At 46.7% G+C, this 60,948-nt stretch overlaps 1 protein-coding gene across 1 annotated transcript; it reads right to left on the bottom strand.

Moving 5' to 3' along the window:
- Nucleotides 1-7,749: 7,749 nt before the first annotated feature.
- On the bottom strand, nucleotides 7,750-47,018 carry KBTBD12 (kelch repeat and BTB domain containing 12; the record flags this gene model as incomplete). Its single annotated transcript, XM_079714074.1, has 7 exons — nucleotides 7,750-7,763; nucleotides 8,102-8,189; nucleotides 8,299-8,480; nucleotides 21,945-22,142; nucleotides 39,120-39,270; nucleotides 41,462-41,732; nucleotides 45,949-47,018. The coding sequence occupies 7 exons, from the start codon at nucleotides 47,016-47,018 to the stop codon at nucleotides 7,750-7,752; spliced, it is 1,974 nt and encodes a 657-aa protein (XP_079570200.1).
- Nucleotides 47,019-60,948: the final 13,930 nt, after the last annotated feature.

Here is a 60,948-nt window from a genome sequence, read left to right as displayed (position 1 = left end):
GTCCTGTGAGCGAGTGAGACTAGACTAAGCACAAAGGAAAAAGAAAAGGTTAGACTTTATTTTATTACCCCAATTCTCTCATTTCGCGGGACCTGGGCGGCAGTTGCGGACTGCGGCCTGGGGCAGCCCAGAGCCACCTGGCACTCTGCTGACTGCCGGGTGCACAGGGGCCGCTCTGGGCACCTTCCAGGCCTCACAGCCTCCGCAGACCAGTGGGTCCCACGTTTCTTCTCTGCTCCCAGCACCTCCTGCAGGGACGCTTGGCCGGCTCCCTTCAGGGGAGGGGCTGGGCTCCGCAGGCCTCCGGCCCCAGGGGAGGGGAGCCCCGAGGCGCCGGGCTGAGCCTCCTGTATGTGCGCTGCCCCTGCTCTGCCCCGTTACCTCTGAGAAAGCAGGTCAGCCGCCTGCCTTCATGCTCGGGCTTCGAGCAAAGGGCGCCGGGGGCTGCTCGGCAGTGTTTGCTGAGTGAATGAGGGCAGCAGTGCTGGGAGTCGCAGGGTTAGAGGGACGCCCGGCGCCCAGGGTCCAGTGTCCCTCCGCCATCCTGAGTGACCAGGGTCGGGGCAGGACGGGAACGGGCCCGGAGGTCAGGCCTGGGGCCGTGGTAGCTGCTGTGTCTTTCCTGTCTCCTTTCCAAGCCCGGCTTCCTCCCCCGAGGAGGTCAGGGCTGCTGCGGGAAGTGGCCAAAGACAAGAGGCAGTGTGTCTGTGTTCTGATGTGCAAGAGGGACTTCACTGCGACACAAGGGGCTTGAAAGACAGGTGCTCTGGAGCGAGAAAGGGTCTGCTGAGTGCGCTTAGCTCCAGTGTGGCAGATCCGGGCTGGTCCGTCAGCGGGGACGCCTTCCGTGTGCGAGGCAGGCCTGCATCTTCGTGCTCAGCCCAGGCTGCCTTGAAGAGCATTCTTGTCGAGATTCCCGGTTCCGGCTTTGGAGTCGGAAGGCCCGGCTTCAAACCCAGGTGTCTGATGAGCCCTGGTACTGCGGGCAGGTAGCTTAACGCGAGTCGTGATCTCCTGAACTGTGTCGCAGGGCTGAGAACTCAGTGAGCAAAAGTGTGTAAAGCACTTAGCATGCCGGTGCTTCCTAAAGGGGGGTCCGTCAGTCAGTAATTGACGGTCCCCTTTGTGTTCACAAATCACTCCCCTGAGTTTTGTTAAAAGCAATTCTTTAGGGCTTCCCTGGTGGCACAGTGGTTGAGAGTCCGCCTGCCGATGCAGGGGACACAGGTTCGTGCCCCGGTCTGGGAAGATCCCACATGCCGCGGAGCGGCTGGGCCAGTGAGCCATGGCCACTGAGCCTGCGCGTCCGGAGCCTGTGCTCCGCAACGGGAGAGGCCACGGCAGTGAGAGGCCCGCGTACCGCAAAAAAAAAAAAAAAAAAAAAAAAAATTCTTTATTAGTAAGAGCCCACTGGAAATTAGTGTGGGTCTAAAAGGACTCAGAAAATTAGTATCTGAGCAAGAAGGGAAAATCAAGTTTGTCCCCTTGCTTCACAAACATTCTCCTTGCCTCATTTCCTATTGTGTTTAACAGAATCATCAGTTTCCTAATTCCAGACTCAGAAATTTGAACCCATCTCACTGCTCTGTTGTGGTCATCATATCCACATCCAACACTGACCTCCTCCGTGTCTTCTGGCCCATCCCCCGCCATCACCGCCCTTGTTTGGGCACAGCGTCCACTGCCAGGACAAATGCATCACCCAGTAACTGTCCTTCCTCCCTCCTGGGTGGCCCTGTCCAGTCCACCCTCCACAGGCTTCTAAAGGGCTCCTGTCCGTTGCTCACTTGTCCTCCATGGTGTCTGTATCACTTACGATTACGTTTGGCTGCTTGTTACGGAAAATCCCAAATAACAGCAGCTCAGACACTTGATTTCTCTAACTTTCAAGGAGTCTGGAAGTAGCCATCCCAGGGCTGCTGCCAGTCTCCGTGGCCTCAGAGGCCCAGGCTCCTTCTGTGTTATTGCTCTGCCACGTGTGACACCTCATAGTCCAACCTAGCTGCTCAAGTGCCAGCCATACATCTGCATTCCATCCAGCAGGAGGGAGGAAGGGAAATTCACGCTTCCTTCCTTTAAAAGACCTTCTTTAGAAGTTGCACACACAACTGTACCTGGACTCTCGTCCTTTCTCCTGTCCAGGGCACTGGTTTGTTTCCTTACCCCCATCGCAGGAACACTGCTGTGAGTGTCGGTGAGAGCTGGTGGTGGTGGTGGAGGGGTGGGGACGCTGGCTTGGCCTCCAGGAGGGTGGGTGGGGCCTGAGCCGGTGACGCCACACTGTTCTCCGCAGGGGCTTCTCGGGCCTTTCCAGCACATCCACCGCGGGGCCAGCACAGCGCCCCCAGGACTGCCTCCGCTCCTGCCCACGAGGGCGTGAAGTGGTCCCTCTTCCAGGTGGACTTGCTCTTCCCTGATCCTAGAGGTCGAGCACCTTTCGTGGTTTATTGGCCACTCCAGGCGCCCTTTCTGTGAAGTGTGCTCATCTCTTTGCCCGTTTTCCCAGCTTTTTTGCTTACCCGTTCGTAGGCGCAGGCCTTCTTTCTGTTCCCTGTTGTAGACAACCCTAAGGGACTTTGTCCCAGGTTCTAGCTTCTCCTGAGCCCAGCCATCCAGGTGGTGTCCGAGCAGCTGTGCACCTGCAGGTGGCTCCCTGGCCCCCAGGGAGGGAGCGTGTCCTGGTGTCAGGGCTCCCGGCTACAGCCTTGTTGCAGGAACACTGTCCGGTCCAGCCACCAGAGGGAGGAGCTGCTTCACTGACTGTGTGTCTCAGCTGCTTGAGGCTCTGGGAGATGCCAGCCTGGGAAGGCGTGGGGGATGGGGGTGGGCAGGCACCCCAGGAGGGGATGGCTGGACCCCAGGATGGTGACCCAGGAGGTGTGGTGATGGTGACCCCGCCCGCTCAGCCTGGCCAGTGCCCTCACACTGCCCACCACACCCTTCCCCATGTGGGGCCTCAGCACAGGCTGCTCCTGGGTCTAGAATGCCCGTCCTGTTCATCTATCCAGCACGCCCAAGCCTGCCAGTCACCTGCCCCACGGACTGGCCCCAGGACCACTCCCCCCAGCCCCCCCCGTGCCAGGCTGCCCCAACAGTTAGTGTCACTTTGCTCAGAGAAGTGAGTCACTTATGTGATGGCTCATGTGTAGTGGTCACCTTACTTCTTTGAATCTGTGGCCCTTGTTAGAGCAGAATGGAGGTCATCCTGCAGGTCATCTTGCAGGTGAGGGGAGCCTTTCCCTCTCACTGTCCCCCACGGGGATGTCATGGGGCCTCTGACAGCGCCTGCATTTATACCTGCTGTTGTGCCCCAGTGGCCCTGGCCCTTGGTGTCCACGTGAGATTCCACACAGGCTGTGAACAGATGTGCTTTATGGGCAGTTCTACGCGTTAGATGGTGTGTAGGCAGAGCAATGGTTTTCCCCAAACGTGTGCATGCTGACCCATGGAACCTTTCATGGCAAAGGGGAATTAATTGCCAATCAGATGCCCTTAAGATGGGAAGGTGGTCCTGGATATCTGTGTGGGCCCAGCGCAATCTGAGGTCCTCACCGGTGGGAGGGGATCAGAAGGGGGGTGTCGGAGGAGGAGATGTGAAGATGGATTGTCAGCTTTGAAGATGGAGGAACAGCCACAAGCCAAGAATCACCAGTGGCCTCTAGAGACTGAAAAAGTCAGGGATGTGGGTTCTTCCCAAAGCCTCCAAGGGGAGAGCATCCTGCCAACGCCCTGACCTTGGCTCCCTGAGGCCCTCCGTGGACTTCTGAACCACGCAGCTGTGAGACAGCAGGACACCTGGCGGCGATGGGCTGTGCTGCATGCTTGCCTGGAGAGCTGGGTTTGGACCCCAGCCCCTCACGGGAGGTCACTTCACTGTCCGTGAGGTCTCTTCTCTCCTCCAGGACGTGACCGCGTGGGGAGCAGGGCCGGGCTCTGTAAAAGCGCTCAGAACGCGCTGACCACCTTCCCTCTGAGCAGTCCCTCCACGGCGCGGTGGCCTCTTGCTTTATTCTCGACAACCTGGCAGTGTCTGGTGTGTGCTCAGCGGAGGTGGTGGAGAAGGGGAGAGAGTGGTTCCTTCAGAGCTGGGGGCCGTCAGATCCGGGCTGGGGCTGCCCCCGCCCCTCCCTGGTCCACGTTCTCAGAGGCTGCAGGTCCTGCACTGGCGCACTTCCCTTTTGGAATGTCGCTCTGCAGACCCACAGCACTGGGAAGGCTGAGAAACAAGCCTTCAGTGGGGTTGCCTCCGACCTGAAACTGGTGGCCTTGGTGTGGGAAACCTCATGTTTGGCCTGGAACTGGAGCTTGTTAGCTCTTTCCAACCCGTGTATTTGTCCTGGGCTCCACTGCCGGTGGAGACCATCCACCGCTGAGCCTCTGACGCTGCAGGATGGGCACAGCCTGCCAGTGGTGTCCTCTCGGTGCCCCCTGCCCGCTTGCTCCCGATGGCCCCCTGCCCAGCTCAGACCCGCCTGCAGGAGACTGGTCTGTTCCCCGACGACGTGGCTGCTACCTGTCCTGTCTCTAAGTGGCCCGAGGCCACGTACAGCACGGATAGGTAGGCTCCTGCATCCACCCCTAACGCTCCTGAGCTTCCGTAGAGAACCTAAGTGCAATGCAGACCCCACCCCCTAAACAGCCCCCAGCCTGGACTTTGGTGTCAGAGCCTAAAGCAAAGAATGGAGTCCCCTTCAAAGAGCAGCTGGAAGAAGGGGACTTCCCTGGTGCTCCAGTGGTTGACTCCGAGCTTCCAATGCAAGGGGCGTGGGTTCAATCTCTGGTCAGGGAACTAAGATCCCACGTGCCACAGGGTGCAGCCAAGAAAATTAAAAAAAAAAAAAAAGAACAGCTGGAGGAAACAACAGAAACATCCACCGCATGGTGGTTTGTTAAAGAAATTATGCTGCATCTATGATGGAATCCTATGTAGCTGGTAAAAATGGAGAGCGTATGAAATAGTCTCTCTAAGCACACTATTGAATGAAAGAAGAATGGAATAGAACCATGTTATATATGTTTATATATACGTAAAATGTTATATATGTAAAAATAGAGGAATATGCATGTGTATTCCTTTATAATTTACATATTCCCTTAGCTCAGTATTTTTCCTCAAGAAAGTTTGATGGAATACACCAGAAGTTGGCAGACTTTTTCTGAAAGGGCCAGAGGTCTCTACTGCACTTCCAGGGCACTGCTGTTGCAGTGTGAAGCCAGTCACAGACAATACGTACACAGTAAGCATAACTGTGTTCCAATAAAATTTATTTACAAAAACAGGTGGTGGGTGGGATATGCAGTAATCAACAACGTCAAAGGTCAGAGAAGAGAAATACCCTAGAGGTAGCTAAGAAATGGCTCGGGATCGTGAACCATGGGCACTCACCAGGCGTGCACACCTCTTCTCACTGCAAGAACCAAAGCACCTCATCACCAGATGTCCCAGGGACCAGGGCTGAGCCCTCCCCTTTGGCAGAGGTGACATATGTCACCCCAGGAAAAAGCGACTTTGGCAGAGGAAGGCTGGAGTATCGTTCGGAAGTCTCAGGCTGCAAGCAACTCCAGGCAGCCTGAACAATAAGGAACATTTATCCTAACAGTGAGCGTCTAGCAGGAAGTCCTGTGGCTGGTTCGTTCTGTGGCTCTTCTGTGTCGCCCAGGACCAGGGCCTTCCCATCCCCCATCCCGCCCGGCTCTCTGGACCAGCTGCAGACTGCTCCTCACGGCAGCACAGTCTCTGCAGTTCCAGGGGCCCTGCAGCCTAGAAGAGTCTCAGCAGAAGAGCCCACGTCTTCTTCTCCACGTCTGTCAAAGAGCAAAAAGGCCTCTCCCCAAAGCCCCTCCATAGAGCTCCCTTACGTCTCCTTCCCTGAATGGTCCACGTGTTGTGCTAAGCTGACCGCCGGAGATGGGAACGGGATTGCGATGGCCAGTGAGCTGGGAACAAGAAGAGCCGGGGCCCCCTGGCGGGGTGTGCTGGTGCTGGCGGAGGAGTGGGGTGCCTTGACTGTGCACCCCCCAGCTATTCTCTCTCGGTGCTCCAGCAGGGCCTGGGGTGGACAGCGTAGGCCATCCGGTTGGGGCTCTCTCTAAGGACCCCTGGTGGAGGGGGCACCACCCTTTGAAAGATTTTCTGGTCTTTTGGTTTGGCTGACCCACTGTGCTCTTTGCTCAAACTTCTGGCATCTCCGGCTCTGACTCGCGGCAGACTGCTGATGCCTCCCCCCAGCTGCGCTGGCCCTGCACGGCTCCCACTGCTGTGGGGCTGGTTCAGCTGAGACGCGGGCTCCGCGAGGCCTTCTGCCCACCTGCTGTGTCTGCTGTCACCCTGCTCGATCGAATACACTGGACTGTGGGGGACGGTCTTAAAGGACTTCCTCGCCGGGAGACGTGTGGCTGACGCACCAGGGCCGGGCTCCTGGGGTGGCCATGGGGGCCTTCTGTGTGGCCCCATCTCCTTGTCTTGGCTTCCTGGGCTTCCTCCGGTGCTTCAGCCGCCCTGGGAACCGCACCCCCCGCCCCGCCCTTGCCCACCTCACACGTCCTGGCCTCTGGGCCTCGCTCCCGAGGTCCTTGAGGCTGGTCATCCCCGACTCTGGTTCCTGCCCAGAAGTGCTAAGCGTCCCCTCCCCAGACGAAAAGTACATTGAATTGCAGCATGAAAACCAAAATGAAAGCGATCTTCCATCAGTGACATTTTATTTAATATTCATTTTTAGAGCATTTGCTCATTATAAAGTCAATCAGTGAGAACAGTGACGCCTCCTTGACGAGCACAGACTGAGCCGGCGTGACTGGCGGCTGCGGCTTCTGTCAGCATCTGGACCACTTCCCCAATGCCCCCTGCTCAGCGCCTAACCATCCTGTCTCACAAGGAACAGAACTAGCAAACAGTCCCAGTTTTACGAGTCCTCCCATGCCACGTTGGGACAGCCTTCAATTAAGGGGAAAACAGGGAAGACAGGGAAATGTTTGAGGCAGAATCTCTCACGCTATCCAACAACAGGAGGGCAGAGTTACAAATATGGGTCAGAGGAGCAGCATCCAGGGCCCAAAAGAAACCCTGGGTTATCAGTAGCCCACCTGGACCTGGAGGGGCCGGGGCTTCAGAGCAATCTCAGATCCCATGCACATCTTTCTCTGAAACCCCAAGATGCCACGCCAAGCCCGGGTGTTCTGGGCACTGTGCTTCAGGAGATGCTGATTACGACGATAATGCTCATGAAAGTATCAGCAGCTAAAGAACACTTCCTGTTTTGCGTCTCACAGGCACTGTGCTCAGCGCTTTCTCACTCAATTCTCCACCAACCCTAGGGAGCACTTTCCTTCCCATTCTGCACGGGAGGAGAATAAGGCTTTAGAAAGGCTGGGCTGCCCAGGATCATGCAGCGTGCTAAGAAGCAGAGCTGGGACGAGAGCCTAGATCCCGAACTCAGTGCATCTAGAAAAGTCACGGCCCTCCCACGAGGCCCCCCCCAACCCCATCCAGGGAAACTGGCAGCTTCCACTGTGGTCACATGGCTGGAGCAGGGGCATTCCCCATGCTGGCCACCCAAAGACCCGCGCATGTGCCAGGCACTGCCATGGGCACTTGGGGTACACCTGCAAAGACACAGGTGTAGCCCTGCCTTCTGAGAGTCTAGCCTACGCGGGACAGCCCGCCCTGGGTCTGACTGGTCCTGTTTTGTGGTGGCAGAAGCAGGTTTCCAACTGGCTCCAGCTTCCATGGATCTGTCCCTCCTGCCTGGGTTAGCAGCTGGAACCTGGGGACACGGGGAGCGGTCATGACAGTCACACAGCTCTGCACTGAAGAAAGCGTCTCAGTCTAGGATGGTCTTCCCCTAGGGAAGCTCTAGGGAATTTACTGACCGTTCCTGCTTAAACAAGAGCCTTGTGCGTGTGAAACTCCTGGGAAATGGGTGAAGAATAGCTACCAAAATGCATTCTTTGAATCCACTGGGCTTCCAGAAGCATAGACAGTAAGTAAAATAGATGGATTTCTATGTGTTATTTAAATGTCATCCCTAAATTATATTTTGGGAGTGGCTGTTTTCTGATATGCTCAACTGTGGGTGAAGCAGGCGGAGGGTTCCACCCTTACCCTCCAAGCTTGGGGAAGACACTGCAAAGCCTGGGTACCAGAGGGTGGACTCTGCACACACCCCCTGCAGTGCCCAGCGCATGCCGCTCTGCACAGGGTCGCGATGCATGCAATGCACACGTCCCACACGTGCCGTGGGCTCTCCATCCCTAGTGCCTCCTTGGCAGACACCTTGGGGGTCCCACAGAGACACAGACCTCAGTGCCCCCACTCTCCTCCACTGACTCTGAAGGCGGGGGGATGAGGTCGCGGGGATTCTTCCTCGCCACCAGGCAGACATCATAGCTGTCGTGCATGAGGGTGTTGACGGCCACGACATTCCACTGGTTCTCCCAGGGGTCCAGCTCCAGTATCTCTTTGGAGATAACTTCATGGCGATCTGAAAAACAGCAAAGGAGGAGGACAAAATATCAAATGTCACCCAGTGTTAAATTCAGAGGTCATCACTGCTATTAAACAACTTCCTCTAAAAGGTATTATGCAGCAGAAATTAATTAACAAACAGCCGAATACTGTACTGTGGAAGACACAGTGTTCCTGATGTTTAAGAAACCAAGGAAGGCCACGTGACCACTCACATTCAGGAGTTACTCAGACACAGTGACAGGGCATACTGTTGTCTAAAGTGGAAGGGGTGTGCCAGGGTCGTGTTAGCGATTTATTAAAGATACCAGCAAGGGGGGAGACTGTCCTTAATTCTGCACCTGTGACAGGAGGTCTCACGACCTCGTGTGAGTCACTGGCCTCCCTGAGCTTACGTTTCCTTAACTGCAAATAGGATGCTGGGACACAGCCAGGGTCCTTGCAGGAGACGGATGGCACAGTCTAACTGGGCAATTTAAGAGAGTTTGGAAAGGTGTGGGCAACGTTTAGGAAGACCCGCGAGGGATGGCACAGCCCCCAGGACTAAGAGCAGCTGGGCCATTGCCACCTGGAAGGCCGCAGGGGGAGGGGTGGGAACAGGAACTTGGAGAGGGCAGCTGCCTGGAGCTTAGCCATCCCCAGGGACCCTCCCGGCAACCCCGCAGAGGGGTGGGGAGAACAAATGCCCTTATTCTACCCTTCTTCCTCCCAACAGTTCTGGCTAAACCCAGCCAGAGTCCAGAGGGGAAAGGAGCCTGTGAATGCAGCCCACACAGGTGGGCTTTGCAGGACACAGAGTAAGAGAAGGAGTGAGTGGGTTGGGAGGGCAGATGGGAGATTTCCAGCCCAGACGACTGTTTCACAGCTTTATGATGATAAGAGGAGATAATGTATGGAAAAGTGCCCAGTCCTGGCATATAACAGTCAATACTTGAAAATGGTCTATGTGCGCTTGTAAAGGATGTGGGTTTTATAGTTGTTCATATATGTCCATTAGGTCATGTTATTCAAATCTTGTACATATTTACTGCTTTTTGTGGGCTTGTTCTGTCTGTTACTCAGAGAGCTGTGTGAAGCTATCCCACTAAGATTATCGATTTGTCTATTTCTCCTTTTAGTTCTGTAAATTTTTAGTGTACACATTTTGAGTCTGTTATTAAGTAAATACAAATTTTATCATTTATAAATTTATCATTTAATTGACCCTCTTACTCTAGAATAAGTTCCATTAGAATTCTTTTGACTAATATCATAACTAGCAAAAGGTACAATTTTAAAGAACATTCTGATAATCTTTGTCTTTTAACTGGAACATTTAGTCTATTTACATTTAATGCAATTACTGATATATTTTGGTTTAAATCTAACATCCCATTTGTGAACCGTCCTTGTCTCACTCATTCTTTTCTCCTTTAATGCTGTCTTTTAGACTGAGTGGTTTTTATCATTCCATTTCTTCTCCACTGATTCAGAAATTATAAAGCCCATTTGTATTCGTTTTTTTTTGGCCACGCTGTGTGGCTTGCAGGATCTTAGTTCCCCAACCAGGGATCGAACCTGGGCCCCGGCAGTGAAGGCATTGTGTCCTAACCACTGGATCTCCTGGGAATTCCCCCCATTTCTATTCTTTTGGTGGGGGTTACCCTAGATTAAAACTTGCACACCCAATTTACCAAGATCTGATTAATCAATACCTGGACCGTCCTCTTGGAAGGCCTTAGAATAGTTTAATTATATTTACTTCCCTCCCAATTTATTAGCCTTTGTTGATGTGCATTTTCTTTCTATTTGTAGACTCTGAAAGGCATTATTATTATTGTTCTGTACAGTAAATGCTCACAGAATGACCCACGTATTTACACTTGCATTGCTCTTCATTCTTTCCTGCATCTTAGACTTTTCATCAGAGTCAGTTTTCCTTATGTCGAAGTACATACTGTAGGGGATGTCTTCTTAACGGCAAACTCCTTCAGCTTTTGTTTGTCTGAAAATGCCCCTTTTCACCTGCATTTCCTGAATGAACCTTCACTCCAAAAACACCAAAAAATAGTCACAGCTGACACTCACTGTGTGCTTACAGTGGGCTGCGTGTGCTGTGCTTACTGTGAGCCGGCTGCGCTGAGATGTTATATCACGTCACCCTGTGGGGCAAGCACCAGTTCACCCCTGTTTTTAGACTAAGGGTTGAGACTCAGAGGACCTGCCTACAGGCACACGGCTAGAAGTGGCAGAGCCGGAATCCCCACCCAGATCTGCGATCCTCAAAGCCTGTGCTCGAGACCACTGAGCCCTTTCGAATGAAGAAGGACGTGGTGGGACTGTGTTTCCTGCAGCTTGTTGATGAGGCAGGAGGAGACAGGCCCTGTGGGACCCAAAGCTTATATGACTTGGGAGGCCCTCTTTAAGGAAAATGTTACAAAATTAGGTATGGAAGTGAGTATTTACTTTTTCCAGCTCTATTGGGGCACAATTGACAAATAAAAATTGTATACATTTAAGGTGCACGATGTGATGATTGAGATGTGCACATGCTGTGAAACCATCACCACAATCAAGCTAATTCACACACCCATCACCCTGCATGGTTACATATGTGTGTATGTGTATGTGTTGAGAACACTTAGCAAATTTCAGGTATACAATACAGTATTTTTTTTGTTTTTTGTGTCCACGTTGCGCGGCTTGCAGGATCTTAGTTCCCTGACCAGAGGCTGAACCTGGGTCATGGCAGTGAAAGCACCGAGTCCTAACCACTGGACCGCCAGGGAATTCCCAGTATTAACTAGAGTCACCAGCCATATATTAGATCCCCAGAACGTCTTCACTTTATAACGGGAGGTCTGTAGCTTTTGACCAATATCTCCCCATTTCCCCCTCCCCCAAGTCCCTGGCAATCACCATTTCTACTCTCTGCTTCTGTGAGTTTGATTATTTTGGATTCCACATGGAAGTGAGATCATATGGTACTTGTTTTTCTGTGTCTGGATTATCTCACTTAGCATGATGTCCTCCAGGTTCATCCTTGTGTGGCAAGTGGCAGGATTTCCTTCTTTTTTACGATGAATAATATTCCATGGAATATAAATATATATATACCACATCTTCTTGCTATCAGCTCCGTTCAATACAACTCTGTGATAAAGGAAATGTTCTGTAATCTGCAGTGTCCAATACAGAAACCACTAGACACATTTGAAGTGTGAGACTGAGGAGCTGATTTTTAACTTTTATTTAATTGTAATTAGCTTAAATTAAAAACTTACATAGACACGAAGCTCAAAATCCTTTTTTCCTTTAGTTTTGTAAAAAAAAATCTTTTGAGTCTGTGACTTTCTGAGACAGGTGTCTCAAAGTCCATTCAGTTCTTGAGGAGTTATCCATTTATCTTGTGGTTTGTGTAGTTTCTGTTTTATATGTCTCTGAGTTGTGTTGTTAAGTGCAAAAGGAATCTGCTTGTTGAGTCCGTTAGAGTTCCTGGCGGCACCAGCAGACACGAATTTTGTCTGGCTTTAGCAAAGTGGGGATTTACTGGATGGAAGGTAGCTCGGCAGCTTGAGGGCAGCTGAGAGGGGTGTGGGTGGCCCAGTCAGGCTGGGGGCTGCTACTGGCCTTCTCGCTGCGGCTGCTGGCAGGCGTCAGTACTGGAAACCACCATTCCCCGTAGAGCCCTGGCGGCGAGAGGCTGACGGGTCTGACCCAGGGGCCGCCCATCGAGGGGCAGACGTCCAGGACGACCGTTTCCTCTTCCTGCCCGTCCTCCTGTTGAGGTGGAGGAGCCTTCTCTGGGTCCTTTACTGCCGGTGTCTTGGAACATGTGTTTTACCACTCCCACACCTGGGTTTCTGTTTCGTTTTGGTTTGGTTTAGCTGGATGAAGGCTTGCAATGTCTTTATTCAAATTAATGCTGACTGGGGCTTGTAAAATTTTAGAGTAGACAGAGTTTTCTTCATTAATTTTGCTTCCTTTTGCTCATTTCGGTGTTTATTGGGGAGACGTATTTTTTTAAACGGTGTATGCGTATTACCATCTTTCCTAGAAATCTCTAATTCACATGGAATGAAAATTACCGCATTAGTGTCAAAGAAGTAAAGAAGATAATGAGTGAGCTTTCTTGACTGGGAAGGGGAGAGTGTACTGAGTCGTCCCAGACTTGGGTGTGGCCGGGGACTCAGGAAGAAGGCACCCCGGGGATCCGGGCTCCCGCCAGGACCGCCTGACAGAGCACACACGCGGTGGGCTGTCCCGGTGCTCTCCTAAGCTCCCACCCTAACGGAGCTCAGAGAGCGAGCTGTGTACCTACCCGTGTGTGTGAGCCTGGGCTCCTGAAACGTTATCCTCTCACAAGGAAGAAGAAACCGGTGGCTGAATTCAGTGTCAGCTCGTTTCAGTTCAGTTAATTCTCCAAAAACAGACACTTAATGCAACAGCATCTTACTAACTCGAGGAGTCAGGAACTCTCCCGGAGGCCGGCCGCCTCCAGGGGTCAGCAGTTGAAAACGTTATTTTATACGAAGCAAATAAAGAATTCGCGTGAGCGTTTGAAGATGAGAATGCCAAAGACATGCTGTGGGTGTGGCAGACGCCTCAGCTGTAGCCCCACGTGCCATAGGGCTGCTCCCTGTTGTTGGATATACTCCAGTGGACAAACTTGAGAAGCACCACCTTAGTCTAGATCTCATCGTTCAATTCAGTGAGACTGTCAGAAAACTGAAAGCGTGGGATATTTTTTAGTCCCTTATAGAGTTTTTTTTTCCTGACGTGCTCTTTGGTGAAATGCTGACTTGCATTTGATTTATTACAGGAATATTATTGAGGACATTTCCCACTGCCTTATATGAGGCTACGGGGAGAAATTCTCCACGTTTAAAAGCTGTGCCCCTCTAGCAGTGGTTTATTCCCCTCTGAGGACACTGCAAATCTGTAGCTGGGCGTGTGGTCCTTTCAACTCTGGCCTCTAGAGGGACCAGAGATGAACTGGTGGTCCTTATACAGCCAGTGCATGAGAGTGCTGGCGACTTTACCCCCATCTGGCTTGCTTTTTTTTTTCTCTTAAATTTTTTAAAAAATTTTATATTGGAGTATAGTTGATTTACAATATTGTGTTAGTTTCAGGTGCACAGCAAACTGAATCAGTTATACACACACATACATGCCCTCTTTTTTAGATTCTTTTCCCATATAGGTCATTATAGAGTAGTGAGAAGAGTTCCCTGTGCTGTACAGTAGGTCCTTGTTGTTTATCTATTTTATATATAGTGGTGTGTATATGTCTTTATTTTACCTTCATTCCATTTCCTGATTTTTTTTTTTTTTTTTTTTTTTTGGCTGAGTTGGGTCTTCGTTGCTGTATACCGGCTTTCTCTAGTTGCAGCGAGCGGGGCTATTCTTCGTTGCAGTGTGCAGGCTTCTCATTGTTGTGGCTTCTCTTGTTGCGGAGCACGGGCTCTAGGCTCGCAGGCTTCAGTAGTTGCGGCACGTGGGCTCAGTAGTTGCGGCACATGGGCTCAGTAGTTGTGGCTCGTGGGCTCTAGAGCACAGGCTCAGTAGTTGTGGCGCACAGGCTCAGTTGCTCCATGACATGTGGGATCTTCCGGGACCAGGGCTCGAACCTGTGTCCCCTGCATTAGCAGGCAGATTCTTAACCACTGCGCCACCAGGGAAGCCCCCTGATTTATTTTAATTGCTCTTATTGTGTCGTGTGCCTCTCTATAAGCCATGTCAAGTTCCACTGCATTTTGAATGAATAGGTATGTGAGTCAATCATAAATCATAAAACGGGTTACTGAGCGCAGGCTGACCTGGCTTGTCCAGCTGGTGCGCTTGTCCTCAGGCGGGGGTGTTACCTACCCTCTCTAGTGAGGTGAGCCAGCGGTCAGCAAAAAGGGTGATATAGCTGCCTCCGACTCAAGCAGGAAGGAGAGGGTGATGAGTGTAACCAAGGCGCGACCGCAGTGAGCACCTCTTAGAGGAGGGACCCGGTTTGGGCAAAACCAGAACCAAAGCCACACGACTGTCTGAGGACGTGCAGTTGCCTCTGCGAACGAGGTTGGGATGGTGGGGAGTCCTTTGCAGCCCCCTGCGGTACATCAGCATACTGTAAAATCACGTGGCACAGAAACAGCCTTCTGCTGTCTGGAAATTCAGTTAGTTAATCAGAGATTTTATATTTTCCACCGATTGAAGGAATGGATGTACAAAACCACTTTTGATCAAGGGGTAATTGGCATCCCAAGTAATGACTATAAACAAACTTCTGAGTATTCTGGGCCTTTTTTTTTTTCTTTGGCCGTGCCGTGCATTGCGCGTGATCTTAGTTCCCTGAACGGGGATCGAACCCCTTCCCCCTGCACTGGGAACGTGGGGTCTTAACTACTAGACCACCAGGGAATTCCCTGGGCTTATTTATAAGAAACATAGAATGTGTTTTACCCTTCGAGATACACAGGAGTTCAAATAGGAAATGGTGCTTTCAAGAAAATTAGTTTTTTATTTTCTTTTTCTTAAGAAAAATACTTTAAAAAATGAGATTAAGCAAGTGGAAGGTCTGTGAGGTGAAATGATTTGATAAAGACCACTGTATTGGGACTTCCCTGATGGTGCAGTGGTTAAGAATCCGCCTGCCAATGCAGGGGACATGGGTTCGAGCCCTGGTCCAGGGTGTTTTTTTATTTACCCGGGTGTTCACTATTTCTCTTTGTCTTCCTGGATTCGTGAGGTTCCAGGTTTCTCAGTGATACCAGTTGCCTTTCATTTGAAGAATTTTCTGTAACTTTCTTTTTTTAGAGCAGGTCTGCCTAATACGGTGTATTACACTGATTAGTTTTTGTATGGTGAACCAACTTTTCATTCCTGGCATAAAGCCTGCTTGGTTAGAATGCATAATTCTTTTTGTATGTTGCTACATTCAGCTTGCTAGTATTTTACTGAGCATTTTTGCAACTGTATTCATAAGGGATATTGGCCTGTGGTTTTCTGGCATGTCTTTGTCCAGTTTTGGTATCAGGGAAATTCCGGCTTCATAGAAAGAGTTGGGAAATGTTCCCTCCTCTTCTGTGAAATCTGTAAGTGTGTGAAGAGTTGGTGTTATGAGCTCTGATCTTTTGGAAACATAATGTTGGCTTCCTCACTCTGTGCTGGGGGTGGAGAACAGAGTTTTTGATTCTGTCTTTCCTCTGCTGAGTCAAAGAACTCAACAGTTCTGTCAAGAACTGTGAAGAGTCTTAGACTTTACAGCACGAAACTCCTGGTCATAGAGGAAGGACGGGGTCGCTCGTAGCAACAGCAGCAGCCAGTGTGTCTGCATTTTAAAAGTACAGTTATTTGAGCCGCAAATCCCACGGGGCAGCATGGAGAGTGTCAGGCAACACCTGTACAATCAGTGGGCTGCCTTGTAGGAGGGGAGCCCTAAGCTTAGGAACCGGAAGCTTTTATAATGGCCCTTGCCGTGGAGGGAGACACCGTCTCTCTTTTCTAAGGTTGTCTGCTGTACAAACACGCTTGAAAGGGTCTTCCGGAACAAAGGCAGTCAGTGTCTCTGCTCCCAGGTGCTCCGAGATGCATGAGACCCACAGAGGATTACCTCCCTGCAGGCTCACCTGCTGATATTTTCCTTAATACTCCCCTCATTGTTCCTCCCTTACATGTACTCTATTTATGTATCTCAAATTTGCTTTTGTTTCATCAGTTATACACGCGCACGATTTAAAGAGCCAAATAGCTTAACAAGGTTCAGGCCTTAAAAATCTCCTACCCACCTCCCCATTTTCTGCCTTTCAACCTGGCTGGTTCTTCTGGCACTGAACACTGCCATCTGTAAATAACATATTTTATACTACTGCAACTTCTTTTTTTTAAAATTATTTTCTTTATTATTTTTATTATTTTATTATTTTCTTTATTTTTATTATTTTTTTTTTTGGCTGTGTCGGGTCTTAGTTGTGGCACACGGGATCTTCACTGAGGCACGTGGGCTTCTCTGTAGTTGAGGCGCTTGAGCTCAGTAGTTGTGGCACACGGGCTTAGTTGCCCCATGGCCCGTAGGATCTTAGTTCCCCGACCAGGGATAGAACCCGCATCCCCTGGACCATGAGGGAAGTCCCTATTGCAACTTCTTGATTTCTCAGATGAAGCCATGCACACCTGACTTCCACTGTAGAAAATGTGGTTTCAGCTTTCTACCACATCCCCACCGTATCTGCCCCACTCCCCCGAACGGTTGAGGCTCCGTGTTTACCACTGACATGACTAGACGTGATTGTTATCAATGCTATTCACACATGACCGGGTGACACACTCTCCTTTCCTGCACAACTGCTTGTTTCCTCTCAAGTCAATTGTTTTATTTTTTGTTAGTTTTCATCGCTCTTCTCCAAGTGTCTAAATCTTGCAGAACATGAAGATTTGGTCAGTTTTCTCTTCTGCAAGTCCCCTCCCCCAGAGCCTTTGACCAGCTGCCTTCTGAACTGGCCGTTCAGGCCAGTGTACAAGCTGTCATCCCTGGATCTCCCCTCAATGTCCTTCCCTCCACTGTGTTTAATCCTGTCTCCTGGCCCCCTGTCCACTAGTACTTGGCTTAGGTGTTCGTTTTCGGGAAGCAAAGCCTAACAGAAGGGAGCACAGGAGATAAATTTCGGGAACATTGCATGTCTGAGACCGTGCTCCCACACTTAGAGGTTCAGCAGGCACGGAAGTGTAGGTGGAAGGTAACTTTCCTCCAGGGCTTCTGAAGCATTAGCTTAAGTTTCTTCTAGCTTCCAGTGTCACGTTTCCTAAGTGTGGTGCTGTTCTGATTCCTGACACTTTCTACGAGATGAGTCCTTTCTCTCTGGCAGCTTTCAGGATCCTCATTTGTCCCCAGCGTTCTGTGACGTTGCAGGGATGTGCTTTACTCCGTGTCCGCTTTCTTCCACTCTGCTGGGGATGAGGTGTTTCAACTGGTAACTTTAGTTCTGGGAAATTTTCCTAATTTATTTCATGGATGTTTTGTCCCTCCATTTTCTCTATTCTTTTTTTTTTTTTTTTTTTACTGAAACTCCTATTCAACCATTGGACCTCATGGATTTACTTTCTCTTTCTCTCATTTCTATCTGATTGCTTTTTGCTCTAGTTCCTGAGAATTTTCTTCCACTCTACACTCCAAGTTTTCTATTGTATATATAATTTCTGCTATCATATTTTTAACCTCCAAGAACTCTTTTAAGTATCCTTTTCCTGTTGCGCTGACACACGTTTTCTTTCATTTCTCCGAGGATGCTTCTCCTCCTGACACAGCCTGTTTCCTCCAGGTGCTTTTCTTCTTTTATGTTTTGATTTCTGCCTTTTCTGTACATGCTTTCCTCAGAGGTCTGATGATCCCCAGCTGTTCGCTCATCTTTAAGAGAGGGATACCACGGAAGCCTTTTCTGTGAGGTCCTCTATGGGGTGATTTGGCTTTGCCTTATTTTGGGGCTGGTCAGGTTCCCAAAGAAGAATCTTCCAGTCTCCTGTCTGGAGGTTATGGCTGCCCACGTCTGGGAGCCAGAAAAGGAAGAAAGCTGATGATCTCAAGATTCAGGATGTAGCTGTTCTCTTCAGCTCCCTGTTGTTAGTACTGATTGCCTGCCCCACCCCCATCCTTAGCTTCGGTCTTTGTTGGGGTGCAGGAGGGGCTTTATCTCAGTGTCGAGGGAAGGGCAGGAGATTGGGGTCTTCCCGTCTTGCCGCTGTCCTCGTGTTTTCAGCGTCACCTTCATTCCCTCTTCCAGACTTGTCCACCCCCAGGACTGCCTGGGGTTCTGTGGTTTGTGCTTCCTTTTCCTGTTGCCAGGTTAGCCCTGAACTGTCTCATGTCTGGGCAGTTATTCATCCGTCTGCTTTCCTGCTTCCAAAACTGTGTTGCTGTTGCCCTCTCTCCTCTTCTCTTTGTCTGACTGTGTTCATTCCATTTACTGTCATTTTCGTGGGACGTGGGAGAAAATTGAGGTGTTCAACCTACTGTTTTAACCAATATGCAGTTACTATGTTTATTACGTGTTTTGGTGTCTATATTTCCCATCAACTGTTGAGCATCTCAAAATTGTAGCCCAAGTGCCTCTAAACAGTTTGTTTCAATACATTTTTATGGAATTAACTAAACAGATTAAAAGAGTACTTTCTTGACTGTGGTTTTTTGAGTAAATAAATGGGATGAGTAGGTTTGTGTTACACAAGGAGAGAAAATTCAGTGCCTGTTTTTAGGTCTGACGCTGAGATCTCTAGTTTGTAACGGGCACGCTATTATACAATTGTTCTGTTTTCCATAAAACCCCATTGACAACTCACTCAGCTAATCCCGGACAATCTTCCATCTTAAAACCAAATAATTAAAAGGGAGTTTGAGAGCTCGCATAGTAAATAAATCCCTTTCTCTCTGGCTGGAAGCATTATGAGTCCATTACAGTTCCAAGAAAAGACATTGGCTCAGAGCGTGGGTTCAGACATTCTTGAAAAACTGGGGATATCAATTCTCTAACTCAATATTATACAAAGGAAGATAAGACAAGGAAACAAGGCAAAAGAGAGTATCTTCTAGATCCTTAGACACTAATTACCCCCCACTGCACTGGAGGCCCTGAGGCCGCCCTCTGTATTCTCTGCCCTTCTCTTCTGGTCAAGAGAAAGCCCGCAGCCAGGGCATGGAGAGCAGGGCCCTGGTGGGGTGGTGGGGTGGTGGGGAGAGTGGTCCAGCACCCGGGCGCTCTCCTGTCTCCTCCAAGGCCTCCTCACTCACGGGGCTCCAACAAGGGTCTTTACAAGATCTCCTTGCCCTGCCAGGTTTCTTGCTACTGTGACAGGTTACTACCTTTACACAAGCATGTGATGTGTAATATAAAAGATACTAGAACCGTTAAAAAAAGTTTTGTAAAGTTCTCTGAAGAACAAATAGAGAAAGAAAAATTGAAGCTTCTTATCATGGGGACTTTCAAGAATACAAAAACCAGTAAATAGGGAATTCCCTGTCAGTCCAGTGGTTAGGGCTCCACGCTTTCACTGCCAAGGGCCCGGGGTTCGATCCCTGGTCAGGGAACTAAGATCCCACAAGCCGAGTGGCACGGAAAGAAAAAAAAAAATCTAGTAAATAAAGCCCCTGTAGCCATTATCCAGCTTTCACAAATGATCAACATTTTACCAACGTTGTAAAATCTATTCTTGCCCCCCATCCCCTTTCACTTTTTTTTTTGCGGTGCGCGGGCCTCTCACTGCTGTGGCCTCCCTCGTTGCGGAGCACAGGCTCCGGACGCGCAGGCCCAGCGGCCATGGTTCACGGGCCCAGCCGCTCCGTGCAGCATGTGGGATCCTCCCGGACCGGGGCACGAACCCGTGTCCCCTGCATCGGCAGGCGGACTCTCAACCACTGCGCCACCGGGGAAGCCCCCCTTTCACTTTTTAAAAAATATTTGCTGGAGTAGATTAACACAAGTTCCGGACAGCATATCATTTTCATCCATAAAAACTTCTACACAGTCTCTCATCGTTCATAACGTTTTTCCTTTTTCTTCCTCTTTCATATAAAACTACAATGCCATTATTATTGTGACCTAACAAAATTAACCATTCCTTAATATCATCTAATACTCCAGTCCACACTCAAATTTCCCAGATTACCTGAAAAATATCTTTCTCCAGAAGATTTGTTTGAATCAGGAGCCAAGTAAGGTCCACTCATTGTATTGGGTTCATCTACCGCCTAAGTCTCTTTTAATTCCTAATGAAAACTTTATTCTTTAACTTACATATAATTACGTGCTTTAAAAATGAAGGGAGGTGGGCTTTCCTGGTGGCGCAGTGGTTGAGAGTCCGCCTGCCAATGCAGGGGACACGGGTTCGTGTCCCAGTCTGGGAAGATACCACATGCCGCGGAGCGGCTGGGCCCGTGAGCCATGGCTGCTGAGCCTGCGCGTCCGGAGCCTGTGCTCCGCAACGGGAGAGGCCACAACAGTGAGAGGCCCCCGTACCGCAAAAAAAAAAAAAAAAAAAAAGGGAGGTGTATAGCAGTCTTGGTTTTGCTGCAGGGGCAGCTCTATTTTAATTGGGCATGCTTCCAAAATTGTACGTACTCCTGGGGCATGTTTTTCCTGGATATGTCCTGGCCTAGTACTTCTATTAGGAAGGTTAGAATTAAACTGTTAGTCATTTTTACTGTAACTGCATTCTGCCTTTTTTTTTTTTTTTTTTTTTTTTTTTTTTTTGCGGTAGGCGGGCCTCTCACTGTTGTGGCCTCTCCCCTTGCGGAGCACAGGCTCCGGAGCACAGGCTCAGTGGCCATGGCTCACGGGCCTAGCCGCTCTGCGGCATGTGGGATCTTCCCAGACCGGGGCACGAACCCGTGTCCCCTGCATCGGCAGGCGGACTCTCAACCACTGCGCCACCAGGGAAGCCCTGCCTTATTTACTGATGCACCTAATCAAACTTTGGAGACAGTTACTTATTAAATTTGTGCATATTTAAAAATCTCCCTGGACTTCCCTGGTGGTCCAGTGGGTAAGACTCTGTGCTCCCAGGGCAGGGAGCCCCGGTTCAATCCCTGGTTGGGGAATTAGATTCTGCATGCCACCACCAACAGCCCGCATGCCTTGACTAAAAGATCCGGTGTGCCACAACTAAGACCTGGCACAGCCAACCAAAATAAACAAATAAATAAACAAATATTTTAAAAAATAAAAATCTCCCTGTTACTTTAAAAAATTATAAATCCGTACTGTAGATTGCAATGATGGTAGCAATTAGATATGTGGAAGCTGAGTTCGGTAATAAACACGTAGATTAGGTATTATCTTAGAAAGGCTTTCAAGCAATTTATTTCTCGTGTCAGTAGTGGGGAGTAAGAGTTTTCCGAGGGCAGGATTTCAGTAAAGATCAATAAATGCAGAGCTAACCCCCCGTGTTTCTGGTCATTCCCCTATTTCCATGTGTTCTTCATATTTTTATTTATTTTTTAAAAAATACTTATTTACTTATTTATTTTGGTTACCCCAGGTCTTAGATGTGGCAGGCGGGCTTCTTAGTTGCAGCATGTGGGCTCCTTAGTTGCGGCATGCAAACTCTCAGTTGCAGCAAGCATGTGGAATCTAGTTCCTCGACCAGGGATTGAACCCGGGCCCCCTGCATTGGGAGCACAGAGTCTTATCACTGCCCCACCAGGGAAGCCCCTCTCTTCATATTTTTAAATCTCTCCTTTAGTCCTGCAATCTGTCATTAGCCTTCCCTCCCCCATTTCTCCTCTTGTCATGTTCAGCTCACGTTTACTGTGTGTCTGCTGTGTGCCAGACACATTACAGACCAGATCTCACTTAATTCTTATGACAGCCCGTGGAGGGCGTAGCCCCACTTTGTAGACGTGCAAACTCAGAGGTTGGTGAGTTGCCCAAGGTCACTGCTTTTGCCAGTGTCCACCCTGCTCTTAGGATTGTTCGTTGGGTCAGTTAAGGGAGGTCAAGATCGACATAAAAAACTTGACCAGTACCTGCTCCGTGGAAGCCCCCGCAGACGTACAGCTTCCCGTCCACGGCTCCTGCGTTGGTAGAATTGGTGCGAAGTGAGAGCAGGGGGCTGGGCATGGGTGGGCCCTCCCTCCAGAAGTCCCCGTCTGGGTTGTAGATCTCCACCGCGTCAAGGCACTTCCGAACCTGACCCTTGTCTCGACCTATGCAGCCGATTCCACCTGCAGAGGGTGACACAGAAAGGAGGTGACCAGAGCTGAGATGTCCCCGTGGGCAGTGCCCCCTTTCTGCCGGGTCTGTATCTCAGGCTCATGGATCTTGGTGTGCTTCTGTTGCCTGGTGCTTCTTCTGAGATAATTTGTAAGCAATGGTAATGTCTACTGTGGACTCCATAGCCAAGGCTAATCTCGTTTTATCCATAGTGTTCTATCTGTTTGTGCTCACCCATGAGGCTGATTCCACCACAGGCTTTATAACCTACAACATCCAACACTGGCTCACACAATAACCCTCCCTTTAGAGGAAGAATTTCCGGCTTGAATGTGAGGGTGACACGGTTCTGACATCTGCCTTCCTGTTCGTTATGATTCCACAGACCTGGCTAGAGAGGCAAACATCCTTTTCATCCCCATCAGTGCCAGCCTGTCTCTCCTTCTCTTCTTGTTTATTTTATTTTATTTTTAATTTTTGCCCGCTCCGCACGGCATGCGGGATCTTAGTTCCCCGACCAGGGGTCGAACCCGGGCCCCCTGCAGCGGAAGCGCAGAGTCTAACCACTGGACCACCAGGGAAGTCCTTCTCCCTCTTTTCTTAAGTGGCAGGAATTTTTCCCCATTACAGCAGGGCCAATCTTTGGTAAATTTCAGGTTTGGGGGTCAGAGGGAAGCCCCAAACACAGATGCGTGATGCGTCTTCCATTTTTAAGCGACAAAGTTCATTCAGTAGATATTCCCTGATTACCTGTTACACGCAAGGCAGCATGCTCGTGATGAGGAGCTGAGAAAGATGAGTGAGGTATGTTTCTTGCTGTTAAGAAATTAATGGGGTGGGGACTTCCCTGGCGGTCCAGTGATTGGGACTTCGCCTTCCAGTGCAGGGGGTGAGGGTTCGATCCTTGGTCGGGGAGCTAGGATCCCACATGCCTCGCGGCCAAAAAATCAAGGCATAAAACAGAATCAATATTGTCACAAATTCAATAAAGACTTTAAAAATGGTCCACATCAAAAAAAACCTTTAAAAAGAAAAGAAATTAATGTGGTGCAAAGGGCCACATTAAATAAACAGATAGCGACATCATGACAAGTGCCTTAAAAGAGATACACCTTACACTCAGAAGTCCAGAGACTGTAACAAGTAGCAGAAATATCATTTACATAATTGTGACTTTAAGTACAACGCTCCATGGGAAAGTAATGGCATAAGAATTTCCATTCCACTGTAATAAGAAGCACAAGTTTGTAGGTGACCTTTTTTGTACCACAATGAAAGGTCTTAAATGTCAGGGCTATATTTCCTGATCTGAAGCGTGGGTCCTGGGGTGGAGGTGAATCCCCTGGAAGGAGAGACAGTCCTCTCTTCGGTGACGTCATTCCATGCAGACCCAATCTGGTGACCTGGTCTACACGACCAATCAAAGTTGGGAGAGTGCTGGCCTCAGGCTACCCGTGGAGGGTCCTGGACGGGTCAGTGCAGTGGGGTGTGGGTGAGGGCTTGGCTCTGTTGTTTATAGCAACACCAAGACCAGAACCGAGACTGCTCTCATCACATGGCCTTTACCCAATGTGTCACTCAGAGATTAATCACATGACACCTCGTGGCATTTCCTCTTTTGTGTTATTTAACTCCTTTTCCCATCATCATGCTGGTCGGATGGTCCTTCCGTCCATGATCACATGGTTTCCTATCTTCCTTCAGTGCTGCACCCCGGGACCTAGCACAGTGCCTGACATGTGCGGGTCTGGAGTGAATGAACCAGAAAGTTAACTTTCTCTCAGCTTCTTCTGGCCTAGTGGATGTGTTACAGGCTCACTGAGGGCAAAGACCACTTTTCACCTGTCTTATATCTCACAGTGCCTGACACATGGTACTCAGTGAATCCGAGAAGATTGATGGGAACAGCTTATTTTCACCCTGGCTGGGACTCACGCAGACATAAGAGGACTTCAGAGGGAACCTTTTTGTTCTTTGCCTGTGTAGCCTGGCCTGTTTCCTGTCTCAGTATGAACCCAGGGATCAAGGCTATAAACTCAGGAAGCTCTTAACTGCTTTCCCTCTTTTCCGCCTGGATAAATAATTTAGCCCGTTACCGTGCCAAGTCTGAGCAGCAGCGTTTCCAAGGAGGGGACACGCCGGCCTCAGTTAACTGCACACTCTGTTGTTCACAGGCCCTCTTCCAGTGTGGCACTGGGGCGGCTGGAGGCTTCTTAGTCCAACAAAAAGTGGAATTTCCTATCTGTGGAGCAGGATGGGCCTAAAGAAGAGGATTTATTTGTAGCAATTGACCATGGCAACCACCCATCAGGTAAGAACAAGATGATTTGGCTACCTGCTCCGTACGAGATATTTTTCGGCTGGTTTATATTACGGGCACTTTAGAAGACCAGTAGTGGGGGCAAACAGATGAAATGCAAGTCACTCAGAGCCAGTCTGGGCACACCCAGCAGCCAGCAACCTGGGCGTAATCAGAAGTTCACATAAAAGCCCGCTAAGAAAGCTTCCCCAACATAAAGCATATAAAGCATGGGTATCATTCTCTCGGTTGCTGAAATAATTAGAGTGCTTGTCATTTTCGTTTCCCTTTTACTAAGTGTATTTAATTATAATGTTCAGCCTTTACGCTACAAAATTAAACTTTTACATAGGTACCCTTTCTGTTTGGTTGTCAGACAGTTCACAGGCTCCACTCGGGTGACACGGGCTTGCAGGCTCTGCCTTTGTTTCTGACCGCCCGCCCCTGAACACACTCTCTGTCTCACTTGGATGTAATTCTACCACCAAGTACACTCTCAGCACCACTCTATTACCAGCGACTTAATGAGCTTAAACTGAAAGTGAATGCTGATTAGATAAATAATCAAATAAAAGCATGGTCTTTATTAATAAGTCAGCACCAGCGCTACAACAGAACTCTTTTGATCCTGGGGTAGGGTCAACACATCTTTAGAATTTCAATGACATACCTCATATCTTTAATTTATATGCCATCAGAACCTCTGAGCCTGACTTTCCTTTATTCAAAAACAGGCAAATAGAAGTTATCTTTGCAAGTCATACCCCAGTGGACCTCCAGTGCAAAATATATAATTTAGTTTTTTTGGTGGGGTCGGAGGGTGTGGATTATAGAAGATGCCTCTCTCTCCTCTTTTATTTCTACCAAGATGAAGACCTGCTGTCTTTGTGTTTGGTGTTCATAGAGTCTTTCCCTCTGCAGGCCGTGGGAGGAACCGTCTCCCCACACCAAGCCTGGCCGGGCGCTGGCAGAGGGCGGGGGCGTGGTCCTTCCCTGACATCCTGTAGGACTTGCTGTCCATGGGGCCTTGAACACAGCGGGGCTGGTTCCTGACATCCTTCTGCCTGCAGTCCGGCCTTCAGGTGGCAGGCTTATTCTTTCCTGCCTTCAGGTGGCAGGCTGCACCCCAAAGGGGAGGGTGAGTCTGGAGCAGTTCTCACCAGCTCCCAAAGTTGCTTGCATGGCTCAACAAGCTTTAATAATATATTCACTGTTGAAGGCTCCCATGGGCCAGGGAAAAAGCATGTGGGCTTTTGGAAACAGACCATGGTTCATATGCCTGTGTCACCACTTATAGCTGGACAACTTTGGTCAGTATAATTTCTCTAAGTCTCAATTTTCTCATCTGTAAGTTTCGGATAATAATTCCAATTTCACAAGTTGTTGCCAAGGTTAACTTATAGGTAACTATGTACAGGCGGAGGAGGGTGAGGAGGCTGGACGTGTGCTGTAAACTATTCCCAAGTACTATGATGGGAATTTCCTTTTAGTTCTTCCCATGCACTGCATGGAATGGTCATTCTTCCTCTTTCGTGTTCCAGGACGTTGTGTAAGTAAAACAGGGCTCACTGAAGCCGCTCGTCTTAGGTTTGCTCGCTCTCAGTTTAATTGTCCGCTGCATCTATGATTGATGGCCGTAGGGGCGAAGCTCTCTTAAATGTTTACTTTGAGGTTGGATAGAGCCAATCAGAGGCTGAAGGGCTGAGAAATAAGCTGAGCCTTCAGGTTGGGAGAAAGTTTCACTGACACGATGGATCAGAGTAATGCCCTGGTCAAACATTCGAGAGGGGTAGGAGCTGTCAGGTGGCAGCATAGGAGACAGGCAAGGATTTTGCAGCCTGTGGGCTTCCAGGAGTGAGGCTGCCCCTGTGTCTGGGTGGAGGGGCCGCCCTGGCTCACGTGTGGAAGACGGTCTCTTCACGCTAATATACCGCTCGCGACAGTGTCCTCCTCACCCTGGTCGTCTGCTCTCTGGTTTTCTTCTTCACTCATTTCGGAGCTCCACATTTGGAGCCTAAAGCCCTAGAAGACATGACCTAGCTTCTTGTCCCTTCTTCGGGCTCTCTTGGGTATTTTCAGAAGAAAAGCCCTTCAGGACAGGGTGGAAAGTAGGCTCATCTGCCTTTTACAAACTTCTGGGTCACGCCGTAGGTCTAAGCGTGTTGGGCTCACAGGACACGGTTGGTGGTGCTCTCTCGTGCGCGCGCACCCTTTTCACCCACTAACCCCCTCCCTGTCCTTCGCCAGCCTTTTCTTGCTAAGAAAACGTCCATCTCCATTCTGTTTGCTCCTCAAAACAGATGACCAGGAAAATCAAATGAAAGAGCTGAAAGGGCAGACCAAGTTCCACTGGTTAGAGCCTGGATCTGCTTGATTTTGGAGGGAAACTCAAGTGCTTGAAATGTCTTATCATTTCCAAGAGGAAATGTAGACAGTTGACCAGAAAGTTCTGGCACTGAGCCTTGGGTGCCAAATAAGCTGCAATTACAGAATCGCTGTCCCGTCTGTGGCTGATTCCGGATGACCCCTGGGCTTCCGTCCCGCCCAGCCCTGGGCCTCGGATTTCAACGCGCCTCGCCCGTCAGTTCTTTCCAATCCTGGGCCCATCTTTTCCTTGTTTCTTCCCAATCCCACTTCCCCAGCCTGTCCTGCAGGTCCAAACGCTGAGCCCACAGTGGGGGAGGGAGAGTCTGGGGTCATGGTTGGGAGCCCGGGTGCAGCTGCCACAAGCTCAGACTAATGTCACACTGTCCCCACGCCTGCTTGTCACCCAGTTCTGCCGACAGGACCCCTCAGACATCTCAGGCCTGTCCCTCCCCCATAGGTGTACAGAGCTTTGACGACCGGCCGCCGCACTGCCCAGTCCTCACCTTCCTTCCCCCATCGCCCCCCGCCCCCCAGCCCCTCATCCCCAGCACCCTGTGCTCCAGGCTCTGCCAGCTGCCTGCAGTTCCCCGAGCAGTGAGGTTATTCATCTCCAGGCCTTCGCTTAGGCTGGGCTCTGCCTGGACTGGCCTCTCCTCCCCACCGTGACAAACTCCTCTTTCAAGGCTCAGCTCAGTAGCCCCCCTCAGGAAGGCCTTCGTATCTCTGCAGGCGGCCATTCCCTCCTTGAGCCTCTGCTGCCCTCTGAACAGAGACCAAGATTCCTGTCAATAGCGCTGCTCTTACTTATCTCTATGTGCGTTTCCCTATTTGATTAGGTGTGAGTCACCGCAGGGCAGAAGAATGTCTGATTCACATCTGTGCGCCGCACGCTTTCCCCCCGGGGCAGACAGTCAAGAAAAAATAACTTAACTGAGCGCATGAATGGACCAGTTCCTCACCTGCATCCCGGGTACTTTTTTTTTTCTTCTTATGCTCCTTTGTCAAAACAAAAAGCGATGACTAGCTTTCCAGAATGTGTCAAGCACTGAGTCCAAACAGCTGAAAACTCACTTCCTGTCAGATAATAAATATTATCTTCTTAAGGATATAGGACTCTCAGCCCAGATATGGAGAGAAATTGTTGGTGTCTGTTGTTGGGCTCATTTTTCCCCCAGGTCTGCCTGCTAACCTCCCTTAACTTGGGCTGGACATAACCTAACAGGACACAGGCCAACTTTATACTAATACTTCTCTCAAGTGACCCTGCAGAGAACCATTAATCAAATATATTCCACACCTTGCAAATGTAGACGCACAAGATGTCCAGTATGAAGGCAAAGTATGCATCATTCTGTTCCCTGAGTTGCTTCTAAAGGAGGCTTGACAGTATGTGCTGAATAACTACTATAGAAAAAAGGTCTTGGGACTTCCCTGGCGGTCCAGTGGTTAGGACTCTGCTGCTTTCACTGCCGGGGCCCAGGTTTGATCCCTGGTTGGGGAACTAAGATCCCACAAGCTGCATGGCATGGCCAAAAAAAAAAAAAGATCTTAGTAAGTCTTTGGTATATTTATCTTTTGTGTAAATAAAATGATTTACAGAAAGTGATAAGTTGTGCTCATTTCTGTATTTACCCAAGAACAGGTAAAGGAAGGGAGTGATTTAAAAAAATGATCACATGTATAAATAAGGATAAAGTAGTTGAAGATAATACATTTTACTCAAAATGACAGGATTTTAAAATAATTGATATCTTCTTCAAAACATCAAAGTTTTTCCATTTCAAGTCTTCATGCTGTTTTAAAACATATATTACGTTATTCCCCGCTGTAGTGAATTGACGATTTCAGATTTAACATTTTCTCAAGGATTCAGAAGTAACAATACAATCTGTTTTCACAATATGCTATGGACATAGATGGTTCTATACACTAGGCTACATGAAGACATACCTAAGATTTGCTTTGTTGAACAAAATTCTTGCTCTCGGTGTGGCTTTTAGCAATTTGCCTCTTTTCATAAAAGCAAAGCATAAAACATGTAGTAGCACAAGGCTTTGGCTGTGTTCCCTTAAGCTTTTCTGCAAACATAAACAACAAGTCAGAGGCCCAGATGACATCCTCCTAAGACATTTCTCATCTGTTCTCAGTAACATGATCATCTCTGTCCATCAGGGCTTTTCACACTGTAGAAGCTTCCGAACATTCTCTCATTTCAGCATCAAAAACACTTTAAGGGCTTCCCTGGTGGCACAGTGGTTGAGAGTCTGCCTGCCGATGCAGGGGACATGGGCTGGGTCTGGGTCGTGCCCCGGTCTGGGAAGATCCCACATGCTGCGGAGCGGCTGGGCCCGTGGGCCATGGCCGCTGAGCCTGCGCGTCCGGAGCCTGTGCTCCGCAAAGGGAGAGGCCACAGCAGTGAGAGGCCCGCGTACCGCAATAAAAACAAAAACAAACAAAAAACAAAACACTTTAAACTTCTAGTTAGTCTTAAGCAATCTGTAAGCATACTTTGGCTGTCCACTTCGTATCTGTACTACGTGTTAGAGAATAACAAGTTTAAGGTGTTTTTTTTTTTTCCATAAGACAAGTCTACTGAGAAATCAAAGACAAATATGAAACCATTATAATACAGCATTGCAATTATTCATTGATTGAATAGAGTGCAATTTCTCACTAATTGTCACAATGAAATGTGGAACTGTCCACTCTTTGTGAATTTGTAGGATGTCAGTGATGAAAATGACTAAAGCTAAGTTGCGATTTGAGAGCCATAGGCAAACTTTGGCCTCTGAGAGTACTTATTTCTGGGTTCCCCACTGAGGGTGCCAGATAATCAAGGTGAAGATCCTTCATAGGATTAACTGCAAGTACATTTCATGGACACTGACAGCAAAAACATGGTGAGTCATTCAGTGTAGTTCAAATCCAAGTCTTTTCTCAGAATAAAGCAGACTCTGGCATTCCCTGGAGAACTTCTTTGGCTGTTGAAAAAGTACATTTCTTTCCTTGTTCAGCCTGAGCTTAAGAAGTATGTCCCTAAGCCCAGAACGCTCTTGGAATGAGTTCAGAACGTACCCAACAGCCTTCTCTGATGACCTGTGAGTGCAGGATGCTCTGACCAATGGCCTGACCTAGCTTCCTGGAACACACGTGCTGTCCAAGGGAAGACACCTTGCCTCATTCACCTCTGGGTCTCTCCTAAAAGCCAGCTCAGGGCCCAATTATGTACCATAGGCTTAGTCAATATTTTGAGCGTATAAAACCTCCATTAACATGATGTCACCTCTTCCTTTCCTCACAGTATCAGTGTTTCTCAACGTGCAGTCCTGTGGGCATTCCCACCAGAATTGCCTGACGCTTCCCGCAGCTCAGATCCCCAGGTCCCACTTCAGACCCACTAGCCCAGAATTGGCCAAAGGTGAGGGCCAGGAATCTGCCATTTTAATGAACAGCCTGGGTAATCTGAGGCAAACTTATATTTATTAAAAAACTGTTTGGAATTTTATGTATTTATTTTTTAATGTTTATTTATTTGGTTGCGCAGGGTCTTAGTTGCGGCCGGCGGGCTCCTTAGTTGTGGCACGCGAACTCTTAGTTGCAGCATGTGGGATCTAGTTCCCTGACCAGGGATCTAACCTGGGCCCCCTGCATTGGGAGCACAGAATCTTCACCACTGCGCCACCAGGGAAGTCTCCAGAATTTTATCAAAAGAAAGAAAAAGGCAAAACCTTAACCATAATGAAACTTGGTCCTTGTATCTAAGAGCGTAATTCACCTCTAGACTGATCTCTGACACGCATTTACTGCAGTAACTGGAACCCTCTGTGTAACCCCCCTCGTGGTACGCGGGGGCAGGGCGCTGTCCGCTGGAGAAAACAACACCCGTAGCCGCATGGGGAGACTTGCTATTAGCTGGCTCCTCGGACAGGGAAGTGAAAAGTCCCTGCTTTAAAAAATTCTCCACAAGGCCTGTAACTCTGATGATTTTTGAGGCTTTTGCCCTGATGGAAGAGCAGGATAGAAAGGTCAATTCAGTCAGCTGACGTTTGTAAGCATCCATCACGTGGAACAGGCCCGGCGGCTGTCAGAAGAGACACAGACCAGAGTGAGGCAGGGTGTCTGCCCCTCGATGGTCCCAGGAGCATGGGGAGGGCCACGGGCAGAGGCACCGCAAGGATACATTGTCCAGAGGCAGATGCTTAAAAGCAGAGGGAAGAGCATAAACAAAGTGCAGAAGGGAGGCTTGTTCAGGAATGGCCCTCAGAGCCCAAGGCTGGGGCTGGGAGGGATGTGGCTGCAGAGGCCAGCTGGGGCCAGCCTGAGAAAGGTCTACACGTTTCCACAAATAGATTCCGGTGCTCACTTTCTATATTTGACTTTGCCTGACCTGTCAAACTAAAGCAACTTCTGAATACAATTTGACTTTTTAAAAACACTAGATGGGGGCTTCCCTGGTGGCGCAGTGGTTAAGAATCCGCCTGCCAATGCAGGGGATACAGGTTCGATCCCTGGTCCGGGAGGATCCCACATGCCGCGGAGCAACTAAGCCCATGTGCCACTACTACCGAGCCTGTGCTCTAGAGCCGGTGAGCCACAACTACTGAAGCCTGCGCGCCTAGAGTCCATGCTCTGCAACAAGAGAAGCCACCACAATGAGAAGCCTACGCACCGCAAGGAAGAGTAGCCCCCGCTCACCGCAACTAGAGAAAGCCCACGCGCAGAAACAAAGACCCAATGCAGCCAAAGATAAATACATTTATTAATTTATTTATTATTATTATTTTTTGCAGTACGTGGGCCTCTCACTGTTGTGGCCTCTCACATTGCGGAGCACAGTCTCTGGACGCGCAGGCTCAGCGGCCATGTCTCACGGGCCCAGCCGCTCCGCGGTATGTGGGATCTTCCCGGACCGGGGCACGAACCCACGTCCCATGCATTGGCAGGCAGACTCTCAACCACTGCGCCGCCAGGGAAGCCCAATAAGTTTATTTTTTTTTAAATAAAATTAAATGAAATTAAAAAAGAAGAAAAAGTTTTTTTAAAAACCCACACTTGATGGAAACCCAAAGTATATTTATGAATGTACATTGTCATTTCAGAAGCAAGCATAATATATTCAAAAGTGTAACTAATACTATGAGAGCTAAAGTTTATCTCACAAAAACATTTTTCAAAGAGAGAACCCCTGGTACCATATTCAAATCAGTATTTTTATAACAGAGCATCAACAAGAGCTCACAATTGGGTTTAATGAGGTGGAGCCCAGAAGGTTCTATGTTTCTCAAAACTTTACTAATAAGAGTCTGCATCTAATTCGTTTCCTACCTGATTCTTCATAAAAGTAGGATTGAAAGCCTTTAAAACGAGGAGTTAATGTCTTCTCATAGCAATAGAATATATTAACCTAAAAATTTTTGGACTATCTTTTTAAAGCACTTTTTTTTAGAAGATTAAGATATATTTTGGATTAAAGTAGTTTGTCTCATAATGAGCTCTCATGGTATAAATGACAAAAGATCTTTCTTAAAACACAAAGCATTTTAAAATGCATGACCTTGAGCGGCACCCTTCTCCTCGGTCTCCTCCCAGAGGATTTCAAAGGGTTCTGTCATCAAGACACAGCCCCACTCTTTCCTGCTCTTCCTGAGAAAGGGCTACCCGAGAAAGCTCTCAGAAAAAAGTCAAAATGGGAATCAGCCCATTTTAAATACCTGGGTTTTTAGTAAGGGCCTCATTTATTCATAAGGCTCATATAGACGCTTTAAATTATTTTAAGCTTTCCAGGAAGTTACCCACCAGAAGAGCCAGTTGCAGCGTGGGGAAGCTGGTAAAGTGCACATGTAACTGCATGAGCAATAGAACCACTTTAAGCAAACGATCTAGGCATATCTTTTCCTGCATTTTTAAGAAGGAAATATATAGTTTTCCAGGAAAAACCATCCAGTAGCTGACTAATACACCCCTTGCTAGTTTGCCATAATTCCAGAAATCATTTTCATCTAAATTCAGATTACTCATGGTATCTGTGATGACATGGTTTTCAAAAACAAGCATTTCCACAATGAAAATTTAGCGCAGATTTTAACTGAGGCCAACATTCTTAAATCTTTACAACTCAAATTAAATTAGGGTCAGCATTAACCAGAGTGTCCAGCAGTCTGACGGGTTCACCTTTAGTTCCCACGGAAGAACACATCCTAGACAATATTTTAAGAGTCCCTCCCCACGCAGAAGTGCAGGCTGTGTGAATGTGCACTGGGCCATTGTGTGTGTTTGCAAGGAGAGGAAGCGAAGAGAGTAGAAAGAGACGGTCCTTAGACTCCAAATGCATGAGGGCAGGGTGACCCCAGCACAAGGATGGCCCCTCAGTAGGCCGCACGGCCAGCACAGAGACCTGTTGAGGGTGGAGCTGGAATACTGCAGGCTACTAAAGGAAGATTTTGAGCATTACTAGGGCACTAGAGTGTAAAAGGACCCCTTGCCGCTTATTTCAGTAATAATAATCCCTATCATTATCATTTATTGAGCACTTAAATGCCTAGCACAGTATCCGTCTCTCTCAAGTGTCACAACTGTGTTATTAGCATCCTCATTTTATGAATGAAGAAAACAGACTCAGTGCTCGCTTCGGCAGCACATACACTAAAATTGGAACGATACAGAGAAGATTAGCATTGCCCCTGCGTGAGGATGACACACCTATTTGTGAGGCATTCCATATTTTTATAGCTGATTCACTTTGTTATAAAGCAGAAACTAACACACCACTGTAAAGCAATTATAGTCCAATAAAGATGTTACCAAAACAAAAAAGAAATGATGGTCTAATCAGCGAAATACCTTTGAAAAAAGAAAAAGAAAACAGACTCAGAGAAGTGACCCAACTTGCTTAAAATCATGGGGTGATAATAAGTTGCAGGGATAGGATTTGTCTGCAGGAGGACCTTTACTTTATCTCAAGCAAAGAAGACACCTGGGAAATCTTTGTATAGATGGGATTAACTCAGAAGGTTTTTTTTTTGTTTTTTGGCTGCATTGGGTCTTCATTGCTGTGCGGGCTTTCTCTAGTTGAGGTGAGCCAGGGGCAACTCTTTGTTGCGGTGCACGGGCTTCTCATTGCGGTAGCTTCTGTTTGTTGTGGAGCATGGGCTCTAGGCGCGCAGGCTTCAGTAGTTGTGGCACGTGGGCTCAGTAGTTGTGGTGCACGGGCTTAGTTGCTCCGCGGCATGTGGGATCTTCCTGGACCAGGGCTCAAACCTGTGTCCCCTGCATTGGCAGGCGGATTCTTAACCACTGCACCACCAGGGAAGTCCTTTTTTGTGAATTTTTATTCTTTATGTCTCTGATGATATTTTTCTCTCTATCGTCTTACTAAGAGGGATGATGACCATCGTAACTCTATTACTTGGCTCTCCCAAACTGTCGCCTGTGCAGCTAATTGGAAGTATGATATAGAGATAGGCTACACGAATGTTACCAACAATGATACAATACGAAAATGAAAAAAAATGTCCTTGCACTGACACAGAGGGATTACAGTTTTCTTGGGATGTAATAGTGACAGTTTACCACGAGCCCTAAAGACAGTCTACCTATGGCTCCAGTGAGGCTGATCACATCTCTAATGCAGCCCCCTGCTTCTCTCTCTTCCTATGTGTGAGCCAGGCTCTGGGTACCAGTCCAGGACCAGGACCAGTTGTCCTATCAGCCTATTAGTTAGACACTGTGTCTCAGTGTCCATGTCCCAATACCCTCGGGTTTACATCCTCTAACAGAGCCTGAAAGGACAGGACGAACACTGGTGGAGTAGAATCCTGAGGCTAACCATCCATCCCATGCATGGCTGCTCTTCAACTCAGGGGGTCCTCAACAATTTGTCCCCCGCTTTGGCTGATGTAGAAAATAGTAAACCAACCAGTTAAAATTCCTTTGCCCAGATAGTTATGGAAATCAGCAAAGCCTTGGATTTTTTGGTTGCTAACCAAGGGGAGTCTGTGCCATTGCTGACACTTCATTTTGTACCTGGATCAACGCCACAGATGAGGTACAACAATTTCTATCCACGCAAAAAAAAAAGTGGATTATCAAGGAAGACTATCAAGGAAGACTCAGGCAGTTGTTGGGACATGTTTTCATGGTCGGACCTGGAAAAATCCAGATGGTGCCTTTAGAGTGTCCTCCACCTCCTCTGTGTAATTATCTGTTACACTTGTATGTTGCACAGCTTGATTTGTTTATCCAGAGTCTTAAATCTACAGAGCCACTGTCCTAACAAATGTTCCAGCAAATGACTTAGAGACAAAAACAGAATGGACTTGTGCTGATGGGCACGCAAACTGAAAATCAGACCCACAGATAAAATCTTGTCTTCAAGGAGAAACAAGCACAATGGAGGACATCTGGATCACACTCACGGTCTCTCCTTTTGCTTTGGCTGTTAGAAGACCAAAAGGGAGAGTGAGAATATATAAAAGGGCCGCACCCCTAAGAAAAAACTATTTTTACTACAGGCATTGTAACAAGCCAACATCAGAACTGGTTTTCAACCTGATTAATCAGTCGGTGACAACCTGCTTCAGGGAACCTGCCTCTGGAGCAGCCGGTCAGATGGAGCCTTGCCCCTAAAGACAGCCGGTCAGAAGCTGACGCATCTCTGACCCCTCTGCCGAGGCTGACTTGACACTCCTGCCTCTGCAACGAACACAAGCCACACGTCTAAGGTTGACAACACCCCACTCCCACCGTTGTGACAACACTAATCCAAAGCAAACTCCTGCCCACAGTCTTATGATTATCCATCTGCTTTGCCCGGTGAGGAGGTCTCTGACCAGCTAACCCTCCTGCACGCAGGTGGGCAACAACGTCAGTGCTTTTGATTTCAGATGCTGAGTAGTGGTCTTATCCTTTAACAGCAACCAGGAGTCGGCATTCAATTGAGAAACAGACCAAATTAACATCCACTGGTGAAGTGAGGTATTAGAGCGTTAAAGTAACTCCGTGTAATCTTTCTCTACCACATTTGGACTCATCCTGTGCCTGGTGCCAAGTGTACCATTCTCCTTTTTCTTCATTTGACTAATTCCTACCTGTGGTGTGAGTTAGTTGCCATCCGCATAGGTGTTACCATGTGTCCACATAGGTGTGCGCTTAGCCCTGTGTATGCACGGTTGGTTCTCTGTCTGTACCTTGTCCTGGGCCATCCCTCCTTCTGGGCTCAGTGTGTGTCTCCCACCCCTGGGTCCTCAACACTCAGCCCAGGGTCTGACACGTCTTATGCCCCAACAGGTATTCGTTGAATCAAACTGCAGTATGATAAGAAAACACAGTATCTCTCTGATGGAAAGTATTAGTCTGACACCCGTGTTACTCAATTGAATTTTACCTGTTATTTAAAAGGACTTACTTTCCACTGAATTTTTTTCTCCCTTCAATTCTGAGAAGACCTCTCCTCGTTTGCACTCAGCTCTTAATAACTGTTTTCACTCGTGAGTCCCTCGATGCTTCTCCTCCCCTCGAGCCCAGGGCTCTTGCTACCTCCTTCTTCCTACTTCCTTCGATGTATAATTTTGAATTTCTACACCATATTTTCTCTCCTCAGTATGTGTGTTTCCCACACCCCTTTACATCTTTCTTACCTTAACAGCATGCTTTGTAATTTTAATTTTTTAAAATTTTATTTCATTGTGGTAAAAAACCTTAACATGAGATTTACCATCTTAACAAAATTTTAAGTGCACGATACAGTATTGTTCCTTTTTTTTGGCTGTGGTGTGAGGTAAGGGGCTGAACACATTCGTTGGAAAGTTCATCTTTCCCCACTGACATTGCCCTGACACCTTGTCAAAAATCAACTGAGTAAAAATGTAAAAATTTATTATTGAACTCTTATTTCTGTTCCATTGATATATATGTCTGCCGTTGGTTTTATACCACTATAGCTCGATTACTGTAACTCTAGGTTTTAAAACTGGGTTAAATAAGTCCTCAAACTTTCCTCTTTTTCATAATTGTTTTGGCTATTCTAGGTTCCGTGCATTTACACATAATTTTAGGACCAGCTTGTCAACTTTAAAGAACAATGAATCTATAGATCAATTTGGGGAATATTGCTATCTTAACAATAGTGAGTCTTCAAATCCATACACAAGGATTGTGTCTCTATATATTTAGCTCTTTTTAATTTATTTTTATTTTTTTCAAACAAATGCAGAAGGAGCCACTTTTTAAAATTAATTAATTTGTTTATTTATTTGGCTGCATCGCATCTTAGTTGTGGCACATGGGATCTTTGTTGCAGCATGCGGGCTTCTCTAGTTGAGGTGTGCGGGCACCAGAGCGCACAGGCTCAGTAGTTGCGGCATGTGCGGGCTTAGTTGCCCTGCGGCGTGTGGGATCTTAGTTCCCCAAACAGGGATAGAAACCACATCCCTTGCATTGGACTCTTAACCATTGGATTTTTAACTACTGGACCACCAGGGAAGTCCCCAGAAAATTCTTAAAAGCAGCAAGAAAAGAATGACGTCACATGATCTCCCCACTGACATTTTCTTCTCACCTTTGATGCGTTCTTTATATCCTGACCTTGGCAGCCTTGCTCAGACATTCTCTCATCATGTTTCTGTGCACCTTCTCACTGCTCCCTCTCGTCCTCCTAATTCTTCATCCACCAGCCGCTGTAATCTGCTCCCAGGTACGTGTCCACCTCTCAGCCCCACCCGTCCCTGCTCTTGTGGGCTCGTTCACCCATCCTTCTCGCGTCCTCTTATTCCTAGCCTCTCCTTCTCACCTCCAGACCTCTGCTTCTGCCTTTCTCTCTACTGTACTCCCCACCCTTCCCCAGCGCCTCCTTTCGTGGAGCGCACTCTTCCCTCTCCTTCTCTTACCCGCATCTTACAGGTCCTTTAAAATCTACTCCCTTCCATTCACTCAGTGGACGTTTGTTCATGCTGTGCAGCGTGAGCTCCAAAGGGTGTCTTGGTGTCCTTTCCAGGCAATTTACAAGAAGGTGATGCTATCAGTTGTATTCCACATTTCACCTAGTTGTGGCTCCACAGTGGGGGAAATCTCATTTTGCTTCAACTGACACAGCACTTCTTCCCACTTTTGACTGCCTCCAACTTTAATAAGTGGATCAGCCCTTCACTCCTGAGTTATACCTCCATCCCATGTAATCGATCCTAGTTTAGATGTTATCTCTACTGGGCCTGTGACACTGCATAAGGTTATAACGAAAGTAACAAATATAAACCCAGAGGAAAAACTCAGTTATAATCACAAGTGAGTCTCATAACTGAGGCAGTCATAAATTATGTTGTTCTTAAAATCATAGAACTATTAATGTTTGAGTGCATTAATTTTTTTGCTTCATGCTGTGCAGGCAGCCAAGAGATAACGGCTTCCCTTTAGTTTAAAAAAAAAAAAAAAAAGCTGCTCAAGTGCTTGGTTTGCTTTCAGCCCATATTTCTTTTTTTGGCCATCTTTTTGTTACCCAGCATCTTCCCCGTGTTGTTTTTGCCAGTTAGGCATCAATGCAGATGGGACGAAATAAAGAATTGGCATCGCCATCATTTTACCAGTCCACTCAGCCTCCTGTCTCAGCCTCTTTCTTCCCATACTCATGGGAAAGTGATGGAGGGGTGGGAAGCGAGGTGACAAGAGGGTGACGTTAGGGAGCGGGACGGGGATTAGACGAGAAGAGGACTTAATACAAGGAGTGGGAAGGATGGGGAGACACAGAGGATGTTCAGAGTCACTTTGACCCAGATTAGTGGGAACGAACCAGTCTTTCACCAGTCCCTAGTGGGGGGTGCAGGACCACACGTATTCATGCCAGAGATAAGAAAAAAATGCATTTGGGTAAAAAATTACTTAATAACCTCTGTAGAAGTTTGGTGGGTGAGGCAACACAAAGAGGACTGGTGTAACCTGTGGCATCGTCTTAACGTCTGCTGCCTTTCTCTTCTGTTAGTACAGAGAATTACTTGGTTGCAAAAGCCCACGTTTCATTGGCTGAAGGCAGCCAAAGGCTTACTGCCTTTTCACCATATTTTACTTGGTGGGTATATAAGGATGTATCACTACTGTTCTTGCATTCCAAGCGACTTAAAAATTTGATAAAAATAACTTTGCTTTCAACAAGTCAGTGGACTTTCATTTAATCTTATCTGACTGTGCTCTAGAAATTAAGAAACAAAAGAGAATTGGGGGCTAGTTGTGTATATAGTTGAACTGAAATGCAAGAGGAAGGGAGAATATTTCATTTTCACTGAGGCAAACTGCTGAGAAAAATAAAAGGAGTTACACTCTTTTAGCTTCTTCTTACCCAGAACATAAATCTCACTGTTGACCACAGCTGTGCTGAATCGGTACTTTGAGTACTTCATGGGTGCCTGCTCTGTCCATTGATCTTGCCTGGGGTCATACTTCAACAGCTTGTTGCTTAATCGATCAGGTTCTTCATCAGGAAGATCCATCTGTATGAAATTATGACAGCCAGTATAATAACGTACCACTTAGAGATCTTCGTGAGTACCTGAATGCAATTAATCAAAGCAGACAGCCAAGGAGATAAATAGAGGTTATTTATCTGACTTGGGGTTATAAGTACACTGTCAATATCGGAGGAATTTATATTCTACGATAATGGGGCTAAGGTGTTGGGTTATAGCAAACAATCTGTGATCTGAGCAGTGAGACAATACATACAGCGTTTAAAAAAAAAATGAAGCACTGCAAAGCCTTAAAAATGAAACCAAGCTTTTTTGAATAGTATTTAAAATATAATTTTATTTTACCAAGCTTTATAGTGGTGGGTTAAATAATATTTGTGAGAAACTAATTTTAATAATTTATAAAGCATTTTTCTTTATAATATTTTTCTAATCCAAATGGAACAAAATTACAAAAACATTTGAGTGTTTTAGTAATTAGAGTATTTTTATACCATAATATAGGAGTGGTCTGAATTTAATTTTAAAGATACATGGATTAATAGAAATTATTTGCAGTTATTTTTATGTATTTTATGTACATATATATATATATATTTTTTTAATGATTAGAGAAAGTAGAAGTTGAATACGTACAGATGTATGTGGCTTTTCCTACTCCTAAACTTCAGGTGAAGTAATATTTTTTGTCAACAATGTGTTGGGAACTTCTATGACTTCAAGCTAAAGATGCTTAAGTGTCTTTTGCTTTTTGTTTTAGATGCAGGTGTTCAACAGAGAAATAATTTCCATACTTATGAAAGTTGTATGCAATTAGTTTTAGCTCAGGGTTATAGTCACTGTAGTGCAATCACTACCCCATGCTTTCTTGCAATTTAATGTATTGTATTCGGTACAGACTAGCAAAAGCTTTCGTTATGCGGTAAATACTGACGTGTTTGAAGACATTATAAATTAGGAAATACTGACTTTATTGTTTTAATTTTCCTTCTAATTTAAGTATTTAATATTTGCTTTAGTGGAAAAAAGCAAAGAAAAGCTTTTCTTTGGAGCATATTCATGCAAAATTAACTATGTCAATGAATAGTTCTGAAAACGCTTTATTACAAATAATTTGTCAGGTTTCAGCTACTAACTGTGATTAAATCTAAGCTACTTTTTGATACATAGCATGAATTTTAAAATGTATTAAATGTGAAGTTTGTTATTAAAACAAGTATGATATATCATAAAAGGCAAAATTTAAGCCTATGAAATGATTTAAAAAGCACCAGTTTTATCATGAAGCGAATCTGGAGAAAGAAGAAATCATATAGGCTAAAATAAAATTAGTGTATGTCATGGGGACAGAAAATGAGCTGGTAAGATTAATCTTTATTAGAAAGACTGGTTGGCCAGGGCAGAAGGCAGCTGGAGTGAAACCTCTGTGAGAGCCCCAAGGCGCTCGGAGGGCCACCAAAGAGAAGAGAAAGGGCCACTGGGGTCCCAGTCCACGGACCTCTCCATCCTGTCTTTTTTTTTTTACATCTTTATTGGAGTCTAATTGCTTTACAATGGTGTGTTAGTTTCTGCTTTATAACAAAGTGAATCAGTTATACATACACATATGTTCCCACATCTCTTCCCTCTTGCGTCTCCCTCCCTCTCCATCCTGTCTTGTGTCCCTTCACTGGGCTTCAAGACAGTCTCTGGTTTCTCTGTCTGCTGATGCCCAGCAAAGACATGAAGAGGTTAAAATTGCAATATACTTTTGTGGAAATGGTTGTGCCATCACAGGATGAACATTCTGGTTTCCCACTTAGAGTAAGAACTTTAATATGAAAAAGAACTAAGAATTCCTTGCCTCAGGTCATACAGCTAATAAAGCAGAGAGAACTGGGATGAGGATCCAGCTTCTTTGCCTCCTGCTTAGATGCTCCTTACAGATAGCCCCTCAGCATAAGCATCCTTCGTAGTCAGCAAGAATGGGGAGGGTCATGAAGAACACTGCACTAATACTGAATGAAGTCACGCCTAAGAAGAACACACTTTAAAATTCATTCTCCTAAGCTGCTTTAACACTTTAAAATCTTCCATTTAATACTCTATAACATAAAAGGCATTTTACCGAAATGTGAGTCACACTCTTTTAGTATTCAACAACTACAGCATTTTTCAGCAGAACAGCCAGACTCAGCACAGCCATGCCAGTTAGGTACACAGGAAATGTCTTAACCTGAGGGGTCCAGCCTCCAATCACGTAAAGTTTATTATTCACGGTTACTACAGCATGACACGCCAACTGTAGTGGAAGGGGGGACACCCTTTTCCAAGTGTCCCTTTCTACAGAGTACTTATCAACACAGTTTGTAATAAGATACTGGTTTTTCATTTTCATCTGTCCTCCTATGACATAGAGGTCGTTGTGGACGGTGCCCAGAGCGTAGAGCTCTCGAAATTCTGTTGTGCATAACTTTTCCCAAAACTGGTTTCCTCTATCGTGATACCTGTAAATTAACAGAGAGAGAACCCAGAATTAGATTTCATATAAAGACAACTTGCCAAAACAACTTGTTTCTTTTCCAATGAAAAACAATATGATTTGGTTCTTCTAATTGGAGAAGAGAAAACCATTAAGATAGTGATACAGGTTTGTGTTTTTTGGGGAAAAGAAATGCTGAACAAAATATAATGTACATAGAAACAGTCAACCACACCTACCCAGAGAATTTTAGAAAAAAACAATATATAGAAAAAGTATAGATTATCCAGGGACTAGCCTTCATTTCCTAATTCTGGGAAAGAAAATGAAAAATAGGAAAGTCTTTCAGCAAATCATTTTCTAAAAGAGAATATGTAAAAAACAAACATAAAAAATGTCTTATTCTGTTGACTAGAAGTCTCATTTTAATACCACATTAAAGAAATCTGTTTAGAGCAGAAAACCTGGAAATATTTAAATTCAGATTTCTAATGGGATGATGCAGGATATATAGAATTTTAAGGATTGTTCTTGTGGTTCTCACTGGCTTAGAACAGAGTCAAGAGCATGCTAGTGTGTAAAAACCCACGTGTAGGTGTCTGCTGGGCATTTCACAACTATTTTAATCTACGAGGTATGGTAATTTCAGTAATTTCTACCACGAATAATTACGTTGGTCTGAGAAGAGTCTTGGGAGAAGAGCAGGGACACTGGGTGATATGGTCTCTCAACACCTCCTAGAGTCCAACACATTAAGTAATTATCTGAGTGTGTGCGTGTGCGTGTGTGTGTGTGTGTGTGTGTGTGTGTGTGTGTGTGTGTGTAGCATTACGTGGTCACCAAGTGGATGAGTCTGTGCCCATCTTCTGTCTTGCCTCTTGACAATGGCAAGTCTATTTTCTCAAATCATGATCAGGACAAATAGTCTAAGAAGGACAAAAGTACCCCTGGGGACAGTGGGATAAAATATGTGAAATTAGTTCTGTCCTCGAAAATCCAGAAAGTATCATTGGAGTTCAAAACTAAAACAAAACAAAAAACAAAAACCAGAAAAAATATGGAAAATAAGAAAAAAAATCTGTTGTTTGGAAACAAATTTTGCATCAAACATGTGACAGTTAATCATATTACAGAAGTTTTCCCCATTGTTCTAGGCCAACTCTTACGTTCTTCCCCAGAGACACCGTTTTCCTTCAGGCTGGACAGGGAAGTTGGAAGATGGTGCTTTTTTCCTGCAGGCATGTCTGCCTTGTCACAAACTGATTGCAGACATTTATCAAACCTCACGATGGCTGTCTTCTATGTAATTCTAGGTAGGAAACCAAAGTCCCTAGCAGCACAGGTGATATTTTCACCACTATTTTTAATTGTTCTGGATTTTAGGGGGGAAGGGAGAATTAGGTGTCTACAGGTGGGGGCTACTGAAGCAAAGACAGTGAATATATAAATAGAACTAAAAAATGGGTTTTGGTTTTCTGAGGCACGGTTTAAGAAAATAGGCCAAGAACCAAATAAATCCCATGAAGGATGGGAAGTACATGTTTGCTGGGCAACTTGCTAATTGGATTTTTGTTTTAACATTTTAAATTAAAAATGGGGAGAGAAAATGCCCAGATGAAACCATAAAACTTATTATTTCGATATGACATAAAGAAGAAGATAATAGTGGCAAAAGCATTCAGTGTTCACAGAGGTTGACAGTTTAAAGACAACACTTACATCCTCAGCTGTTTGTCTACCAAAGTACGAGAGAGTGTTAAAAGAGATGGAAAGGCATATTTTTTTACAAAAGAAACAACCTACTATAATGCTAATCTACTTCCTCTTTTAAGTCAAAAAGAAATATATCTGCATGGAAATCTGTAAAGTACAGAGGAGAGGCACACGAAGAGCATCTTGGCAAAGAAAATTGGGATAAAGGAGCAGAGATGACACGGCAGGAGTGGACCAAAGACCGTGATTCCTCGCATGTATCACAGACCTGGCGCCAAAGTGACCTTGGGTGCTACTGTCAGATCTTAACTATGCAGACAGCACTGGGAGTCTCATTTAAGCCTCAAGCAATGCTTCTGATAATCTCTTTATTTGCCTTGCTGACAGTTTCATTATTGCGAGAAGTGAGGAGGGCAACAGATACTTTTACACTAATTCTGACCCATGTGGAAGAGCTGTTGGTGATGGGAACCGGCGTGAGTTCAAGACAGGAAAGAAAGGAAACACGGGGTGTGTAGTTAGACACACGCATAAAAAGGAAGCAGGCATTCAAAAACAGTTAAGAGGAAAGACTTTCAAGGATGAAAACACACACTTTGAGGGGGTTGGACGTTTGTTAACAATTAACTCTGATGGCAGAATTGTGGACTACCTTTATTTTATTTTTTTAAATTTATTTATTCATTTTAGTTTTGGCTGCATTGGGTCTTCGTTGCTGCACACGGGCTTTCTCTAGTTGCGGCAAGCGGGGGCTACTCTTCGTGGTGGTGCGTGGGCTTCTCATTGCGCTGGCTTCTCTTGCTGCGGAGCACGGGCTCTAGGCGCGCGGGCTTCAGTAGTTGTCGCTCACAGGCTCAGTAGTTGTGGCTTGCGGGCTCTAGAGCTCAGGCTCAGTAGTTGTGGTGCACAGGCTTAGTTGCTCTGTGGCATGTGGGATCTTCCCGGACCAGGGCTCAAACCCATGTGCCCTGCATTGGCTGGTGTATTCTTAACCACTGCGCCACGGGAAGGCCTGCACTACCTTTAAGAGGACGAAAATAGGTGTCTAAAGAACCCGAGGTTCTTGTACAGGAGGCTCTAAGGTGAAAAGAAGGGCACCCAGCCAAGAGCAAGTAGGAAACAAATGTCAGGGACCCAGAGGATCCGTCCCAGGAGAACCATGGCCCCTTTCCCACAAGCACCTGAGGGCCTGTACCTGTTGCTGCTCAGTGACAGCTCTGTCACCGCAGGCAGAGGGCCAGTCACTATCCAGGGCTTGTGCTCCCGCCCCCACTGCTGGGAAGAAGGGACACTTGTTCAGCGTGTGAAGGTGACAGCGGGACGGGCCGAGAGCCTGAAGCAGGTACTGCAATGAGGAGAGATGACAGGAAAATAGCAGACCTCTCATTCTTTCTCTGTCCCCACTTTGCGGTCGAGAATCACTTACCGACTGAAAAGTCTGAGAAACCTTGCTATGAGGGCCCAGAGAGGGGAGGGAGTGCAAGGAGAGCTCCAGGACCTACACGTACAACTCTTATTCACCCAGGTAGATTTAAGGGTTGAATTCTTGCTGGGTAACAGGAAACAAATCCTTTTGTCCTTACACACAACACCTAGACATACACTACTTCTTAGCAGGTACTCCTGTTGCTCTTACAGTTCTAGGATTGAAGAATTGTTAGGCTACAAACATTTTACACTATTAGAGGTTCAGGAAAGACCCACTCATTAAGGGTACAGAATGAAGGACTTCCCTGGTGGCGCAGTGGTTAAGAACCCGCCTGCCAGTGCAGGGGACACGGGTTCAAGCCTTGGTCCGGGAAGATCGCACATGCTGTGGAGCAACTAAGCCCGTGCACCACAACTACTGAGCCTGCACTCTAGAGCCTGCGAGCCACAACTGCTGAGCCCACAAGCCACAACTACTGAAGCCCGCATGCCTAGAGCCCATGCTCTGCAACAAAGAGAAGCCACCGCAATGAGAAGCCCACACACTGCGATGAAGAGCAGCCCCCCGCTTGCCACGAGTAGAGAAAGCCCGCGTGCAGCAATGAAGACCCAACACAGCCCAAAATAAGTGAATTTAAAAAAAAAGTACAGAATGAAAACTGACAGATAAATAGTACTTTTTGGTCAAGAAAAATAATTACTTACTACTCTGAATTGTGAACTAATAAAAGTCAGTTCAAAGGCGTCAGTGTTAATAAACTTTGCTTCTTGTTAAAAGTTATATTCAGCTCTTCAAAAACAAAGCAATTACAGCATATGAATAGTGAAAGCTAAGAGTGAAAATATACAGAGGAATCATAAAGTATATACATTTAACGTATGCAAATTTAACTATATGTCCTTAATAATGAAAGGGAGAGAAAAATAATTTTAAAATGTGGATGATTTCGTTATGAATTTCACATCTATGTAAAATACGTGATTACAGGGTAATTCTGACTACATGTAATTTAAGATGTGATCACTCAGAAGTACTTCGGCTGCTAATGTCAAAGCAAGATAATTGAAACAAAGTTACAAGTATATGGCTAGATACAAACCTGTAGATTTCAACATTCTTGCTCTTTTGTCTGGCAAGTTTAGAGGCACTTGCTTCTCCAGCCACAATGATAGTGTTGTTTTCCATGACAACACCAGTACACACAGTGCCTAAACCCTCCCCATACTTGGGAGACGAGATGAAATAGGTCTTGCGCGATGCAGGATCGTAGCAAAAACTGGCATCTCCGTAGTTCCTATGTCTTGACCTGATTCCTGAAGAATTGTTGCCAATGCACAGCAAAAGACTGGTAGTCTCCATGCCATAACGAAGATTGAGAGAGTGCTGTTGAGGGGTCTTGATGGCTTTGAATGCGTTTTGAATGATGTCAATGCAGTTTGCATCACACAGAAGCATTGTGTTCCTTTTCAGGGCTTGTCTTAAAAAAGAAGGATTTACCAGTTGCAACCTAACTTGCTTCAGAAGTTCCACAAGATGCTCTGTGCGCAGTTCTCGGTTATGATTTACCCATCTCAGAACTAGGTCCAGAATGCTCTCCTCTCTGGATATGTTCAGGTCATCTGATTTAATAAGTGTCAGAAATTGGTGCACTTCAATTTCTAGTATCTCTTCATGTAAGCTCACCTCAGCAAAGTGCTGATATAAATACTTCTTCGATTGATCAGCTAAATCCTCAGCTCCAATCTGCTTTGCAAAATGATAGATACCCAGACAGTTCGAGGCATCCATATGGTCCATCATATACTTCTGACACACACTGAAGACTTCCTCCATCTGCATAAAATAGGCAGCCATAGCCACAGTCTGTACATTGGCATTACTGATCTCCAGAGCCGCATGGTACATATAATTTAATATCACCGACACACTTTCTGCGGTGATGTCATAAAGTACGACTTCCCTCTGAGTACACTCAAGTAGTCCACAGGTAAACATCGCTTTGAAATAAGGACTAAATGCAGCCAGGACCAGCCTGTGGCATGGGAATTTCTCCCCTTCTGCGATGAGTACAACATCAATCATCTCTGCTAGTTCTTTCATGTTCTTAATTTTATTCAGTAAATTCAAGCTGTGTTGGTATTTTTCTTTTCCCTCAGTCTTGCACTCCATGGTGTCCTCTCCAGTGTTTCTAAGTAAGTCTTCTTTAAATGTAGCTTGATTCTTGAGGTCCTGTTTACATGTCTGATTACTCACCAAGCAACAGAGATGTCATGTGACATTCCTGAAGGAAAGAAAAGAGGGAGTTTTCTTCTAAGAAAAAAAATTCTCTGTAATTTAAATATGCAGCATTAGTTCTAAGAAGTATTTATAGGTAAATATTATTCATTCCAAGCAGAGTAGTTTAACATTAAGACAACTACTTTGGTATCTAAAAATAACGTTGTTGATTGTAAAATTAAAAACAGGAAATTATTAACCACTAACAATATTTTCCTAATTGGCCGCAGAGATTTTTCTAGCGGAGGCTGGAAAGTCCTCCCTCCCAAGGTGAATGAAGAGAAAAGGGATAAGATGAGCGCCTTTCGTATTTCCACTTTCAGTTACCAAATTCAGCTGACCCACAGATGGAGGATACAGAGGCATTAGGAAGCATCCTCTCTGAGGAGGTGCGACATCACCGAAAAGGTTATGTGCACCGTCCCCCAAAATGCACCGAAATGCTATCAGCACCAATCTGAAAAATCACAAGGGAGGGGGTCTTGTAGGCTGGCTGAAAAAAAAGTCCACTAAAATTCTGCTCAAACTTTGCTATGTGGCAAATAATTCAAAACAGTGCTTTGGAAAGCACAACCAAATACGTGCTGATGTGAGAATTCACAATACTTGAAACTTACAAGTAAATCATCCTAATCTTAGAAAACACACAAAAGTCCTCCGGTTTCTGCCCCTCCTGCTTGGCTTCTCTCTCTTCCCTCTCTCACAGAAGCAGAGGTGGAATCACTTCTTGCCTGAAAAAGCACTAGTCTAATTAAAAATCTCTTTAAGCTGGTTGTCTCAGCTTCCCCTTCCCCAGGGAACTGCAAACAGGATGTTTCAAGGAAGCTAATTATCTCTTTTGATTTAAAGAACACTCCTAGAGCCAGAAGCCTTAATGGGAGGAGCGGATCTCAGTCTCTGTCACCCTGTCCAGGTCTAATGCGGCTGTAAGTCGCAGGCAGCGAGAATAAACCCCGATGGTAGAAAAGTCAGCGGGAGGAGCTCAGAAAGGCAGGGAGGTGATAATTTCAACACTGTGAAAGCAAAATCTGTCAGCCGTGAAGCTTATAAATCTTCTAAATTTCTGTGATCCTGTAAAGGATTAGAAATCTCATATGTCTCAGTGAGACTTGGCACTTTTTCAGTGTTGAATTAAAGTTCATTTCAGGAAACAAATGTTAAGCATGATAGGAATGTTTAATTATATAATGGCAAGTGTAAGTCCTAAAAATCACTGTGCTGAAGGGTGTGGAATCATAACAACTAGCCAGTCTTGGAATCCGTATTATACTTGAAATAGAAATAAAACCCTCCTCGCTGGATTTTCTGTCATTAATGGCTCAGTTTTATTTCAATAAGAACTTCAGACTTTCTATGCGAGGGTTTGCAGGTTAAAAATGAACGTTTGCTTTTTCGCTTTGTTTTAGATTTTTACAAAGAGAATCCAATTATGGGTAATTAAGAGGTCATTATATTCTGAATTCTCCTACAACACATTATGACTAGCCCGAATCATATTATGTAGGCTTCTTTACACATAAACACATCAATCAGCTTTATAGATGACAGCTGTTACTTCAAACTAAAAAAGGTAAAAGCTTTCTTATAAGGAAATAAATATTTTAAAATTTCTATTCCATTTGTACTGATATACAAGAATCCCTCAAAGGGTACCAGTACCCACAATGCTAGAAGGCCAGGGGCAGCTTCCAGATCGGATCACGTGATCTAACACAATGCAGATAGTTCAGACTCATTAGTTCTTGATGTTGCTGGAAAGAAACCAGACGCCGGGGACCCAAGTGTTAGGACTACAGCCTAGGATTTTGTATCTTGAAGGCAGGAACCAAGCTACCCTCATTGAACTTTTTAGCATAGGGCTAGTTTAATGAAAACATAAGTGGCATTAGTTTCAAAGAGAGGTTAAAAATGAAATACCTAGTACATTATGGACTGGTTTTCTTGATAAACATGTTATAGGTAATATCTTATACACAACTCTATAGTGGACAGTGTTGGCTTTCTCCCCACATCCAGCCTGCCTTTCCTTGGTGCCACTGGGGTGGGACTGACTCCCTTTCTTCTTACCACTGAGGCTGGTTCAGGGGCTGGTGGGAGACCTGAGATTGGCCCGATTGGAGTGAAGCTCAGTCTCTGGTTCACTGGTTGGGGGTGTCCACGTGTTACAAAGATGAGAGGTCTGGATCCGCTGCAGCCGTGTCCCCATAGCCAGCATGAGGACAAAGCCAGTACAGGAAAGAAGGCAGAGATTTCAGAGCAGTGGAGCTTGAAACATGCCTTATATCTGTGTTTTTCAGTTTTGACAGAGAAACCATTCCCCTCATTGTTTAAGCTCGTTTGAGTTGGGAGTGCTGGTCCTGGCACTCAGGAGTCCTCACTAGTGTAAGTGGCATGTGCAGAACTAATGAGACAAGGTTGCTTAAGGTAACTGCAATTATGTATTGTATAAAGTTTCACTTTAGGTATATTCTTATATTCTCTATTATTACACTGTCAAGTAAAAGAACTGTAGAAACTTCTAATTATGCTCATTTCTCCTTGATAGAAGGCAAAAATCCCTAAGTCAGCTCTCCTGCGTTTACCTCTTCTCATTAAATGGCTACAACATTTTACAAGCACACGAACTGAGTTTTGAGCCCAGTTCCATCTGACTCCAAGGTCTGCACTCTTAATCACTCCCTCTAGAGCAAGCACCAAACTAGGGCCAGAGAGAAAATATCTCAGGCTTTGTAGGGTTTCTGTCTTAACAATTCAGCTCTGCCGTTGCAATGCAGAAGCAGCCATAGATGATACATAAACAAATGAGCATCACTCTGTGCCAAAAAATTTGTTTTACAGATACTGAAACTTGAATTTCATACATTTTCACATCTTCTTTTGATTTTAAAAAGCCATTTAAAATGATAAAATTCATTCTTAGCTCATGGGTGATATAAAACAGGCAACGGGGCAACAACTCCTGTGCCACTGTCATAAATAAATCCACTTTCTAGATTATGTCTGGTGCGTAATCTCCAATTCTCTGCTTAACTCCAGATGAAGAGTTTTGAGAAGGGGAACAATCACATTCCTATTTTAAAAAGATCATCTGGTGTCCCCAAGATTCCCAAAGATAAATCGATTTCTTGAATAAATACTTTACTTGGGTACAGTTTCTCTGCCCCAAACGCTGGCTTCAACAAAAAAAAAATACTTTTAAAAAGGAAATAACTGTTTCAAACATTCAGAAGAAACATGAATTTTTTAGATGGGCACATATATTTAAGTATCCCTTCCTTCTAATTGCCTTTTATAAAACTCTTGAAAGCTACTCTAATTGCTATGGATTTACAGACCAAATGAATTTACTGGTGTAAATCCTGAGAGATACTTGGTCAGTTAAATTAGCCACCATACTTCAATAAGCATTCTCAGCATTGTTCCTTGTATACGTAAGGTACACAGAAGATGCTGGCATTGCAGATGGGGCTTTTTTTTTTTTTTTTGCGGTACGCGGGCCTCTCACTGTTGTGGCCTCTCCTGTTGCAGAGCACAGGCTCCGGACACACAGGCTCAGCGGCCATGGCTCACGGGCCCAGCCGCTCCGCGGCATGTGGGATCTTCCCGGACCAGGGCACGAACCTGTGTCCCCTGCATCGGCAGGCAGACTCTCAACCACTGCGCCACCAGGGAAGCCCGCAGATGGGGCTTTGAAGTGAGATAGTCCTGGGCCTGAATCTCAGTTTAGCCACTGCTTTCTGTCATCCTAAAATTATGTAACCTTTTTTTTAAAAAATTAATTTATTATTATTATTTTTTAATTTGTTGGCTGCATTGGGCCTTTGTTGCTGTGCGTGAGCTCTCTCTAGTTGAGGTGAGCGGGGGCTACTCTTTGTCGCGTTGCGCGAGCTTCTCATTGTGGTGGCTTCTCTTGTTGCAAAGCACGGGCTCTAGGTGCCCGGTCTTCAGTAGTTGCAGCATGCGGGCTCAGTAGTTGTGGCTTGTGGGCTCTAGAGCACAGGCTCAGTAGTTGTGGCGCACGGGCTTAGTTGCTCCGCGACATGTGGGATCTTCCCGGACCAAGGCTTGAACCCGTGTCCCCTGCACTGGCAGGCGGATTGTTAACCACTGCGCCACCAGGGAAGTCCCATAAAATTATGTAACCTTTCTAAACCTTGGTTTCTGCATGTGTAAATTGGGGTTACTGTATATAAATAAAGTAGTTGGATCAGTCTTTTGTATCCAGGTGCTCACAGTGGGGTAGCAGAGGGTAGCTCAGAGGTTCGGAACGTGGGCTTTGACTTCGGTTCCTGAGACCTGGGTTCTGATACCTCGCTCTACCATTTACAGCGTGAGCAAGTTTCTTAGCCTCTTTTTGATTCGTTGCTTGGAATTAGTTTTGAGAATTATATAGGAATAGTTGGGAGAATTAAATAAGGCCATGCATGTACAACATGTAATTTGCTTGGTAAAGCTGAAACTGGATACACCTGTACAAACATTTTTTGAACAATAACAATGTTTGGGTTCATATACAAACTGCTTGTGGGTACAGACACAGCTCACAAATAAAAGAGAGCTGACAGCAACTTTTTCTTGTAATGAGGGCACAGAGGGCATTCTCCTTTCATCAGCAAAATAAAATTGTATAAATGTTCTCAGTGATATCAATGGGAAGTTATTCTCTGCTCCAATTTATAGAAGACTGAACTGTGCATTCATATTAATAATATGAATATATGAATAATATGAAACCCATAATAATGGAGAAAAAATGAGTAACAAAATTAAATATACATCACAAGAATAAAGCCTAATTACTTTGCAAATCCAAAATGCAGTTTTACCCATGTCCAGTATACTTAGTTTTAAGAAATGGATTCCTATAAATTTTAATGTGGGGCTTCCCTGGTGGCGCAGTGGTTAAGAATCCGCCTGCCAACGCAGGGGACATGGGTTCGAGCCCTGGTCCGGGAAGATCCCACATGCCTCGGAGCAACTAAGCCTGTGTGCCACAACTACTGAGGCTGCACTCTAGAGCCCACGAGCCACAACTACTGAGCCCACGTGCCTAGAGCTTGTGCTCCACAACAAGAGAAGCCACCGCAATGAGAAGCCCGCTCACCACAACGAAGAGTAGCCCCTGCTCCCACAACTAGAGAAAGCCCAAACACAGCAATGAAGGCCCAACACAGCCAATAAATAGCTAAATAAATTTATTTAAGAAATAAAATGAAATTTAAAGTGGCATAAAAATGTTAGTTTACTTAAACTACCAATGTTTTGCTTTTACAATGTTTAATTTTATAATCTTTATATTATCTTTAAAGTTGCTACTTTTTCTAAATAATGATTGATACATGACCATGACTCCATGTTTTGCTGAAGTTAAAACTAGTTTAAATTCATAGCAGCACTGTTTGAAATAGTAAAAATTTGGAAATAACCTAAATATTAATTAACAGGAGAACAGATAGACTGTAGCATAGTCACTCAAGAGAATATTGTACAGCAAAAAAAAAAAAAAAAAAAAAGAATGAACTAGAGCTACATGTATCGACATGGATGAATTTCACAAACATCATTGTGTGAAAAAGACTAAAAGAATAGGTGCTGCCCACCGCTGATATCTTCTTTAAAATATGCAAAACAATACTATATATTCTAATAGAGTAAATGTAGGTGATATATTATGACAAAATAAATATAAATGGTGAATCTGGTAAAGGGTCTATGGGAGTGTTTTGTCCTACTGTTAGAACTTTCCTGTAAGTTTGAAATTATATCAAAATAAAAAGTTAAATTGTATATTCTTTAAGGGTATGTACAACTGTAGTGGAATATAAAGAAATGAAAGGTAATTCTAAACACCAAGTTCGGGACAGTGGTTGCTTTCAGGAGGCGTGGAAGCGAGGGCACGCAGCTGGAGGAGGGTGACAAGGAGTTTCAGTTGCGTAATCAACGTGCGACTTCATCAGCTGCATGGCGGGAACCCCATAACATACTTTATTATTCATTAGGCCTTTTTGCATGTCTTAAATATTGCATAAACTAAGTTTAAAATTAAAAATTGTATTAACATTAGAGTAACTTATAACTTTGAAAACCTAACGTATTGGGTTGGCCAAAAGTTTTGTTTGGCTTTTTCCATAACATCAAAACCCGAACGAACTTTTTGGCCAGCCCCATACAGTGTAAACCACATCAGTGCGTGTACATAGAGAGAGAGAGAGACAGACAGACAGGCAGACAGGATACGTAGATACATTGAGAATTTTCTTTTTAACCTGTCAAAGTGTAGGCAGCCCAACTTATGAGTCATTGGAAAACACAAATGCCTACAACCTGCTTCTCCAGTCTTAATGAGAACTGCTCTGAGAGAAAGGCAGAAACAGTTCCTTCCTACTTGTGCTTTGGTGGGAAAAGAAGTTACTGGATTCCAGAATTAGCGTGTACATTTTTTTCCCATAGACATGTTCAGTATGTGAGTAGGTCATAATATGAAGTGATAGAGTTGATCAACAGCAAAGCCTTGAATTTTATCGACCAAAAAAACTGAAGCCCTGAGGAATTACTTGGTTAGGGTCCTACATTCCAGCCTAAAACCCCCTTCAACAGATTTTGGTTGGCAAGCCAAGGAATGTCAACATGACGTCAGTGATGCCTCAGTTCCAAAGCTTAAAACACAGCCCTTCTGTAAGTTGGTGACTCTCGTGTATGAAATCATTACCCCACATTTAACAAAATGCCTCAAGCCTGTTTGCAGCAGCACTACCCGTCCTCCAGGCATCAGGAGGCCCTTCCTAACCCGGCACCTCCCAGCCCCTTCCTGCGCCATCTCCGGACTTTCCCTCCTCATATTTTCCGATCTCTTAGTAGTACTGAACCACTCACTATTCTAATGCTATGTGGCTACACATGTTGTTCCCTGTGTCTGGAATATTCTTCACCTGCTTCCACCTGAAACAATGTAACTGGCTCTTCAAAATTCAGCCCAGACGTCACTTCCTCAGTGAAGCCTTCTCTGCCTTTCCTTGCTTGTACCTTGAACACGGTGGTTATTGCACCGTTGTTAGTGCAATTTATTTACGCATTCGCCCTCCTCGCCTTTCACTGATGCGCGTATTGAGGGTAGGGGGTCAGGTCTTAACCCCTTCTGTACTCTTAGCGTCTGTCTGTGACAGTGCCTGGCATAGAAGAGTTGCTCGAGACGGTTTGTGCAATTAAATGAATGCTTTGCTTAGTCCTAAATTACAGGTTCATAACTTTTTTTTCTTTTAGGTTTTGTACATGTTATTAACCACTGTCTTGAAGATAGAAGCTTGATTCTTCAAGCTGCTATCCGTTTGTCCAAGTCAAACAAATCACCCAGAATCATTAACTTGATTTCCTTGCCTACAGCCTGACACATTCTGACACCCACTTCTCCCATCCTCAAAATTAATTCCCCGTCACCACTGCGCTCAGGAATTTGGCACCCATTCTTAGAGAACTGAAGCCAGAGATAGCAAATTGGCTGCTCAGACTTTTTTTTTTGGTAAATTAATTGTCAACATGCAGAGCTGAAACATTCCAGCATCTATTGAAAAAAAAAAAAGCAAGATAGGGCAACAGTGGTTTCTTAATTCCCATGGCGACAACCACCAGCAGGACCTGAGAAGCCCCACCTCTCAGATGGCACATCTCCTCCCCATTCCCAGCCCCGCCTCCCCGCCCTAATGGAGACCTGAGAGTCAGTCCTCATTTATATAATTTTTCTCACCCCTGTCGCTTTAGTTCTCCTACAGCATTTACCTTGGTGACCCCTGGCTTTTCCCATTACTCCCCACACCCTAGTTTGCTTCAGCATCACCATCTTGTACAGACCCTGGCTGAAAATGGCCCAGGACACCTGCCCCACCCTGAATGCACTCTGAGTCTCCCCGGAGCTTTGGAAAATACTGGATTTTTTGCAAAGTAACAATCCGCTCCACACACCTGGCTTTTAATGACGGCCAGGATGGAGATAAAGCTAAATAAGGCAAGTTTCCTTTGAAGAGCTGACGTTTTGCATTCTTACCAGAGCCTTTAACATGCATCGAGCTCGTTAGTTACTCTTAAGAATCCCGCGGGGGTTGGGGGGTGGGAAACGCAGGGCGATTAGACTCCTCGGTCTACAGTTCAGAGAGCGGATCCTGTCGAGTGCCGGGCACTGTCCTCGGTTCCTGGAGGACCCCGGGACGGGCGGACACAGGCGCCCCCTCCACGGCCGCCAGGGCCGGCGAGGGCGGCCCAGGACCAGGCGGTCAGGGGCGCGGGGCTGCACGCGCGGCGGGGGCGCAGGTGCCGGAGGGGCCTCGGGTGGTCCCCAAGCCCGGTCACCGTTACTTACGGGGCTACCCCGACGGGAGGCGCGGCCGCACTCGCTCCGCAGGGGCTGCCGCAATGGCGCCGCGACCCGGCCTGGGGCGCCTGACCTGCTGGTGCTGCCCGATATGGGCAGAGCCGGCGAGCGATATAAATAGATAGACGGCGCGGGGAGGGGGCGCGGGCGCCCGCGGGCAGGAGGCGGCCTGGCAGCTCCGCGGGCGGACAGGTGCTCGCCCTCCGCGCCCACCCTCCCGCTCCGGGCTGCAGGGACTACGCGCCGCAGCGCCTGCGTGTGTGTGTACATGTGTACACGTGTGTGTACAGTGCGTGCGCAGGTTCAGGGCATCAGTGCCTGAGGCTTCATGCTCAGCACCCGTGGGCACGAGAGGGCGGGATTCCAGCAGTTGCTACAAACTCATTTTTTGGGTCCTTAGTGACGGTTCTGGCCTGAAGGGCTGGGAGCACTGTGGCCTGTGCCCATCACACGGTGGTCACCCTACAGAGCGTCACACTGCAGCCAGGTGTGCAAACCTGTCACATTTCCCCACACCCCCGAAAGCTCCCAGAGGCCAAGAGCTCTGTCCTGCCCACCTTGGCGGCCCACTCACATGCTGGCTGGGGCCCTCCAGAGAACGGATGGTCAGGGAGCGGTCACTGATTTGGGTGATGGACGGGCAAAGCTGGTAAGTGACAGGAAGGAGGGCCTTACCTGGTGTCCTAGCTCCGCTCTGCCCCTGGAAGCCTCATGACCTCCTGTGATTAGCTCAGATTCTTGGAGGACAGCAGACAAGACCGTATTGCACCTGGCTCACACCCAAGTTATTAGTAGGCTGAAATAGGAGAGCCAGTAGGTGTGAAAGTGCTTTGATAACTATCACGTAACCCCAGTCATTTTCTGCTGATGAGGCAGGTATTATTAAATGCAGACTCCTTCTCCAGAGGTCTTGAAAGTGGGCAGAGGCCCACCTCTTACTGATGGTACTGACTGTGTCCTGTCCTGAGGCAGAGACAGGGACGTTTCTTTCGGAGGCTCTTCTGCTTTAAGAATCTGTCACAGGGGGACTTCCTTGGTGGCGCAGTGGTTAAGAATTCGCCTGCCAGTGCGGGGGACACGGGTTTGAGCCCTGGACCGGGAAGATCCCACATGCCGCGGAGCAGCTAAGCCCGTGTGCCACAAGTACTGAGCCTGCACTCTAGAGCCCACCAGCCACAATTACTGAGCTCATGTGCAGCCATAAATAAATACATACATACACGAATAAATAAATAAATAAATAAGAATCTGTCAGAGGGAAGCTGGGGCAGGGAGGTTCTGTCTATCTACTAGGCCTCACCTGCCCACTCCTGTGATGACAAACCACCCAGAGAGCCCAGCCTTGGGGCACTCAAGGCTGCACACAACTTAATCCAATAGATTGCAGGGTTTTTGAAAGGTCACAAACCTTCTAGGTGCCAAATTTCTCTCCACATCCCGAGATTATTTCATTTCCCCCAAGCAATGAAATCCTCAAATCCTGAGTCTATGAATCATCAAGTCTTGCATGAGGTAGAGTCCAGGTACACTAACTGTTATTTTCTGTTGCTTTATTAAGCAGTGGTTAGTATCTTGCGTACCGTGTGAGTCAAGATGTATAGGTTCAGCTGCTCTAACAGAGAATTCCAGTGATAGTTCCCTAACAGGAAGGAAAGTAAGTTTTCCTTCATACGGGGCTTGGTGGAAGGGCTCCAAGGCTCCTCAGGCAGCTCCACAGTCACTGCCCCGGGCGCCTCCCCTCCACCCTTCTTACTCCACGTTCCCTAGAGTACTGCCCTGGTCCACATGCTCCAAGACAGCTCACCACCACCTCCAGCTGGGAGGAGCAGGAGAGGGAAGAAGCCTCCCCCCTTTAAGGACACACCCAGAAGTCACTCTTCAGATACTGTTGTTCGTAACTTAGTTACACGGTCAAACCTCGCCCATGGCGGTGGGACTGGGAATTCTAGTCTCTCCTGGGTGGCCAGTAGCTCCGTTATTTACATTATGATCCAGCCGGCAGTCTTTGCCCTACACATTCTCTGTAGATTCATCAATCCACAAACGTTTATTTCACCTCCCATAAAACCTTGCACCACTCCTTTCTAGCCCTGGTTTCAGGTTTAGTTTTGCATTTGTTGGTGTAATTGTGAGATCAGTGGCCCTTCTCCCCACAAAGTGAGGGCAGGGCTGTATCTGTTTCTGCTCACCCTTGTGCCCAGAGCCTGGCACCAAGCTGGTGCTCGGTAAATGGTTGCGGACCCAATGGATGCGCATAATTAGGGAATTAGCTCCCAAGTCCAGCTCAGATGTCACCTCCTCCGTGTATCTTTCCCAGAACACATCTCCAGCAGAATGACTGACGCCACTGTCTGTGTTCCCAGGGCCCTCCCCCTCTGCTGTTGACAGGTAGAATTGGGCCCATGGCCTGATGACTGTGGTTTTGGGTCTCACATGCTGCTGGGTGGTGGGCACCTCCAGGCAGAGAGTGGCTGCTCTCATCCCTGCATCCCCAGAGCTCAACAATGGCTGGCACGTAGGAGAACCTCAACAACTTTGTGTTGACTTTTTTTGTGCTTGAGAACAGTTGGCTTCTATAGGGAGCAGATGTTTCTGCTTTCCCCTTCTCTGCTTTTGCCCACCGCTGCTCAGGTCGCTCCTCTCTCGAAGCATTCTTTAATTAAGTCCCCAGGCCTTTCCTTCCACCTGCTGGCGCTCACACCACATTGCACGAGAAAGGCTGGGGTTGCGCAGGGTGCGACTCCCCAGTGACACGGTGTGATCCCAGCTGCTCTCTGAACTCCCAGCCGAACTCCGGATTTTGTCCTTTCCCATTATCGGGGTGTTGCCATTGGAAGAGTAATGCCTCCCTTGCCGTCTGTGCATTTGTGTAGTCATTTAACAGACATGTATTGAGCAACTATTCTGTGCCAGGCATAACTAGATGCTAATGAACAGCTGTGAATAAAACAGGCTTGGTCCCTGGAAGAATATATTCTGGTGAGGTGACAGTTAATCTCTCAGCTCTCCCTTCTTCCTCTCTTTCCTTGGATGAGATGGTAGAAGCCATGAGATCAGAGGTGAAGCCATGTTGGAGAGAGAGAAGCAAGGGGATCAAAGACACACCCAGGCTGGGGATGGAGGTGGAGGAAGAGAGGGCGATGGAGAGGAAAAGAATAGTCCGTGGATAAAAGCAGCAGGAACGGACAGAGAGCATGGCTGCAGAGGAGGAAGTGGTAGGAGGAGCGTCGGATTGTGGGAAGAATTAAGAACGAAGACCAGACCCCAGGATCTGGCCAAAACGTCACTGACAACGGTGGCAGAGTGAGAGCTGGGCTGAAGTAGGAACAGGCCGCAGCCCTTCAGGGCTTAACATAGAGAGGCTCAGCCGTCTTCTGCTTCTGCGGGAGCCCTGCAGGTGTTCGCAGCATCCAGGTGGCTGTCCTCCTCTGCTTAGCTGTTAGGACACCTCCCCGGTGGAGGCTCTGCCTAGTCCCCTGGGTGTTTGTTGGTCTCCAGACAGAGGGAAAGAGTGGGGGAACAAGTGCACAGATTTGTGGGGATCAGGCCTGGAAGAGGCACATCTCAGGCCGCTCACTCCCTTTGGAAAGATGGAGGCCACATGGTCCCACCTCACTGCGAGGGAGATTGGGAAATAGAGTCTCGCTGTGTGACCAAGGGGAAGGGAAAAGGATTTGCTAGACAGACGGCCACGTCCGTCACAGACCAACTGGAAGCAGAGACACTGGGTGCAGACCAGCACTCGTGGAAGCCGGATGCTAGTCTCTCAAGAGTTTCCAGAAGACAGAGTTCTAAAGCCATTAGAGCTGGCTTAGAACCATTTGGAAATGCTGCATTCCATGTCCCTTTGGGGAGAATCAAAATACAGTATTAAAGGCTCTAATGAATCCTGCAGTAAAGAGGCAAGGCATTTCCTAACCGTTCTTGACTTTGGGACCTCTGGGTCTGTGATGTGAATATGGGTTCCCATGGGACACACCTGGGAAATGCTGATTGAGCAGAAGGAGGCCTTAGGGTAACCTGAGGATGTGTTAAGATAGAAGCTTTAAGTCTGTATAAAGACAAAAACCAAGACAGCCTTGGAAAGGGGGAGGCTCCAAATGTTAGAGGGGAGAGAAGATGCAGGATCTAGGCTGGAGAAGCAGAAAGGAACAGAAACCAAAGTGGCAACAGAAATGCCAGCTGTCTTTGCTGGGTGCAGAGAAATCGACTCAGTTCCTGGAAGGAAGCGTGAGACCCTCTGGCTGATGGAGGGTCTGAGGGGAAGTGGGGGGTCTGAGAAGACGCCATCTAGAAGGAAGCTGTGGAGAATCCTTAAAGGACTGCATGTCTCCACTTTTCCGAAGAATAACGGGTGGAAATGGGAGGAAATCCCCTAAGTATGTTTTATAAGTTAGCCCACAGTTAGATTTGTAGATGAGTAAGCCCCTGTCTCCCGAACCTGATAAAGATGACTGTAAAAGACGTGATGACGGCTCTCGCCCGCTCGCGGACCCTGTCTCATCTCACCCAGTCCTCTCACGTGCTGGAGCACTGACTGCTTCCCAGCAGGTGGTGGTCCTGAGTTCAGGGGGCTATGGTGGGCTTGCAGTTTGCACAGTGCCTTTGCTCGTTTTTCCATTTAATCCTCACACCACCCAGGAGCAGGATGAGTCTCAGGACAGCCAGTGGTGAATGGCAGGGTGGCACAGTGAGCATGTGAGGGACCTGGCTTTGGACCACCCACCATCATTCCATGTCTGTTATACCATCTGTCTCATCATCCACTGAGATAGGGTCTCTACAGGGGTAATCCAGTTAGGATGAGGTCATTAGGGTGGGCCCTTATTCAGTGTGACTGGTGTCTTTAGAAAAAGGAGGATTTGGAGACAGTCATGCACACAGGGAGAACACCGTATGACTATGAAGGCAGCTGTCTGTGATGGGGAAGAACAAATCTGACTCCATATTGGATGTGTTTCTTTTAACCTTTGTATTCTATGGCTTTTGCTAAAAGTTAATCACTAAAGGGATGTTGCCTGTAGGCTTAAATTCTACATAATGGCCCATCTCCAGGGAACCCTGCCTCTTCCGGGAAGGAAGAAATTAACACTTCCCCTCCGCAGTCTGACCAGAACTAGGACTTTACCCCTTCCCCTTTCAGTATAAAAAAGCAGCCTGAATTCTAACTCAGAGAAGATGGGTCTTTGGGACACTGGTCTACCATCTTCTCGGTCTGCTGGCTTTCTGAATAAAGTCGCTGTTCTTTGCCCCAACAACTTGTCTCTCGCTTTATTGGCCTGTGTGGCGAGCAGGACGAGCTTGGACTGGGTAACGGTCTACCAGCCAGTGAGAGAGGCCTGGGGCAGAGCCTTCCCTCACGGCCTCAGAAGGGACCAACCCTGCCGACACCATAATCTTCACTTCCAGCCTCCAGAATTGTGACACAGGAAGTTTCTGTTGTTTAAGCCACCACTCAGT

This window comes from Hyperoodon ampullatus (assembly GCF_949752795.1).
Source record: "Hyperoodon ampullatus genome assembly, chromosome: 10".
Taxonomy (NCBI): domain Eukaryota; kingdom Metazoa; phylum Chordata; class Mammalia; order Artiodactyla; family Ziphiidae; genus Hyperoodon; species Hyperoodon ampullatus.
This window is presented reverse-complemented; position numbering and strand designations above follow the sequence as displayed.